Source organism: Ascaphus truei, chromosome 5, assembly GCF_040206685.1.
Source record: "Ascaphus truei isolate aAscTru1 chromosome 5, aAscTru1.hap1, whole genome shotgun sequence".
Taxonomy (NCBI): domain Eukaryota; kingdom Metazoa; phylum Chordata; class Amphibia; order Anura; family Ascaphidae; genus Ascaphus; species Ascaphus truei.
In genome coordinates this window covers 122,810,827-122,882,915 of record NC_134487.1, presented here as the reverse complement: position 1 = coordinate 122,882,915, position 72,089 = coordinate 122,810,827, and the positions used below count along the sequence as shown (strand labels likewise).

At 44.4% G+C, this 72,089-nt stretch overlaps 1 protein-coding gene and 1 non-coding gene across 2 annotated transcripts; one reads left to right on the top strand and one right to left on the bottom strand.

Annotated features, from left to right (window-relative positions):
• Positions 1–27,703: 27,703 nt before the first annotated feature.
• On the bottom strand, positions 27,704–65,208 carry LTA4H (leukotriene A4 hydrolase). The gene is made up of 19 exons (XM_075600569.1): positions 64,889–65,208; positions 62,957–63,087; positions 57,428–57,548; positions 56,038–56,106; positions 54,863–54,967; positions 53,828–53,880; positions 51,828–51,900; positions 50,900–51,040; positions 49,464–49,487; positions 48,822–48,892; positions 48,393–48,504; positions 47,304–47,448; positions 37,560–37,663; positions 34,527–34,597; positions 33,808–33,862; positions 33,345–33,440; positions 31,223–31,305; positions 28,329–28,433; positions 27,704–27,992 (listed from the first exon to the last, which is right to left on the bottom strand). Exons 1-19 carry the CDS (start codon positions 65,033–65,035, stop codon positions 27,869–27,871), a joined length of 1,830 nt encoding a protein of 609 aa, XP_075456684.1. The 5' UTR covers positions 65,036–65,208; the 3' UTR covers positions 27,704–27,868.
• Positions 65,209–65,525: 317 nt separating this feature from the next.
• On the top strand, positions 65,526–65,597 carry TRNAD-GUC (transfer RNA aspartic acid (anticodon GUC)). Its single transcript has one exon. It is a non-coding gene; the product is annotated as a tRNA-Asp (tRNA).
• Positions 65,598–72,089: the final 6,492 nt, after the last annotated feature.

Sequence of the window (72,089 nt, the reverse complement as noted above, 5' to 3'; positions counted from 1 at the left end):
TGGATGGGTCTTTTGCCACATTAAAGTGCCCTTTTAATCATTTTTTTGTCCTGGATTCTTCCTGCTCCGTTTGTGCTGGTGCGCTTTTTGGTCTCCCTTTTCCCTGTATTGCATTGAGTAGCTGCACAGCCTGCCTGCCTGCCCTACCAGGATGTGAGTACTTGTATATTTTTCAGGGAAACCTGCCAATGAGACTGATGGTGAGTGGGTTGCACCACACACCACCTGTCTTCAGGAGGATAGTACCCATTATATGACACAATAGGTACTATATCAATTGTTAGTACCCTGGTACAGTGGTCTGGCTTGTTATCATTTTGAGATATACCTGCATTTGAGCGCTTCAGCTATTTTCCATATCTCAGCTGTGCTCTGCTATTTCCTGGTCTCTCAGCCACTCACGAGCAGCTCCTCGACACGCCTCCGCCATGCCCCTCGTCCGGATTGGTCACTGTCGCTTTAAGTATCCTGCTTTGCCTTCACTTCCTTGCTCTGCATAGCTCCTTGCTTCCTGTGTAGCCTGGAAACTGTGTCGTGCTCCTGTTTCGCTTTACTCCTACAGATTTTAACCGGTTTGTCTGACTTACCTCCCTGGCTCCCGACTTCGGGTTACCCATCACGATTCTTACCTCTCAGACCCTTGGACACGGAAACGGATTTAACTACGGAACTCTCTATACTCCTGAACTCGGCAAGTACAACGACTATTCTAAATCTTAACCCAGGCCTGGCCACGCTACAACCACATCCCGGACCCGCTCCCTCTGCTGTCGGTGTGTATATTCAACATCCCACCTCAGTACAGGGGACTGGCCTGGTCTGCGGGCTGCACAGCGTGACACACCCTTGCACCTCAAATCACCCCCCTTGCACCTCCAATCACCTCCTTGCACCTCAAATCACCCCCCTTGCACCTCCAATCACCTCCTTGCACCTCAAATCACCCCCCTTGCACCTCCCATCACCCACCTGCACCTCCCATCACCCTCTCCCCCCATGCACCTCACATCACCCACAGGGCCGCCAACAGAAATCATGGGGCCCGGGACAAATGAAAGGAGCAGGGCCCTCCCCCCCACCCTGAACGCCCCCCACCCCTAACGCCCCCCACCCCTAACGCCCCCCGAACCCATAGCGCACTTACCACGAAAAAATATCTTTTAGCGCGCAACTTTTACTTAACTGTTTTCTTATTGTGATACAGGAAAAAACATTACATCTCCCCCTCCTCATACCTCACCCCTCCCCTCCTCATACCTCCCCCCCTCCCTCTCCCTCCACCCACCCTCTCTCTCCCTCCACCCACCCTCTCTCTCCCTTCTGCCCCCCTCTCTCTCCCTTCTGCCCCCCTCTCTCTCCCTTCTGCCGCCAGTTTTAACTTTTTTTTAAAATTATTTATTATTTAATTAACTGGCGCCCGGCCGGAGTCACAGCGGGCCGCATGTTGTGCAGGCCTGCTTTACACTTTTAAGGAGAAGTGTGGCGCCCGCTCGGAGGGTCCTGTCAGGTCTTGTAGTGTCCAGATCCTTGTGTTTGTCTGCTGTTGTGTGCTTCGTTGGTGCGATTGATCTTCACAGTGTTTTGAGACAACCGGAGGGGCCAGGACTTCTCAGGAATTGGGCTACCAGCCAAACTTCAGAGTACACTGCCAACCATACGCGTTTCAGGATATCAATCACTTCATCAGGGGTGTTCCCTGACACCCGCCAAGCAGGCTCCACACTTCCCCTTAAAAGTGTGAAGGCTTTTATTTATGGACACCATGTGAGTGTAAAACCACGTGTGTGTTTTTTTAATTAAAACTGTACTTCTCTATAGGCGTTTTGTGTGCTCTCTTTTTTTTTTTCTTTTCCTACATGCACTAACAGGGCCACCAACAGGAATCTTGGGACCCAGGACAAATGCAAGGAGCAGGCCCCACCACCACCCCTCCCACCCATAGCGCACCTACCATGAATAACATTTTTCAGGGCGCAACTTTTACTTAAATGTTTTCTTGTTATTGGAATCCTGAAAAGAACACTACAATGCAATCTGTTTATTTTAATATTTTTATTAAATTATCTCAAAAGTTGTCAGGGGCTGCTATTTAAACCTATATGAATCTTCACAAAACTAATCTTTGTAATAGTTCTAAATCAGATAAGTTGATCATCTCCTCATTTTTAGGCTGGCAAAATCATTTATCAGGACACGAAAATTTCGTTTTTGAGCAAGTTCGTGCTCAATGTTCGGCATTGCCAGATTGCTGAGGCGCTGTTCACTCATTGTATAACGGAGGTAGTTTTTTAGCATTGATAATTTGCTGAATGCTCGTTCTCCTTCAGCCACAGATAGAGGTAGGGAGCAGAAAATTCAGAGGGCAATGCATCCCTCTCCAAATACTCCTTCAAGTTGTAGATTATAAACCGCATTCAATAAATTGAGTGGACCAGAGTCACTTGTACTGTAAATGTGGCATCGTATACTTTTCAAAGATGTAGAATTTCACTTGCTAAAGATGGTGTAAGGTCTTCAGGGTTATTAGACACAAGGGTTTCAGCGGATGTCACCACTTCTTCTTCTGTCATAGTTGGCCATTTTAAAATGGGTATAACGATAGAGAAAAGGGAAGGGGTGGGGGAGGAGGGGGAGGCCCTGCTCAGCTTCTTAAATGTACTTGCTGGAGGGGTGCTAGCCAGGATAATTAGTTCTGGATTTACACGGGAGAGACAGAATCCCTAATGATGCACTCACCTCCACTAATAATGAAAATAAATAAATTTTAATGTTACATTTTTGAAAACACAAAATACTATTAAAACCTAAAAATTAGCGCTTATGCTATGAACTTTGCGTAATCTTGATCTGAATGATATATACTGTACCATTTAGAACCTCAGGTAGGTATACACTCCTTTATATATAATAAGGGGTACAAATAACATGCAATAAAAGCTTATAATCGAAAGCACTTGAGACCATAGGACTGAGGGTACAATAATACTTCCCTCCTTAGGCTTTGGTCCCGCTGTGTACGGCGGCGCGCGCGCGCTACTCACCATCTCCTGGTATCCTCCCGAGCCGGTCCCAGTCCCTCCTCCCTGCAGGGCTCGCTACACGCTGTGACGCGTCAGCCGCCAGGGGATGCAAGAGAATTGTAATCCCGAGCGGCGATGCGTCACGTGGTGTGGCTGTGAGCCAAGGAGGGGAGGCTTCGGGGAGCGGGGAGGCATTGGGGAGCGGGGAGGCTTTGGGGAGGGGGGAGAAGAGGGGGGGGGGGGAAGCAGCGATTTGTCTTCCAAATGAAATCTGCAGCACCAAGGGAGCCCCCCTGCTCCCTCCCACAGACTCTCCTCATACTGTGTGAGCCGAGACATACTCCGGAACTGTTAACCAGAGGGAAGGACCCCCCCCCTAAATGAAGGGGAAGGAAGGCGCTGGATGAAGAAGAGAGGCACAGCAGATTAACCCCTATAGTGTCTGCAGTGTCAGCAGATGCACAGGGGGGGAGGCAGGGAAGGGAACCCCTGGCACAGACAGTGTGATGGCCCCGCCCCCCCACATCATTGCCGCACACCCCATGACCCGTTTTGGCCACGCCCCCCGCACCATAAACCATTTACTGCAGACCGCAGAGCAGTGATTTGCACGCGCTGCCGGCAAGCAAGGCGGCCGTGCGGGCGCGTGCAGCGGGGCCTTAGCCTTATCCAAAGTAGGGGTGTCTTTTATCTATTAGACCTGCTCCACAGTTGTAGGTTGGCTTGCTGAAATGGTATATAGGAGCATGCTATTACAGTCACTTATATTGTGTTACTAATAATGCCTGGCACGATGACACATACCGTAGTGTTAATGGATGTTTGAAATAGTAAATTGGCCATTATTCCATAGCAGATGGTTCATAGTCCTGTTAGCCATATAGTGGCATTCAACTTATCAAATACACCCAAATCCAGCATGTGCAGAACACTAGTATGTTCCTTAGATGGCCACATCAAGTAACTAACAGACTTTCTGCTACTTAGGTCTGTTCGTTAGCCCAATGCTCCTAAGCAGAAATGCTTTTAAGTAGAAATGTTTAAAGTAGTGAGGAAGTTTAAAAAGGAAGTTCAAAAAGAAGTGGAATAGTGGACAACACCTTCTGCTTCTGATTCCTGCATTTGAACTACGCTGGAAAGGAGGATATCATCTATCCCAGACTGCACATCTCAGCACTTAACGATTGCTGTGATGCCATCTTTATTTTTATATTTGCTGTGACCTCACTTCTTTTCAAATTATGCACTTCCTTCCACCAGCCTCATCATGTCTCTAACTCTATTCATATATCTCCATCTCTCCTTCCTTCACCACTTCTCAGTTCACATGAACTCCTTTCTTACCTGCGCCCTCTGACATCACACAGCTATATCCCCTGCACTAAAAAACACAGCCCTACAAAACATCCTCACACATCCTCTTTCTATCCATGCTTCTCCTCCTTGCTTCTGGGGATATCTCTCCCAATCCTGGTCCCTGCCTTATTTCTACATGCTCTCGTCCTCGTCTCCCACATGCAACTTCTACTCCTTCTGGTGTTAACTCCTCCAACCTCATACCCATCCCCTGCCACCCTCCCTCCTCTCTCCCTTTCTCCTGTGCCCTTTGGAATGCTCGCTGCCTCTCTAACAAGTTCCTCTCTGTGCATGACTTCTTTCTCTCTCACTCCCTGCTTCTCTTTGATATAAATGAGACTTGGCTCACTCAGTCTGACTCTGCTCTGGAAGCTGCCCTCTTTTATGGTGGCCTTTCCTTCTCCCACACTCCACGCCCTGGTGGCAGGGGTGGAGGCGTGGGGCTCCTGCTCTCCTCTCTCTGCCGCTACCGAACCGTTCCTATTCCTCCCTCTCTTGATTTTCCCTCCTTTGAGGTTCACACAGTCCAGATCTTCTCTCCTCTCCCTGTCCATGTGGCGGTCATCTATCGCCCACCTTCCTCTACTCATCCACCTTCTGCCTTTCTCTCTCACTTTGAATCCTGGCTCTCTTTCTTTCTTTCTCTCCTCAGACTCCCCTGTTCTTCTCCTTGGGGACTTCAACTGCCACATTGATGACCCCTCTCTCCCTTGGGCTTCCCGCTTTCTCTCTCTGACCTCTTCTTTTGGCCTTCAACAGTGGACTGAAGCCAGCACCCACAAGGATGGCCACTACCTAGACCTGGTTTTCACTAAAACTTCTCTCTCTCCGATTTCTCCATTTCCTCTCTCTGACCATCACCTCATCTCATTTGCTCTCTGTCGCTTCTCTCCATCTCCATCTCTATCTCGCCCTCATTTTTGCAGAAACCTGCGATCTATTAACCTACCAGCTCTTGATCCCACTTTATGCTCCTTCCTCTCCTCTCTCAGTTCTGCTTCAGACCCTCACAACCTGGTCAGGATCTACAACTCTGCCTTATCTTCCTCTCTTGATCTTCATGCCCCGCTTTCTCTCTGCCGTCCTCGCCCTTCTAACCCCAGACCCTGGCTAAACTCCCACACACGCATGCTGCGTTCCCCCACTCGTTCCTCTGAACGCCTCTGGAGGAAATCTCATATGCTCGCAGACTTCATTCACTACAAATTTATGCTGTCCTGTTTCATCTCTGCCTTCTCTCAGGCTAAACAAACCTACTTTTCATCACTAATCAACACACACAAGTCTAACCCACGCCGACTCTTTTCTGTCTTTGACTCTCTACTCAGACCACCCTCTTCTTCCTCCATCTCAACTCAGGACTTTGCTGACTTTTTTAAGGAAAAGGTGGAATCCATACATCAGAACATCCCATCTGTTGCCTCCTCCCATCCCACACTGCTTCCCAACTCTCCTCCTGCCTTTCTTGACTCTTTTTCCGCTATCTCAGAGGAGGATGTGTCACTGCTGATCTCCTCTTCTCCTCTAGCACTTGCCCTCTTGATCCCATTCCCTCCCATCTCCTAAAACCTCTTGCTCCTTCTATAATCCCTATGCTCACACAGATCTTTAACTCTTCCCTCTACTCTGGTACCTTTCCATCCTCCTTCAAGCATGCAACCATTATACCATTACTCAAAAACAGCAAGCTTGACCCTACCTGTCCTTCTAACTATCGACCTGTCTCCCTCCTGCCTTTTGCCTCCAAACTCCTTGAACGTCTTGTATTCTCTCGATTGCTACACTTTCGCAACACCTATTTTCTTCTAGACCCTCTACAATCTGGCTTCCGCACTGCTCACTCTACTGAAACAGCTCTCACTAAAATAACTGACGACCTCCATGCTGCCAGAGACAGAGGTCATTACACTCTGCTCATATTACTCGACCTCTCTGCAGCATTCGACACCGTGGACCACCCTCTTCCTTCACATTCTCCATACTCTTGGTATTCGGAATAAAGCTCTATCTTGGATCTCCTCTTTCCTCTCCCATCGTACTTTCAGTGTCTCTTTTGCTAACACCTCCTCCTCCTCCTCTATTGATCTCTCTGTGGGGGTACCCCAGGGCTCTGTCCTGGGACCCCTTCTCTTTTCTCTTTACAATCTCTCTCTAGGTGACCTAATATCATCTTTTGGGTTTAAATATCACCTCTATGCTGACGACACACAAATTTACCTTTCAACCCCTGACCTTACACCTGCTATACAGACCAAAGTTTCTGAATGCCTCTCTGGAATATCATCCTGGATGGCCATCCGCCGACTGAAACTTAACATGGCAAAAACAGAGTTTCTTATACTTCCTCCCAAACCTGGCCCTACTACCTCCTTCCACATTACTATTGGAAATACGATCATTCACCCAGTAGCCCAAGCACGTTGCCTAGGGGTTACACTTGATTCCTCTCTCTCATTCTCCTCTCATATTCAAAACGTTTCTAAAACTTGTCGCTTTTTCCTCTGCAATATCACAAAGATACGCCCTTTCCTCTGTTACTCGACTGCTAAAACTCTGACTCAGGCCCTCATTCTCTCCCGTCTCGATTACTGTAACCTCCTGCTGTCCGGCCTTCCTGCCTCTCACCTGTCTCCCCTACAATCTATCCTAAACGCTGCTGCCAGAATCACTCTACTCTTTCCTAAATCTGTCTCCGCATCTCACCTCCTGAAATCCCTCTCCTGACTTCCGATCAAATCCCGTATCTCACACTCAATTCTTCTCCTCACTTTTAAAGCTTTACATTCTTCTGCCCCTCCTTACATCTCAGCCCTAACTTCTCGCTATACACCATCCCGACTCTTGCGTTCTTCTCAAGTATGTCTTCTTTCTACCCCCTTTGTATCTAAAGCTCTCTCCCACCTTAAACCTTTGTCACGTTCTGCCCCGCACCTCTGGAATGCCCTTCCCCTCAATACCCGACTAGCACCCTCTCTATCCACCTTTAAGACCCACCTTAAGACACATCTGCTTAAAGAAGCATATGAATAGCACTGGATAATCCTGGACACATGATACATAAAGCTTGGCCCCCTGCAGATGCACTTACTAGAATTCCCTCCTACTGTCTCTGTACGTTCTCCCTACCTACCAATCAGATTGTAAGCTCCTCGGAGCAGGGACTCCTCTTCCTTAATGTTACTTTTATTGTTTCTTGGAGATGAGGAGGAGCGCAGGTAGGTGTAGCAAAATATGCAAAAAAGAATAACAAATATATAGTGCAGATGGTAAACACTGTGTAAGTAGATGTAATCTATAGAATCGAACTCACATAGATCGTAGAAAATATCACGTGTCAGAGATCCTTCTCTCTCTGACTGGAGCCCTTTAAATGGTAGCAGGGAAATCCCTCAAGGCACGGATATGTATGGATAAGAAGAAAAGCCACAATAGTGCATACTATTCCAATAATGTATTAAGCATACAAATAACACGAGCATATCACACTCACATTCGCCATGTATAAATCGGGTGGGGGAGAGAACCGCAGCTCGTTGTATAATGGTGTAGGTGTAGGCAGCTTCACAGCATACAGGATTCTCTTCCGCGTGTGTCACAGCCGTCGCGTCACTTCCGCTATCGCGTCACGGCTGAGGGCGGAAGTTCCCAATGGAAGAGATCTAAAGCCAAGTTCTGCCAGTCCTTCAGAGCTTGTTCTCTCTCTTCAAACTCTACGCGTTTCGCCAGATGCTTCGTCAGGAGTTTTAATGAGATAGGGGATGTCTCTAGGGTATTTATAGGGCCATCAATTACAAAAATCACATTTTTAACCCCTCAGCGCTCATACATAGCGCGAGGTGCATAAACCCAGTGCTATATACAGACAGACATATACAAAACATTCAACTTTATTACACATAATTGTTTAGTTAAAATTGGTACATATCTATAATATAATGTAATACAATATTGCCTCAGCATATAAATAATTATAAATAAATAATTAATTAGAAGGAGAGGAGGTTGTGGGCTGGAGGAAGAGAGGAGATAAAAGATGTTAATTGCTAGTAAAATACAGGATCATGGTTAGCTAAAAAATTAGAATAGATAGCGATATTATAATTTGATGGTATAAGAACCAACATAAGAAATTACAGTACAATAAAAAGCAGATGTATAATATAAAATTAAAAATTTTTTTTTTTAAAAAGGTAGAAAGGTAAACAATATTAAGATAAAAAAGCACCAATATCAATATCTATATTAAGTCCTAGGGGGGCGAGTGTTTGCATTTTGTGAATCCAATAGGTCTCTCTTTTGGCTAAACTATTTATTCTATTGCCCCCCCTCCAATGTCTGGCTACCTGTTCTATAGCCATATACCTTAATGATTTAGGATCTGAATTATGAAAATGTAAAAAATGCTTCGATAAATTGTGTGTTAAAAGCCCCTTTTTTATATTTCGGATATGTTCTAAAATTCTAATGTTCAATGGTCTAGAGGTGCGTCCTATGTACTGCAATCCACACGAGCATTGTAATAGATAAATAATAAAATCTGATTTGCAATTAATAAAATGTTCTATCTTAAAAGTCTCGCCTGTTGTTTTGCTTTTAAAATTCAGTTTTTCAGTCATTTTATATTTACAAGCAGTACATGAGTAGCACCCATAGAACCCTACAGGTTTTTCCAGCCATGTGGTGGGTTTATCTTTGGGACTAACCTTAAATGTCGTTGGTGCCAGTTTACTTTTAAGATTAGGTGCTTTTTTAAATAAAACATTAGGGGTGTCAGGGATGTGATCTTTTAAAATGGGGTCGTTCTTTAGGTTTTCTAATCTTTGTCATTTTCTTTGAACACCAATAATCACCAATAATCAATAATCTTTCCCAATATATAGACTGTTTTTTATCTAAATATGTGCCATCTTTTAAGAGCTATATTAAAGATACAACGATGATGTGCTGTTTATTTGGAAGGGGAATGAAGAACAACTAACACAATTTTTAAATGCCTTGGAGGATAATAATCGTAACATAAAATTTACTCATAAATGGAGTAGGCATGAAATTGAATTTTTAGATTTAGTTATTTTTATTGAGGATATGGTTTTAAAAACAAAAACCTTTTTTAAAAAAGTGGACAGCAATAATTTTATACTACAAGAGAGCTGCCACCATCCTCAGTGGATAAAAAATATCCCCTATGGACAACTAAGAAGGATAAAACGTAATTGTAGCGACGACACAATGTTCCAAGAACAGTCTGAAATTTTAATTAATAGATTTAAAGATAGAAACTATAATGAAAACACACTTCAAAGAGCCATTGAAAAAACACATTCTGTTCCGAGAAAAGATCTATTGGTAAATAAAAATAAAAATAAAAATTCAAATAATAATACTAAATTCAATATGTCGTTTCTTACTCCGTATAATAAAGATGCCAATGAAATTAGAAATGTTATATGTAAACATTGGCATATCCTAAAGAACGACCCCATTTTAAAAGATCACATCCCTGACACCCCTAATGTTTTATTTAAAAAAGCACCTAATCTTAAAAGTAAACTGGCACCAACGACATTTAAGGTTAGTCCCAAAGATAAACCCACCACATGGCTGGAAAAACCTGTAGGGTTCTATGGGTGCTACTCATGTACTGCTTGTAAATATAAAATGACTGAAAAACTGAATTTTAAAAGCAAAACAACAGGCGAGACTTTAAAGATAGAACATTTTATTAATTGCAAATCAGATTTTATTATTTATCTATTACAATGCTCGTGTGGATTGCAGTACATAGGACGCACCTCTAGACCATTGAACATTAGAATTTTAGAACATATCCGAAATATAAAAAAGGGGCTTTTAACACACAATTTATCGAAGCATTTTTTACATTTTCATAATTCAGATCCTAAATCATTAAGGTATATGGCTATAGAACAGGTAGCCAGACATTGGAGGTGGGGCAATAGAATAAATAGTTTAGCCAAAAGAGAGACCTATTGGATTCACAAAATGCAAACACTCGCCCCCCTAGGACTTAATATAGATATTGATATTGGTGCTTTTTTATCTTAATATTGTTTACCTTTCTACCTTTTTTTAAAAAATTTTTTTTAATTTTATATTATACATCTGCTTTTTATTGTACTGTAATTTCTTATGTTGGTTCTTATACCATCAAATTATAATATCGCTATCTATTCTAATTTTTTAGCTAACCATGATCCTGTATTTTACTAGCAATTAACATCTTTTATCTCCTCTCTTCCTCCAGCCCACAACCTCCTCTCCTTCTAATTAATTATTTATTTATAATTATTTATATGCTGAGGCAATATTGTATTACATTATATTATAGATATGTACCAATTTTAACTAAACAATTATGTGTAATAAAGTTGAATGTTTTGTATATGTCTGTCTGTATCTAGCACTGGGTTTATGCACCTCGCGCTATGTATGAGCGCTGAGGGGTTAAAAATGTGATTTTTGTAATTGATGGCCCTATAAATACCCTAGAGACATCCCCTATCTCATTAAAACTCCTGACGAAGCATCTGGCGAAACGCGTAGAGTTTGAAGAGAGAGAACAAGCTCTGAAGGACTGGCAGAACTTGGCTTTAGATCTCTTCCATTGGGAACTTCCGCCCTCAGCCGTGACGCGATAGCGGAAGTGACGCGACGGCTGTGACACACGCGGAAGAGAATCCTGTATGCTGTGAAGCTGCCTACACCTACACCATTATACAACGAGCTGCGGTTCTCTCCCCCACCCGATTTATACATGGCGAATGTGAGTGTGATATACTCGTGTTATTTGTATGCTTAATACATTATTGGAATAGTATGCACTATTGTGGCTTTTCTTCTTATCCATACATATCCGTGCCTTGAGGGATTTCCCTGCTACCATTTAAAGGGCTCCAGTCAGAGAGAGAAGGATCTCTGACACGTGATATTTTCTACGATCTATGTGAGTTCGATTCTATAGATTACATCTACTTATACAGTGTTTACCATCTGCACTATATATTTGTTATTCTTTTTTGCATATTTTGCTACACCTACCTGCGCTCCTCCTCATCTCCAAGAAACAATCTACCCTTCTGGGACCTGGAACTGTCCCATCAGAGGAAGTTGAGCTGCTTTTACACACATTTATTTTTTCACTATTTCACTATTGGTGTTATATTGTGTGTTATTAGTTGTATTCCCAACAACAATATTGGTTCACCAGGGAGCGCCCAATCCACTTCCCCACCTCACCCCTTCACCTTTCCTTCACATCCCCTTGTTTTGCATGTTACTTTTATGTCTGAAGCACTTCTTCCCATGACCTGTAATTTATATTATTTGTTATTTATATGATATGTATTACTACTGTGAAGCGCTATGTACATTTATGGCGCTATATAAATAAAGACATACAATACTTCTGAGTAAAGTAGAATCCTGCAGGTATACCCGTGTTACACTATCACTAACATGACTCACTTCTTTCTAATGCTAGTGGCTGCCATGTGCGACCCACATCTTTGTTAGCTTACTATTAGTTACTTTGTAGCACAGCTAAGATAGACCAAGACACCTCCATATTGGTTGCACTACTGACGTCATCACCCATGGGTCACGGCACTCCACACGTCACGTAGCGTCGTGTTGCCACGGCAACACGTCGTCATTTGATACCACGCAGCCATGTTCACTGGAGTTGCAGAGGTACATGCAGGAGAATGCCGGAGGATGCTGGAGACGCTGCCGCACCATGGCGCCACCCGGAGATTAAGAAACTGAACCCGTAGCCCAGAGGTAAATGCCCAAAACCCGTAGTCTCCGGGTCAAACCTGGATTGGTGTAAACCCTGTATGGGCCTGTGGGGGTGGGGTAAAGTATGGGCCTGGGTGGGGGTGAGGTAAGGGAATGGGGGGGTTAAGAATTGGCCTCGGGGGGGGGGGTTAAGTACGGGCTAGGAGTGGGGTTAAATATGGGCCGGGGGAGGGGGTTAAGAATGGGTTGGGGGGGCTAGGTATGGGCCTGGGGGGAGGGTAGGGCTAATCATGGGCATGGGGGAGTAGGGCTATGTATGATCATGGGGGAGTAGGGCTATGTATGGGCATGGGGGGAAGGTATGGACCAGGGGAATTGGGGGGGTACGGTATAGGCCTTGGGGGGGCATAAGGTATTAGGCTGGGGGTTATGTATGGGCCTGAGGAGGTTAAGTAGGGGCCTGGAAGGGTTAAATGGGGGCCTAGAGGGGTTAAGTAGGGGCATGGGGGTTAAAGTACAGTATGGGACTAAAGGGTGTAAGGGGTACAGAATTGCTGAATTACAGTACATCTTCAGTCAGACCATGATGGAGCCTTCAGGCGGCCCACGGGGGGGGGGGGGTGGGTCCTTCAGGCAGCACGTTGGGGGGTCTTCAATCAGTTTGTGGGGGGGCCTTCAGTCAGTCCGCAGGGGGGCCTTCAATCAGTTTGTGGGAGTGGCCTTCAGTCGGTCCATTGAGGTCTGTTGCAGGGTACATGCAACTACACACGTGGGTTTCTTGACAAGGCTTATTTATTTAGCCTTAAAGATATACAGCACACAAAACAAAAATAGCTTTTCAACAGCAAACAAAAGAAAAAATGGCTTTTCATCAGCAAACAAAAGAAAATGGCTTTTTCTTCAGCAGACCAAACAAAACAGTTTCTCTTTAGCAGACAGTCTATAAATAAGGCAGCTACCCTTTTTCTATGCAGGGGACAGACAGTTAACAATTCATCTACTTTGCTAACAGACCTTGTATCAGTGATCTCTTCAGCAGCTTACTCCTCTCTCCTCAACAGCCAGCATCATGTGTCTACAGCCTCGGGTTTTAACACACCTTGATTAGGCAGTTGGGATCCAACTAATTGTCCTGAGGTTCCCAGCTGAAGTTAACCTAGTCACTGCTGCACTGCAGACTAGACAGGTTTTCCAGGCATATAGCTGGTGGCTTTTATTTACCCTGTCACAGGGTCCTTCAGTCAGTCCACTGTGAGGGCCTTCAGTCTGTCCGTGGGAGGGGGGGGGCCTTCAACGGCCTGCTGATGCTCAGGTTTAGTACTTTACGGTCTGGGGGTGGGTTGATGCCTCAGAGGCTCAGTTAGGGCCGGGGGATGTGTTGGTTTGTGGAGGGGGGATATGGTGTGTGGGAGGGCCTGTAGCCGATGTCAACAACAGATGGCCCACAGAGGAGGGCCCTGCAGAAGGTACGCCCCACGGTGGACCTGGAGATTGGAGTTGTTGGTTTGGGTGGCCTCCTCTCTCGGGGAAGTAGGAGAACAGACATATTGAGCCCGCAGAGTTGAAGGATGAGACAGAAGGGGAGGGGACAGGGTCGGAAGAGAAGGAAAAAAGAGTAGGAAAGGAAGAGGGCTGAGAGGGGTGGGGGGAAGGAGAAAAATTGAGCCCCCCTGAAGGAGAAAAAGGTTAGGTTTTAACAAGAAGGCGGAAGCAGAGAATGGGGAGAAAGGATATAGGTAACATCACTTGGGAGTTAATGTAGACCGTGAGGTTAAAAGTTTTAAAGTTTTTTTTATATAGTTAGGAACAGAGGCTTTAGGCTGGATGGGAGCCCCCTCGTGAGGGGAAGAGGAGGTGAGGGGATAGGGGTTTAAAAGTGGATATGAGTTGTAAGTTTATGTAAGAGGGGGGGGGGAAGGGGGTTGGGTCCATTCCCACGAACGGTATGGGTCTCCACATGAGTACCAGTAGGCCCACGCCCTGGTGGCTCATGCAAGTCCCCACTGGACCAGCGGGCACTGAGGTTAGCAGTTGGGAAAAGAATACCCAGGACTGCGACCAAGCTGGACGTCCAGGAGGGGCATTTACTGTGGTAGCCAGGGTTAGCTTGAAGGCTGCCACAGGTGGTTCATTATTTGTATTGATCTGTTGTTCGTGTTTGTCTCATTGTTTCCCTTTTGTGTGTCCCAGTGTTTTCTTTCTTCCCCGGCAGCCAGAGAGTATGAGTCAGATGTGGTCCAACTCGACGCGGATGGCCTCGTACAGGGTCACACTACGGGAACAGGTAGCCCATAGTAAAGCTCAACCCTTAATATCATCAAATGGGTAAGGACTTCATAATTTTGTCCCACAATGTTAAGGGATTTAATAGTCCCCAGAAGCAGCGGACGGCCATGACTGATTACAAGAGATATGACCCAGACATTATATTTATGGGATATTGGGAGAAACAACATATATGGTCCAATTGTCCCTATGGTGCAAGCTTGGTGCTGTGGCGTCGCTACATAGATGATATTATTTTTATCTGGTCAGGCACTTTAGCACAGTTAACACAGTTTCAGTTATATATGAATAACAACACTAATAATTTAAAATTCACGTTTGTCACTAATACTAATAAAATAGAATTTTTAGATTTAGAAATCACTATAGTTAATAATCACATACACACCAGCACATATTTTAAACCGGTTCAATCAAATAATTATTTACATGCACAGAGTCACCACAACCCCACATGGGTCAAAAACATCCCTAAGGGACAGTTCATTAGACTGAAAAGAAACAGCTCACATCCAGATACATTTAAAATTCAAGCCGAGGATTTAAAACAAAAATTTGTGGAGAGGAAGTACTCCCCACTAGAGTTGGATAGAACTATCTCTGAAGTTGCAGCGATGGACAGAACCAGTCTCTTACAATATAAAAATAAAAATATTAACTCATCAGGCAATTTGTCATTTGTCACTCAATATAACCAAATGGCACCCAACATACGCAAAACTTTAAGAAAATACTGGCCAATATTGAAAAAGGATAAAGAACTAGAGGGAATTCTACCCGAATATCCACATATTATATTCACAAAAGCTCCTAATATAGGACAGAGACTGGCACCCAGCTGTCCATCGCTGCAGCCAGTTCAAAGAGACACAACACTCTGTGGGGGATACTTCCTCTGTAACAAATGCACGGCATGCAAATACAGTAACAAAAAAATAAATTTTATATCAAATAAAACACATAAACATTATAAAATTAAACAACATATTACATGTAGTAGTTCCTTTGTTATATATTTACTTGAATGTCCGTGTGGTCTGCAGTATGTGGGTATGACAACGCGAGCTATAAAAAGACGTTTGTATGAACATATATACAATATTAAAACTGGTTTAGTCACACACAATGTGTCTAATCATTTTCTTCAGGTGCACAATAAAGACCCAAAAGGTTTGAGGTGCGTAGGAATAGAGCGCATTGTACCACACTGGAGAGGAGGTAACACATTGAGCCTATTGGGGAGAAGAGAGTCCTATTGGATTTATGAGTTATGTACTCTGTCCCCAATGGGCTTAAATGTAGAATTCGATTTGAAATCCTTTTTGGTGGGTTAGTACCAAATACATCCACATAAGGTGACATGTCATATACATTAGTGTTTAAATTCGCTTATAGCAGTAGGTTCCTCCTACATAAATAAGCACACTATCACTGGTTTAATACATTTTATCTAATCATAATTCGCAATATTATATTAAATAAATTTTTTTTTTTTTTTTATGTCCTACCTTAAAATTATGCATTTTTTTTTTTTTTTATTATTTATTTTTATTCATTTATTTTTTGTTTATATACATAAATATATATGTTGTTAGTAGTATATGTTCATTGTTTATTGTGTCAGGTTTAAATATATATGTTGTTAGTAGTATATGTTCATTGTATATTGTGTTATGTTTAATGTTGTCATTATGTATAACAGCTGTACAAAATAGTAAGTAGCTTTTTTGTTCAAAGACATTCTCACTGTGCAGTGTCTGATTGCAAACACACTAAGAGCAACTTTATCACAAGCACAGCACATGTGCAATTAGCTACAGGTGGAACTATTTACCCAAATGGTGAAGTCAGTATTTAAAGGACATTTTGGACTTTTTTATTCATATACCCCTGAGGAAGAGAGCAGATCGCTCTTGAAAGGCGTAGGGTGGAGGTTCAAGCCCCGCACACATTGGTGTAGTACCCCCCGTACATCGGTGAATCAACGTGAGCTGCCAGCTAACCATCTCTTATAGCCGCCGACGAGTTGAACCAGTTGTTGCGGTTTCCCATTATTCAAGCGCCCTGCAGGAGTACCTGCTGACAAGTTGCGTCCACGAGCGGATAGAGACGCCAGCTAGCAGTGAGCAGCAGATAGACGAGCTCACGGTGGTCCGTGGCTGACATCGTGCTGAATCAGCTGCAGCTGAGTTCCATCTGCTCAGACGTGCTTCCTGGAGCTGCAGGAGTCCCTGCTGATGAGCTGCACCCACGAGCCGACAGAGACGCCAGCTAAGCAGAGAGCAGCACACAGATGAGAGGGGATACGCTCTAAAATATCCACTGCCTGCAAACCTATTCCATCTGGTGAGTAGGCATTGCTATCATCAACATTGGTGCTACGGAGCAGTTGAACCACCTATTCAGATTTTTAATTGCTTAAATCTATATGTCCATGCAAATTGTGCATTATATTAAATATTAATTGTTATTAAATGATTTTATTGTCCTAAAAATACCATTTCAGTATTCAGCTGTTATATGTTGTCTTATATGTTGTTTATTTAATGTTTCAACAGTATTACGCTATGTGTTGTGCTTTCTCTTTGTTTTCAAGCCCACCGTGAGGATCAACAATCTTCACAACCAACAGGCTTGGTTTTCGTATATCCTTTATAGTGGTAAAATTTTATAGGCGCCCACGGAACTATTCCCTGTCCAGACATTATTCTCATACAAGAGACACACTTCTCCAAATCGAATTCCCCAACATACATAGACGGCAGATACAGGACTTGGTCCTCAGCATCAGCAAACAAAAAAAAGAGAGGAGTAGCAATCCTTGTCCATAATCGGGTACCGTTGAATATTAACTTAACAAAGAAAGATAAAAACGGTTGGTTCCTCATTGTGGTAGGGGACATCAGAGGCCATAGCATTACTTTGGCTAATGTTTATGCTCCAAGTGAGCAAGCGGAATCATTCATGGACAAATTCTTTTCCACGTTAGAAAAAATAGCTCAGGGCTGTGTGATTGTGGGAGGAGATTTCAATCAGACTCTAGATCCAACGTACGACAGGTGTACACCAGGGATTAATCTCCGCCCGAAAACCCGGCTAGCATGGTCCAGGGGGTTAAAAGCTAACAAATTGATAGACGTATGGCGGGAACAACACCAGGGGGAGAGAGGGTACACCTTTTACTCACATCCACCTGACAGGTACAGCAGGATAGACTACCTCTTTGTCTCTATTAGAATGGTTTCTCAGATCTCCCACACGGGAATCCATGATATTTCATGGTCGGATCACGCGTCTATTGAGCACTGATTTTAGAACAGGCCAGGAGCGAACTGGAAACTAAATGATTTATTAATAAAAATCCCGGAGTTTGAACACAAGGTAGGGGACAAAATCAGGGAGTATTTCCAGACGAACTTAGGCAGTGTTTCATCACAGTCCACCCTATGGGCAGCCCATAAGGCAACGTTGAGAGGAGATCTCATAGGGATGGCGAGTAGACGTAAAAGGGAGAGAGACATGAAGATTAAAAAGCTTCAATCAGAATTGGCTGCTCTCTGCCCTTCATAAACAGAATAAGCATGCACCAACCATGCAGGTCTTGCTTGATACTAAAACAAAACTAAATTTATTACTGGCCTCCCGGGCTGAGAAGGAGCTGTCATGGTCCAAGCGGACATTTTTTGAAAAAGCGAACAAACCAGATACCCTACTTGCCAACAAATTAAAAGAAAAATCACAAAACTTCCATATTCAGTCAATTCGGACAAGGAAAGGTGACCTTACTTCTGACCCCAAACTAATTGCTGAAGAATTCAAAGCCTATTACGAGAACCTATATGATGGGGTGAAGGTCTGTCAGAGCGAGGCCACTCGTACTCAGCTAAGAGCATTCCTATCAGAGGCAAGTTTGCCCAAGTTGAGCAGAGAGGAAAAGGAGGCACTACAGGAAGACTTCACATTAGAGGAGCTAATAGAGGTAATGAAGTCACTGAAGCCTTCTAAAGCCCCTGGGCCAGATGGCTTCTCTAATCTATATTACAAAAAGTTTCAGAAAATCTTAGCTCCTCATTTACTAAAACTATTTAATTCCTTCTTAGCGGGTGCCCCCACCCCAGGCCCGATGCTGCAGGCGTCCATCTCAGTGATCCGTAAACAAGGAAAGGACCCAGCGGACTGTAAAAGTTACAGACCTCATTAATTAATTCGGACACTAAAATTTTCTCCAAATTATTGGCCAACCGTCTTAACCAGGCAATGCCAACGCTGGTCCATCCTGATCAAGTGGGTTTCAAATGCGGCAGACACACGGCAGACAGACGGCAGACAACACCAGGCGGATAATATCCCATCAATGGTGTTAAGTCTGGACGCTGAGAAAGCGTTTGATCGAATCGACTGGTCCTACCTGAGAGGGACGCTGAAGGAGTTTGGCCTGGGGGGGAGAATGATTAACGCAATTCTAGCTCTGTATCGGGGTCCGACGGCAAGAGTCAAGCACCAGGGCTTCCCGTCGGAAGAATTCCAGATAAGAGCGGCACCAGACAGGGTTGTCCCCTGTCCCCCCTACTCTTTGCATTATGCATTGAGCCTTTGGCGGCACACATCTGTCTAAGCCCAGTCATAGCAGGGATACAAATCACGGAGCAGTCACATAAGGTGGCCCTGTATGCAGATGATGTTATTCTAACATTGTCGAAACCCCTTACCTCTCTACCGAATGTGTTTAGCTTGCTGGGGGAATTTAATAAGATCTCTGGTTTCAAAATTAATCAGTCAAAGTCAGAAGCTCTAAATATAAACCTGCCTAAGGTCACAGAAAAACTAATTGATGTTAACTTCAATTTCAAATGGCAAACCTCCTACATAAAATACTTAGGGGTTAATATCACTAAAGATTATAGCGCCCTATATAAAGCAAATTACCCCAGACTAATAAGGACTCTGATGGAGGATCTCAGAAGGTGGTCAGATTATAGCATCTCTTGGATCGGCAGGATCCAGAGCTTAAAAATGAACCTTCTCCCTAGAATTTTATATCTGTTCCAGACCCTTCCAGTACGAGTTATCAAAGAAGACATCCTCCTGCTGCAATCCTCTATGGTGAAATTTGTCTGGGGTAAGAAAAAGCCACATATTAAGTCTAGCACGTTAATCAGGCCAACTATAAGAGGAGGACTGGCGGTACCTTGTTTGTTGTATTTCAGAGCGGCCCAATTATCTCAAATTATACAGTGGCACTTGCACCCTAGCCTTATACGCTGGGCTGAGTTGGAAAAGAGTGCTGTGCTCCCATAGAACTACAGGATGTAATTTGGCTTTCCAAAACAGGCTATTTAAATCCGTTGGATGAACCGCTCGCCGCAGTTGGCAGCTCCTTGCAGTTTGGAAAAGTACCAAGTATAGGTGTGCCCTCACAGTGAGGCACTCTTTAATGACCCCGTTTGTGGGCACCCTGATTTCGCTCCGGGCCTGAGTAGTATTGACTTTTTAACCTGGAAACAGAAGGGCCTCACGAGGCTCTGGCAGCTGGAAGGACGAAAATCAATAAAATCCTTTGAGCAAATTAAATCTGAAAAAGAGATGCCAAATTCGGATTTTTTTTGATATCTCCAGCTGCGCGCGTTCTATACTAAAATACCAAAACGCCCAAGGCGAACAAATTTTGAGCAGCTATGTTCAAGAGGAACAGACACTAGGGGACTTACTTCTAGTATTTACAAAGAGGTGGTCTGTCCTGCAACAGACGGTGACAAATAACTCCGCTATAGGAGTAATTGGGAGGCAGACTTAGGGGAGACTTTAGAAGACGAAGATTGGGATACCATAGTAACAGCGGCGGCAAAGAGTTCTATGTGTGTCACGTTAAAGGAGAATGCATATAAGGTCCTGATGAGGTGGTACCTCACCCCGACAAGATTGGCAAAGTTTCTCAGAAACTATCCCCCATTGTGCCCGAAACAATGCGGGGAGCAGGCAGACTTGCTGCACATGCTCTGGAGTTGCACCAAAGTGGCCCCAATCTGGGAGTCCATCAGGAATTGGCTACAGAGAATTCTCGTTCTCGTGGTCCCTTTGGACCCCTGGTTGTTCTGTTAGGCAGGTGCACCCAGGGCTAAACCAGATCTGAGCACAAATTAGTTGCACATTTTGCAACAGCCCTCAGGTGCGAAATCGCAGCCTTGTGGAAGCAACCCGAATTACCCACAATCCCAAAAATTAGGAATAGAATTTGGTACGTATGCCGGATGGAGCAGTTACGAGTTTGGTCAATGACACCGGCGAAAAGCTTTCTAAAAAGTCTGGTCATCGTGGTTGGCCCAGTCAGACATCCCGGGGTGGAGGCCACTAATATTTTGCACTGATAGAGGGAAATGCATTCTCCTTTGATAGGTCGATACAGACTACAGGTAGATGGGGACAGGTAGGGAGGGATGACTGGAGGGTACAAGGATAGGCCAAAGGTTCAGGAGCCATACGTAGGGGGCCCTAGTATGAGGATGAAGATCCTAAAGAGGATACAGAGTGCAGTGCTCCCTCAGGCTGTTTTTTTTTTTGTTTGCTCTCCCCCTCATATTGTGGGTTTGTGTTAATGTTTGTGGTCTTGTTAGTCGGTTGGTTCCCCAGCGAGTCAAGTTAGTCTATTCAGATATAAAAAAAGGTGTTTTGACTACAGAATCGTAAGACATTGTGTTAGATAATTTTATGCCCTGTACCATTAAGCCTAAAACTTTTGGTTGAAAAAAAAAAAACCTACCCAAATAAGGCATTGTCTGGTAACCTGGAAATAGATTGGAAGAGGTGTATTCAATAAGATTTTTGGCTACTTCATGGACACTCCAATTGACTTGAAGGGGAGTTGCCATGTGGTAGTACCGAATCGGCACTATCGAACTTCGTTGAAGACCCCCTAGAACAAATACAACATTTCCTGTAACATAGACCATTGTCCCATTTGAGATGTTCCCTTCTGCCCTGAAAACAAACACACATCAATAATAAAAAAAATTAAAGTTGAAAACGTGTAAGTGCTACTAATAAGGAGACTGAATAACTAAATATTTGGAAAATATTTTCTGTCCCTATCGGGTGCTGCTCACAGTCTGAGGACTCCACACTTGATCCTAAATGGGAAGTCAGCATGGATTTATGAAGGATAGGTCATGCCAAACTAACCTTATTAGTTTATTTGAGGCGTAAGTAGGATTAGACCAGGGTAATGATGTGGTCTACTTAGATTTTGTAAAGGCTTTTGATACGGTTCAACAGGTTTGTGTACAACCTGTTATCTCCAGGAACCAAGGGCTAAAGTGGGGACTGCTGGGGTTTCCCATTACAGCTCATCACCCTGAATCTGACAGTATTTAATTACCTAGGAAATAATGATAGGCCAGCACAGGCCCTGATTGCAGAGAGTGAGGCAGGGAGACAGCCAGCTAAGGAAGAGAGAGGCTGGGAGAGATAGACAGCAAGAGGAAAAGGACAGGCAAGGCAGAGAGACAGTCAACAGAGGGAAGAGAAAGAGACTTTGATAGAGACAGTAAGAGGGCGGAAGACACACAGTCAGCCAAAAGAAAGAGTAGCGAGGCTGAGAGAGACAGTACAGTGAAAGAGGGACTGTCAGAGCAAGAGACGAGGCCTAAGAGGTAGCAAGAGAGACTGTAAGGAAGAAAGCAAGGCTCAGAGAGCGCCCCTACGAGTCAGCTAGAAAAACAGTCAGTATGGATGTGGATCCCGTGACTGGCACGATATGGACGGTTCATCACGCATGGTTAAGGCGGTATTCATGCAAGTGCAGACACTGGTGTGTAAGCAGCCCCTTTACTCAATTTTAAGAAGGGTGGTGTCATGATAATATCATGAGATTCCAAGTATTTTAATCAATCTGGTGCTTCAGAGGTTAATGTTGTTAGTTTGTCTTAAAAATACAATATATTGTGTTTACGACAGGTCAAGACCTTTCCTGGGTCTGTGCTGATCTACAAAAGATGGTACACAACAAAGATTAGATAGCGGTTTTCATTTCCAGTAATAGCGTTCAGATTAGCACACCGATGTCTCCCTTCAATTTTAAATTTACTTTAATCATTTTGGTTCATTGTTTACTTCACTACATTTATATTTTAATTAATATGTCAATAAAATTTGATTTTAAATCAGATAGGGGTTGTCTCTTTAGTGCGACATAATAGGGAGATTTTTCTACTTTTGTCTGATTACAAAGGTGGCTTAATTGTGGGCGGGGGCGGGAAGGAAAGAATTATCACTGATGGCCCACCACAAGTGAAATGGGAGGATAGCCAGACCCTGGGCTGTCAGCCTCAAAGGAAACTGTGACTGTCATCCCTTTCTGGGGATAATACAAGACTAACAGGCCATCACTTAGGCTTCGGCCCTGGTGGCCACGGCTGCGCACACCGCACACAAGTTACAGCCCTCTATGGGGCAGGCTCCAGTTGGCGTGTGCCCAAGACATGATGCGCGACGCAATTTGACAAGATTTTTCTCTTTTGGCGTGGCGGCCGAGCATTGGGGCACATCACGGCGGCAGTTCAGCCAATGAGGGCAAATCAGACGCGTGATGTTGTTATGGGCCCCTCCCCCCCATCGGATCGACCACAGGTCGTGGCTGGAACTGGTGCATGCACCACCAGGCACTCCGGCGTGCACCCGCAGTGACTGGGGCCATAGCCGGAGGACTTTATTAAAATGAAAATATCATGGACCTGACACCTATTCTGAAGTATACCGGATAGTTATAAATGTTGCAATTAAACCAAATGAGGCCAAACAATTCATACAGTATCTAGGCACGAATAAGGAACAGATATCAATTTGTCACTCAAACTTGGGGGCAATTCTGTCAAAAATTAATATTGTTACATTTCAGCAAACGTGCTGAATCTATTGATCGGACTTGAGTGTCTAAGTATTAGAGAAATGAAGATATGAAGTATTTCATATATTTAGGTAGAGGGGAAGAAAAGGGGAGGGGGGGGGAGAGAAGAAAAGGGAGGGGGGGGGAGAAGAAAAGGGAGGGGGGGGGGAGAAGAAAAGGGAGGGGGGGAGAGAAGAAAAGGGAGGGGGGGGGGAGAAGAAAAGGGAGGGGGGGGAGAGAAGAAAGGGAGGGGGGGGGGAGAAGAAAAGGGAGGGGGGGGAGAGAAGAAAAGGGAGGGGGGGGGGAGAAGAAAAGGGAGGGGGGGGGAGAAGAAAAGGGAGGGGGGGGGGAGAAGAAAAGGGAGGGGGGGGAGAGAAAAGGGAGGGGGGGGAGAAGAAAAGGGAGGGGGGGGGGAGAAGAAAAGGGAGGGGGGGGGGAGAAGAAAAGGGAGGGGGGGGAGAAGAAAAGGGAGGGGGGGAGAAGAAAAGGGAGGGGGGGAGAGAAAAGGGAGGGGGGGAGAAGAAAAGGGAGGGGGGGGAGAAGAAAAGGGAGGGGGGGGAGAAGAAAAGGGAGGGGGGGGGAGAAGAAAAGGAGGGGGGGGGAGAAGAAAAGGGAGGGGGGGGGAGAAGAAAAGGGAGGGGGGGGGAGAAGAAAAGGGAGGGGGGGGGGAGAAGAAAAGGGAGGGGGGGGAGAAGAAAAGGAGGGGGGGGAGAAGAAAAGGGAGGGGGGGGAGAAGAAAAGGGAGGGGGGGGGGAGAAGAAAAGGGAGGGGGGGGGAGAAGAAAGGGAGGGGGGGGAGAAGAAAAGGAGGGGGGGGAGAAGAAAAGGGAGGGGGGGGAGAAGAAAAGGGAGGGGGGGGAGAAGAAAAGGGAGGGGGGGGAGAAGAAAAGGGAGGGGGGAGGGGGGGGAGAAGAAAAGGGAGGGGGGGGAGAAGAAAAGGGAGGGGGGGAGAAGAAAAGGGAGGGGGGGGAGAAGAAAAGGGAGGGGGGGGAGAAGAAAAGGGAGGGGGGGAGAAGAAAAGGGAGGGGGGGAGAGAAGAAAAGGGAGGGGGGAGAGAAGAAAAGGGAGGGGGGGAGAAGAAAAGGGAGGGGGGGAAGAAAAGGGAGGGGGGGAGAAGAAAAGGGAGGGGGGGGGAAGAAAAGGGAGGGGGGGGAGAAGAAAAGGGAGGGGGGGAGAAGAAAAGGGAGGGGGGGAGAAGAAAAGGGAGGGGGGGGGAGAAGAAAAGGGAGGGGGGGAGAAGAAAAGGGAGGGGGGGAGAGAAGAAAAGGGAGGGGGGGAGAGAAGAAAAGGGAGGGGGGGGGAGAAGAAAAGGGAGGGGGGGAGAAGAAAAGGGAGGGGGGGAGAAGAAAAGGGAGGGGGAGAAGAAAAGGGAGGGGGGAAGAAAAGGGAGGGGGGGGAGAAGAAAAGGGAGGGGGGGGAAGAAAAGGGAGGGGGGGGAGAAGAAAAGGGAGGGGGGAGAAGAAAAGGGAGGGGGGGGAGAAGAAAAGGGAGGGAGGAGAAGAAAAGGGAGGGGGGGGAGAAGAAAAGGGAGGGGGGGGAGAAGAAAAGGGAGGGGGGGGAGAAGAAAAGGGAGGGGGGGGAGAAGAAAAGGGAGGGGGGGAGAAGAAAAGGGAGGGGGGGGGAGAAGAAAAGGGAGGGGGGGGAGAAGAAAAGGGAGGGGGGGGAGGGATTAAAAGGGAGGGGGGGAGGGACGAAAATGGAGGGGGGGGGAGGGACAAAAAGGGAGGGGGGGGAGGGACGAAAAGGGAGGGGGGGGGAGGGACGAAAAGGGAGGGGGGGGGAGGGACGAAAAGGGAGGGGAAAAAAAAACACCCCATAACTTTTAAAGGCCAAGTCATAAAAATGTGAGGTGGGACGATTTAAGACAGGGATGGGTCTTATGTTGTTGTTTCAATGGAGGATTTGGTACAAAAGTCTAACCTAAGTAATATGAAAATTAGAATTCAACAAGGTGTGTTATGAGATCAGAACACGTGAATTTTCCTCTTCTACTCCAGTGACCTCTCTGGGAAAGACCTATGGCAACGTACTATATAGGCAATTCTGTTTCATCATTTTATTTTAAGCAACTGGTCTGCATTTATTGTAACTATGTTCTTGTAATCTTTCTGTAATCTACAGCAGATTTAAAATATATATATATATATTAAGCAGTTCTTAATAAGTAATGATTTGGGATGTGAATAAACTGTTGCACGCTTTGTAGAGTATTTACATTTTCTGATATGGTGTGTTAAGTGCATAATTTTTTTCTATAATAAACAAGACCTGAGACTCGCAATTTTTTGCGATATTTCTTGGGTGGTGGCAGCAGATGGGCAAGACTGCCATTGAGTAAGGGGGTTAATATTAACTAATTGAATGTACCTTACGGAGGAGAAAGTTGAGTTGGCTAGAGTAGCTGTTTTTTTTTTGTTTTTTTTTAAACCACGTGTCATTTGTAACAGATTGTATATAGGGATGGATTGAGGGGAGATAGTGCATTTGAGGAAGCTTTGCAAAGGTGAAAAGTTAGCCAGCTAGATAGTGGCGTATTAATCCTCGTCGCATATGCAGGTCACGTGCTCCGTACGTAATAAACAGTATGATCATTTGGTAACAAAAGCATAAGAGTGTATGCTATATACCCCACAAATATAAGGGAGCATGCAAAAAAAAAAGTTCCATTGCAGGGATTTTTTTTTTAGTCAGCTAGCAAAACTTTATTTTTTACTTACAAAGTTTGCATGTTAGCAACTAGCCAAAGTTATGGCAAGTGTGACCAACACTCCACCGTACAGCAAATGAAATTGGCACTCTGAATCCCTGGCTGCAGTGGAAGCATTGTATGCCAAGAGATCGTTGAACAGAGATGCGCGTTCATAAATGGCATGTAAATAAAGCACATTTAAATGTCCAAAGATCTATGTTGATTCTGTATTTGCAAATAGAGCCAATAAATGCAAGCCGTTAGAAAGGACGCAAGGTATGCAAAACTGCCGTCTTGTGTAAATAGCACCCAATTCTAGATTAAAAAAGCTGTGTGTGCTGTGCACGCGCATAGTAAGTGAAACTTCTTTGACTTTTGTCACAGAAATTGTATTTGTGTTGGTGATGTTTTAATTAAAAATCAAAATACAATTTCATTGACAAAACGCAAATAAATTTGACTTATAATGCGCGTGCTCGGCCCACATCCCCTGTATTAGCTATTTGCACCAAGTGTGAATTCCTCGTGTGTATGTGTGTCAGCCAGTGTGTGTGTGTGTGTGTGTCCCCGTCAATGTGTGTATGTCATTGTGTGTGTGTGTGTGTATGTGTGTGTGTTTGTGTGTGTGTCAGTGTGTGTGTGTGTGTGTGTCAGTCAGTGTGTGTGTATGTGTGTGTCAGTCTGTGTCAGTCAGTGTATGTGTGGGTGTCAGTCTGTCAGTCAGTCAGTGTTGGTGTCAGTCAGTGTGTCTGTATGTATGTGTGCCAGTCAGTGGGGGGTGGGGGGGGTACGCAGAATTTGCGGAAGGGGGGGGGGAGGTGGTGCGCAATGTTACACCCCACCCCTGGCTGCAGCAGGACACACACACACTGACTGACACACACACACACACACACTGACTGACACGCATACACACACACACACACACACACACACACACACACACACTGACTGATACGCATACACACACACACACTGACTGACACACATACATACACACACACACTGACTGACACGCATACACACACACACACACACACACACTGACTGACACACATATACACACACACATACACACACACACTGACTGACACACATATACACACACACACACTGACTCACATACACACACACACACACACACACACACACACACACACACACACACACACACACACACACACACACACACTGACACACACATACATACACACACAGTGAGTGACACACATACATACACACACACGCTGACTGACACACATACACACACACTGACTGACTGACACACATACATACACACACACACACACACACACACACACACCCCTCCCCCTTCCGCTGCCCGGCCCGCCCGGGTCACCCTTTCTTTCAGCAGCAGGAGCCTGCCCCCGAAATAAATCATGCACTAAAAGATAGACTGAACAGTCTTCTAGTGATGAGGAATTTGAAACAAATTGGGATGGGTTCAAGGGAAGCCTACACGTTTAGGGGACAGACAAAATGCAAACGATAAAGCACACTATATATAGAAAAATGGAAAGGTTAGATGCCAAAACGGTCTTGAACCATTGCCATGTTAAAAATAGTATATTAGGACAGGGGCAGATTCTCTGTGTGTTGCAAACAGCCGGGTCAGCTGCTTGACACATACAGAATCAGTCCTGTAACCAGAAGATCAATATTCAAAGAGAAAGTTGCATTGATACAAAAACACTGGTCATTAACAAAATTCTTATTTTAATGGATATATTGTTCAGGGACTGGGTTTCATATAAAGTTTTAATTGCATACAAATGTATGTTAAGGCTGGTATGAAGTTTAGTTCAATGATAAGTGCAGCACAGGTACTCTTGTGGCAGGTAAGTAATTAGAAGCCAGTACATTATGAAGCATCAACATTAAGGTCTTTTGCCACCAGCATTGCAGTCACTGGATGCATGGAGGATCTATTCTGCAGGAAGGTGCTGACCGCTTGATCACGAGCCTTATCCAAGTTGTACAGATCCCTAAAGAAACACAAAAACGTTGATGGAAGAAAGTGAGGGATTTTTTTTTCCTTTTTCAAAAATCAGCATTATGCACAAAATGTGGTACAAATGTAAGGAGTTTAACTACAATCAGCAAACCCAACAAAAATGAAATAGATTACAGCACCAGAATACAACCAGAGAATTTAAAAAAGGGTGGATTTGCTAAATACAGCATCAAAGTGCTTCACAATGGAAAAGGAAATATTTTCTGTTAGGAAAAAAAAACCAAGACAAAAACAAATGCACGCAGAAAGATTCATAGTACATAAAAAGCTCATGTACTTTTTCACCCGTGGGTCCTACGTGAATTACCTATATAGAGGTCGAGTGAACTTCATTCTCCCTTGTTCCGTTGCCATTTTAAGCGCCAATGGGATGACTTCGTCCCACTTCGCTCGGATACAGAGACGCAGCCACCTGTGTGTATTATTTAAACATGAAACGTTGTTACAACGGATTTCATTGCGTTACTCAGACGGTAATATAGCCTTAGTCTTGGTTATTTAGAGTACTAGAAATGGCAGTGAATACACCGATTCAGCTTGTAATTGAAGCTACATTTTGCATTTCTTTTATCTTTCTTCAAACAAATCCCAGGTTGGTGTAAAAATACAAAAACCAACAACGCTTCGTGTAAGAGATATCTTACACAGGAACCCTCATCTTGCACTCAAGGACAAAAAGGAAACCACTTTAATTATTGACGTAATTGTCAAGGAATATAAATATTCCAACTACTTTAAGGAAGCATTCCAAAGTATATAACGCCAAGATAGATACAGTATATAGATATATATATATATATATGGTATTTATGGTCTCACTAGTACAGATACATTTATTTTTATTCATTAGTATAACAGGGATGCAAGTGAAAACTATTTACAGTGTATTCAAATCCCCATGGTGACAGCTACAATAGACTATCTTGTCACTTTAATTGATTAGTCTATCAAGAGACAGTATTTACGGTTGTGTCAGGTATAACAAACTGCATGTAGCTTACAAATAGCCTTCAACTCCAATCAGATATGTTGCATATACTACAATTAACAGCTTAACCTGATTTCAAGTGTAGCAGGGTCCCTTCCCCGGTTCCCCGTATCCCCGCGTACCTCAGCTGCAGCAGGGGTGTGTGCAGTGTTGTGACTGGCGAGCGCGTCGCCAGAGGCATCGGCGGCTCCTGTTGCAGGGCGCCTCCATCTTGGGACTCCTTGTGCATGCGCAGTGCAAGCGGCCGACATTGCAGCAAGTACATATATCAGGTCATATGGTGGTGTTTTCTACCCCTTTGCGCTATACTTCATTAACATTGTATAGCTCATTATCTGCTATATCTGTCATTGTTGCTACAATACTTTATCTAGTTTGATCACAAGACCTCAATTACAAAGGGTCTGGAACTTAAGATATACTGTATGTATGCACCTTTGTGTCATATTTGTTATCCGCATAGATGTTTCAGTGTCAACCTATGCAGATTATTATACTGGGCAAGACCTGTGTGCTTATTCACTATATAGGGAGTCACCTGTTTTATATTGGAAATCAGGTTAAGCTGTTAATTGTAGTATATACACAACAGATCTGATTGGAGTTGAAGGCTATTTGTAAGCTACATGCAGTTTGTTATACCTGACACAACCGTAAATACTGTCTCTTGATAGACTAATCAATTAAAGTGACAAGATGGTCTATTGTAGCTGCCACCATGGGGATTTTAATGCACTGTAAATAGTTTTCACTTACGTCCGTTATACTAATGAATAAAAATAAATGTATCTGTACTAGTGAGACAAATACCATATATATAGCTTGGTGTTTATAAAAACGTTACTGTATATACTTGAATGCCTCCTTAAAGTAGTTGGAATATTTATATTCCTTGACAATTGCGTCAACAATTAAAGTGGTTTCCTTTTTGTCCTTGAGTGCAAGATATCTTTCTTACACTAATCGTTGTTGGTTTATGTCTATAATCCCTCTGCACCAGACATTTTTCATAATTCCTCCAATGTACCATTTTTTTGACTGAGTGGATGATCAAAGACAGTACCTACAGTATGAATCAAGTGATACCCATGTACTTTAAAGAGTATTAATATATACACACCAATTCTGTTGTTAGTGGGATGTATTGAGCTTGTATATAACTGTAATCTAAATATTTAGATCGCTTGAATTTACATTCATTTATTCCCCTAAAAGGCTTCTCTTTATACTGCATGTTTAGCCATACAGTCAAAAGTGAAATGATCTACAGTACATATTATAAACCATCCAATAGACTCAACATGGTGTTTCAGAACCACTGGCATTTATTTCTGATTTAAAACAGGTGGTTGGGGAGGGCAGGCGTGTGTGTGTGTCACTGCATTCCCCTCATAAATTGTCTTTGTAACGTCAAACACAAAAATGTAGCAACAGCACAAATGTGCCTTCTTATATAGAACAGATTCAAGGATTGCTTCTCTAGCAATCAGTTTATTAGTCACGGAAACTGCAGGAAAATACAAAAGGTCAGTTAAACATAAAAACATGACATGGCACTTTTACAGGAATATCCAACATTTCAAGCGACCTCACAGACTAAAATAACAGCTCCCTATGGCTCCAAGTCCAATTTTCATTGAATCGCAATTAAAAAGGTAACTTTTGTCATGTATATTTTGAAGGAGTGGTATCTATCCTTGTAGTAAAATATTACAGCAGGATCATTTTCTCCTTGTGCTAATTTTAATTGTAGGGTTTTATAGTTCAGGTCTGTCCTATCTTCTTTCAGTGGTATGATACAGGTCACTGAAGTATTAAAACACAGGTCAGTAGGAGATGTAGGAGAGCTTTCACTGGCATACTGCAGTATTGCCTATGGAACACCAGTTCATTGGTTGAGATCTTAAGGCCACGTCCATGCGGAGCGTGACCGCGGGTGCGACTAAACACATTAAAGTCTATGGGAGCGTCCATAAAGCGTGGCTGTTTTATTTGCGAGAATTTTTTTTTGTCTTTGTCTTGACACTCGGGTCACAAGTAGTTCAGCCAATGAGGGCAAACCGCTCGTGTGACGTCAGACATGCCCCCCTTCGCTGTGGACCACAGGCGCACATGACGTCACACGCGCATCCTAGCATGGACGCGGCATTAGTCAATCAAGATTTTTTGTAATATACACCATAATTTTTTTCAATTGTCCATGTGCAACTAACCTGAACCGTATTTCAGAATTTTTGACTTCATTCAAGTTGTACACCTCTTGCATGCGCTTCACATGCGAGACTGGCAGCGGCTCCTAAACAAAAAGGACATTAACGCCAAAAGACTTATCAATATCAACTCGTTTTCTTTATTACACAAGTAATGAAGGTGGCAATGGGTGTTCAAGAAGATTTATAGTGGCACTTGTGCTGGCAGTTTCAACTGTACTATTAAAGCTTGAATATACTGTACCCTGCTAAAGTGGTAAAAGATACTTGCCAACATACAAATTAGGCTAGCATGACAATGTCAAGTCATCAAAATGTTTGTTAAACCCCCCAGGTCTATAAAAGACATTGGGGGAGGAAGGGAGATTACAAGCAGGAGGATTCTTTTAAGGGCCTTTACATGATGCATCTTTATCATGAGTTCCCTGCTCCGCCTCCTCCCCTCTGCCAGGTCTGCAGTAGCAGCCAGAAGGGAGGGGTGAGGAGTGTGGCTAGAAGCACCCGGGACATGCTGCAACTTCACAGGCCCCAGCAGCCAAGAATACTGCGGTAATAAACAAACAAACAATCGAAAGTACCAAGTTAAGACGTTTTTTTTATTACCATGGTATTACTATCATACCGGTATATTGCCCAACCCTAGTCCTCATTCTGTAGGGCTTCAGTGCTCAGGAAGGCATTATGGGCCGAGGGGTGCCAAGAATCCCTGGCATTAAACAAATGCAGTCATTCAACCCTTTATCTGGGTACCTACAACTACCAGAGTCTCCAGTGAAGCAGTACTGCAAGAACTGGAAGACTAGCATGGAAAGATTAAATGGGATATTGTTGGCGTAATAGAAGAAAAGAAAGACTTCATTGAGTTGAAAGCAGATACCTATAATAGTAGAGGTACACAAAAATGGAATAATAAGTGGAGTAGGCCCTCACTGTTGAGATGGAGAAAACAGAGTAGGAAAGTTCAATCGTCATACAGTTGACGAAGATACAGGCTTCAAATAAAACGTACATGTCCCAACATCAAGTCACGTGGACAATTAAATACAAGTCTTCTACCATGATATCAATCACTGCTGTTCAGTGCAGTAGCTCTAGTAGTGAGCTAAACCAGGTAGTGGGTTTTGATCCCGTTTGACCAGACAGGGATGGAGCGCATATGGACAGACAGCCAAGTTTGCTTGGGAACCTTCCACTGTGCCCAACACAAATGGAAAAACAAAGTATCCCGTCTGTGCGCATGTATGGATGTGGAACATGGTCCCTAAATGCGATGACAGTCCAGAAGCTCTCAAAAGTAGTATGAAGAGATGTATGCTAGGTATGCTGTCCCAAAGAGACAGGAAAGAGAATGAATGGGTTTGGAACAAAGTCACATGGGTGAAGGAATTCAAATGGCAGTGGTGCACACAGTGCGAGAAGAAATTACCATTTGGATTCCAAGAGAGTGTATGGAGTCTGCTATGCATACTACAGATGTAGCCAGACTCACTATTCCTTGGAGTTACAAAAAGAAAAGCATTGCACATTTTCTTATGGGCAGCCTGCAGTTCTCTGCTGGGGTTGGGTTGAAATGGCAGAAATGTAATCTGGCTGCATGTGTAACCACAGAAACTATAAACCAAAAAAAGGCAAAATTGTGGAGTAATTCTTTCATACACCGCAAAATCAGCACCCCAGCTATATAGTTCATCTCCAAATCATGCTCAACAGCTGTCTGATATCCAATACCAATAGGATGCTGCAGCAAGATTTGAACAGCAAAGCGAATATTAGATTCTTAAAGAATTATAGGGCCTTCTTACTAAAAAGGCAGCTGTCCCAGTTTTCCCCCCAGCTACTGATGTATGGGCAAGGAGTTGTACAGTAGATGGGACATAGTGGTCAAGGTCCTGGTAGGACATTATGCGGTGGTTATTGTTGTTGATTAGAAACGCTTGTGTTTGTAAATAAAAAAAATTTAAACTACGGTGTGTCCTCAGGCTATTCAATGTATCACATTTGGGACAGGGATGCCATCACTAAAAAAAAAAGTAACTACTGTAAGAACCACTGAACAAAACCTAAGTATGATCAATGGATTTATTAGAATGAATGTCACTTGCCATCAATTATGATCAATACTTACCTCAAGCAGCAATATAGTCAGGAACTCAATTTGTTGATGAGAAGACAATTGTTTCAAATCTGAATCACTGAATGAGTTCAAATCACTTTCCTTGGCCTGAAAAAAATAATTAAAAAATAAATAAATATTCAAATGCGGGATTAACAGCTACATTTATTTTGTGTATTATGTGTACATTAAAGGCAGTGTTACCCCTTCTCTATATGCTGGATGAAGTAATATTGCTGAAATGATGGTAGGTGGCCTAGTCCAAAGTACATAGAAATTACTAAAAGATTTGTCAACCACAGATTAGAGTCCTATTTAATTCACATCAAACATTAACATTTATTATAGCAACTGGGTGTTACTTAGAATGTGTAATACATTAACTATAACAATACAATCATTGTCATCCTTAACCTCAGCAAATAATACACATGGGAGTTAAAACAGCCACATTTATGCTCAGCATCATCCTTACCTGGACCCATTTCTTGCTCAGTGCAATACAAGCATCGGCTAGAGTCATATCATACCTGTAAAGATTGAAACAATAGCATCAATAAAAATATCTTGTATTGCAGCACATGTCCGCTGCCCCCCCCCAAAAATAATTACTACTGTTCTTATGTGGGGTTGAAGCTCAATAGATGGTTTACAAGTGGGCTGGTTTAGGCCAATTTCTTTAAACACTTGTACCAAAAATGCTAACTTCTCCAAATGTATAAAAAAAAAAGTTATGTAAAATCAGTGAATAGTGTTAATGTTTGGTGCAAATGAGCACCCCGTGGGTGTTGCACTCTATCCATGTCACTACCTAGAATCGTTGTTCGCCGTTTATTCAATGTACTATGTGACAATGGGGTGAATGAAGCAGGTTTGAAGACCTAAAGGAGCAAACCAGCTTTGCAGTGATCAAATCAAAACTGAAAGGAAACAAAAGCAATACACCCACGAGTGCTCATGTGTGTGTGTCACGACCAGAGTCACTGTGTGCACTGTCGGAAGTGACCATGGCATTAATGGAGCATGTTTGAGATATTCAAATCACTATCATACACATTGCTTAAATGCGGTCACATACCAGACTGCATTCCTATAGTGATGTATTTTGCAGGTTACATTGCATAAATATCGTCTTAAAGTTATATTTAGTGCAGCTGTCAAAAAGGTTAATGTTTCAGAAAACTAAGAGCTTACTTTGGTTTTACAGGTGGCATACCAGGAGTATACATCCATCCATTCCAGTCAACTTTGTCAAGAATATCAGCCTACAAAAGCAACACAAAATACTTCATTAGAAAAACAGTGTCATACAAAAGTATCGTGAACTATGGAATCTGCAGGAAACGCCCCTCCCCCCAGATGAAGGAACAAACTTACAGGAGCTGTGGAGTGATGCAAAACATACCTTCCATTTCATTACACCAAAATATTCTGCAGCATAGACAGTAACACGAAGAGTTTAACTTTTACTGTATCTCAAGCACTACGGCCAGTGCGTTCCCTGATGCACGTGCACAGATTACAGCTGCGATATGCGCTCTGTAGGGGAGCAATGGGACGCACGAGGGGGCGCGGCCATAATGGGGGGGGGGCACGGCCGTGGCAGCGCATATCTGCCCTTCCATTGGCTGCCCGCCAAGCATGTGACCCCATTGCGGCACGGGAAGACAACATTCTTGACTTCATTGCCAGCGTACATGTCACAGCGCTTTGCGTGCCCACTGGGGCCTGCCCCATAGAGGGCTGTGCTGTGTGGCGCGAACGCTGCAGCAGCCACTGGGCCCCTGGCATAGAAAAGAGGTTCCTGCTACAGAGCTTACAAAAAAGGTGGGGGAGTGGAAACAGAAGTAATAGAGTGAGCGCGCCTTGCGGGGGAGGGGGGGTGAAGGAGTTGCTCAGCATAATTTTAGCCATCAGCTTCTTGCTTCAGATTATGCAGTTCAAGGATGAAAATAAGAGTCACTCAAGAGTTAAATAGGCCTCCTTGAAAGGGTTTATTTAAAAAACAGGTGTGTATGGTAGAGGAGAGTTTGATCATGTGTGGTAGAGTTCTCCCAAGTAAGGCTGCAGCATAAGCGAGCGTAGATTGCGTGTTGGAGAGTACTGTACTTGGAAATTTGGTTTAAAAAAAAAAAAAAAAAAACAACACCTAAAGACCAGTATTATGTATAACTTAATACGGGAGCACAAGTGTTTTGAATTTACTGCCCCACTATTTAGAGTATGGGTATCTATTTGCATAGTCAGCAGTGGGTGAGGTAAATAAGACTGGCAGTGGCATTTACAATGGACCGTCCAGGTGACAAAGCAGAGGGGAAGACCTACTGTATCAAGAGGAAGTGAATACAAATTTTAGTGGATTGCTCAGTGAGGAAGGGGTGTATTTTAGCAATTAATGGCAGGATTTAGGCCTGCTTTACTCCTTCCTTTTTATTCCACAACACTAAGCATCTGGCTTGGGGTATTGAGAGGATAGTGCAGTCTTAATGCAAGTGAGAAATCGGGAACAGGTGTAGAGTTTGCATGTGAAAAACAGAGTATATTTGTTCCTTCTAAGTTTGAGAGTGATGGGACATCCATGAGATTGGTGTCACAGTCTTTCTGCAGACTGGAAAGAAGAGGTAGATTTGGGTATCAGCACATATGTTGGAGAAAATGAAGTAATTAGTTTTTCCACTAAAAGAAGGGTAGGGGTTCTAGAATTTAGCTCTGGGGTACACCAACTGTGAGCAGGAAGAGGATGTGCCAGCAAAGGAGAAACTCAGGGAGGAGTCGGAGAGAGAAGTGAACCATGAGATGGCATGTCAAGCAGGCCAATGGAATGGAGGACATCAATGGTCTCAAAAGGTCCAATAAAATGAGCAAGTAGAACTTCCCTTGTGATTTTGCTTTGAAAATATAGTTTACTTTTGTCCAGACAATCTCAGTGGAGTGGTTAGGAAGGAATCCATACTGCAATCCATCAAGTAGAGCATTAGAATAGATGTCCAGCATAGTTATAGAAGGAGTTTACATGAACAGGGCAGACAGAAGAATGAATGGTAGTTGTAAGGGATGTAGGATCAAAGGAAGATCTCTTTAGGATAGGTATTACAGAAGCATGCTTGAAGGTAAATGAGTCTGGAAAATTAAAATATATAACATTTTCACTGGACTAATTGCTGTGGACAGTGAGCAGGGATAGGATCAATAGTAGAGGGGGAGGGGGGAGAAAGAGAGAAATACTTACTCAATAATTGGTAGAAAGCAAACACCATTTTGCTTTTCACCAGTTATTGAGGAGGTTGCTTTATGAGCCGTTTGTGTAGATGGGACATGACAGTGCAAGATCATGTTGCATTGATTTTTATGTTTACAGTTGTTGGTGAAGGCAGTAGTTGTTGGTCGGTGAAAGAAAAGGTTGAAAGTTGAAACCAGACATGGTTGATTAGAGGGGACAGTAGACATTGAGTCTTTTAGACAGGGTAGTATTATAAAATAATTTTTAGTGTGAAATTCGATTTACTGTAGAGCAGGATTTCCTCCATCAACATTCAGCACTGTGGGAGCATCTCTGGAAGTACCAGGTTATGTTGATGTGCCGTGGTTAAGGTTTGATGTGACAGTAGCAGCTAGTTTTGTCATGCGTACAAGATAGAGGATATTGTCCCTATTGTATAGGGAGACAGCCAAGTCTGGGCAGGAGAGGGAGGGGAGGGTTTGCAGAGATAGAGAGCCGAGTCAGGTATATCTTAATAAAAAGTTACAGGAAAAAGGATTAAATGGAGGGACCAAAAACAGGAGAAAATAAGGTAAAAAAATAGTGACCATCACAATGCTTAGCAGAGCTGGTACACCAGGAGAGACCAAAGGAGAAGGTTCAATAGATGAGTCAGTTGGTTAATTTGGGTTATTAATATCAATATTAAAATTACCATAGAATGAGAGTGGAGGAATCACAAGGAAATACATTTTTTTTATCTATCTCTATATCCACAATTCTTTACATGTACCTCACTGGAGGCTATTTATTTGAAGTGGATGTTGTATGAATACAAATTGATGACTTCCTTCTGAAATTATTATTAAGGTTTTAACCTTTGAACAGAAAGCAAAACAAAAAAAAAAGGCATTGTAAAATTTGACCCTAGGTGGGGGTTTAACACTGTGTACAGGTTTAAGCCTTTTTTTATGCATGTTAGCAGCACGAAAGAGTGAAACAAACAAGATAGAACTGCATTCACTTACCTGGTCTTTGAAATATGTATACAGGAACTTCTTCCAATCCTCTGTAACTACACTCTTATAGGCAAACATCTGAATGTAAGATTTCAAGAACCCCAAGAAAATATCTTTAAAGAAAAAAAAAAATAAAGTGTAAGTTTCTTCAAGTTTAAAAAGTAACTAGCATAGTACAATGTGTCGAGCTTGACAAATTGTTATATTAAAGGTGATTCAGTACCAGTTCATGTGGCAGTCCAACCTTCAGCAGTAAAATGCTGTCATTATGCCCTTAAAGCTACAGGCCAAGCAATATCCTACATGTTTTTTTTTTTTTTTAAATAAAACAGTTCTGTACTATGGGAGATATATAAAAGACAGCGCCCTTATTAGCATACACCTATAACCCTGCAAAACAGACCTCACACTGCAGGATGATATACCCAGCACAGATATGACAATGCTTCTAGATTAGCAGGAAACCAAGCAAATTGCAATATAAAAAGGTGAAAAAACAAAATTGTGAATAAATATATGAAAAAATTAAAAATATATTAAAAAATGTATGTTGGCAACAAAAACAATAAAAAAAGAAAAAAATACCTATAAAAATTGTGTGTAAGTCTCTTTTGTATTGTTGACAAAAATGTATAATCAATATAAATCGAGCACCTAACAGGAGGCTATACAAAGGAGGGTCACGGGAGGACGCTGCTGCCTCGAGCCGGACTGAGAGGACCGCGTTGCTGGCACATGAGAGCCTATTTCATAAATGCTTATATTTGCAGTACTCTTGTGAGTGGGCATTTGTTTGATTTTATGTTCCTTTAATATATATTTTATTACGTTAATGCACTAGGTGTGCGCCTGCTTTTTTTCTTTCTTTTTTCACAGATTTTGTCAGGGATTGGTGATCCCTTTGAAACGGGCTGCAATCACCTGGAAGCAATTGACATTGAAACAGGACTTTGTTTTTTCAAAGGTTTTTTAAGGTTTTTATTTAATTTTTTCTGATTTAATTTTTTCATAATTTATTTATTAAATGGTTTAGTTTTTAATATTGTGATTTTTAATACAATTTACTTGTTTCCCTTTTGAGATTACAAGTTCATATCATTGGTTAATAGCGACTATCACACCGCCCCACTAGGCATATTCACTTTGTCCATTAGTTCTGCATTATCACTAGCTTTAATTCAGGGTATATTAGAGGCGCTACTGCATTGTTTTTGATAGAGATATATATATATTAAAAAAAACTCTGAATTATATGTTTTAATGTATTATAATGTAAAAGGCCTTCTATGTTTTTATATGAACCATTTAGAAAGTTACATCCCTTCTTCTGAAACAGGCTCTGGCACACCCTTTTTGAGCCCTGTCCTCTAGCAGTGCACAAGCTCAATTATATCTAGTGACTGCCTTGTCACATGATGTTCCCCACAGAATTTTGTCATATTTATATACAAATGCATTCCACTAAATGCAGAATATTCCTCTGCAGCCATTCCAACCCTCCCCCCCCCCCCCCTGCTTACCAATAAACAGCCTGGGCTAGGCGGTGCTATCGACATGGCGGCTTAAATATCCCGCGGGAAGCAGCAATGTTCTTCTTTGCAGCTTACTATTGTCCCGCATGACTGGGAATTTAAACCTGAGCAGGCGACACCAGCACTCAAGTGGTCCTCGGTGCTGAAAGTAATTGGGTTCAGCTCCGGAGACACCCTACTTCCCACTTATTTAAAAAAAAAATGTTCTGCTGCTTTAATGTACTTGATACCCACAACCTTCAGAAACTTTTGGTGTCAACAGCAAGCTCTAAATCTGAGGTGGGCAACTCGGTCGCCAATCGCCACCGAGTTGAGAATAGGCCATGAAAGTGGCAAATTTGAGTTTGAAAGTTCCCACAGTAAAATAAACTTTTTCCTGATGGTGTTTGCTGGTTTCTGCTTTCTGAATGAGTCAACAAAGTGAAGCAGCCTATTTTGATCTGGTTTAATACAGATTGGCCGGCGAAGCCAGCCAATTCAGTTAAACAGCAATTCTACTTGTTGCCAAGTAGAACAAAGAAAAACCAGTCAAACAAATATGAAAGGGAACCAACAAGTGCACTTAAAACAGAAGGGTTAACTCAAAAGAACCCATGATGGGGGATACCGAGCAGAGCACTCCGCCTAACGCCCACTGGGAGGCAAACTCCGAAACCGTCCCAGCGGACTCGGCGTACGTGAACTCTGCCCAAATACGGGAGTGCACCAGCGCCCGGAACACTGCCACGATGTTCGTTGGGACCCGCCTCTCCAAACGTTGCTTTCTGGTCTTGTAAATGGATACCTTAGCCACTGCAAGGAGCAGGTTGACTAGGAGATCCCTAGGCTTATTGTCTCGGGACACTGGGCACCCAAAAATAAAAAGATGAGGAGAGAAGTTTAACCAGAACTGCAGGAGAAGGCTCCTCAAGAAGGACAAGAGGGGCTGCAGTCTGGCGCAACTCAAATAAATGTGAAATACGGACTCCCGCTCGCCACAGAAAGGACAGACGGCGGGGGAGTCCGTGAAGTGTGCCAAATACTCTCCTGTGCTCAGTGCTCCGTGGAGGACTCTCCAACTCAAATCCCCGGTGGGACGGGGAACCAAAGATGAATAGAGTTCCTTCCACCGGGGTCTCTCGTCCTCGTTCGCAGGGAATACCTGCCTCCAGATGGTGTCTGGGCGGGTGACAAGGGCGAGGTAATGCACTATATGGAGCACCAGAGAATACAGGACATTCCTCGGCATGCCGCGGAAACATGCCGGGGACATATCCACCAACCTGCTGAGGTTGGGGGAAAGAGGAGCCCGAGGGGGTTGCCTTGGTTTGGGTTCTACGCAAAGATCCGGAGAGCTGAAGTTGATAGGTTGACAAGGCTCTCCGGTCTGCAAAACCCCCTCGATGAAGGTGCATGAGTCGGGGTGGATGGCATCTTTAATCTCCTGGATCAAACGACGAGGGACGCGGGCAGTAAGCATACCCATACAGGGCGCGAGCTCCTCTGCTCCTACCCAGTCCTGCCGCTCATAGTCCAGGAGATCCCCGACTCTGGTCACCTGCGCCAGGATTAGCCGTCGGCAAATAGAGGGTGAATCCAACATCCGAGCCCCCACTGCCGGATTATACAGCAGGGGCTCAGCGAGGAAATCAACCCCCGCCGCCTGTTCCTTCCTGGTCGCGGAGACAAGTTTCCAGGCCTTCAGTAAGTCCCGGTAGTATGCCGGCAGCACCGAGAGGTTTCTACCTAAACCCTCGGGCCTGATGAAAAAAAGTTGCCGGTCATACCTCATATTGCACAGCTGGCGAAAGAAAAAGGTCGCCAGCTGGCACCACTGCGGAGACGGATCTGCGAATAGGTATCTCTGCAGGTACTGGAGGCGGAAAGTGTGTAACTGGGAGCGGACACACACCACTCCCTGTCCACCCTCCTCCAAAGGGAGACACGCAACTCCTGCAGAGACCCAATGCTTCCCCATCCAGAGGAAATCCATCAATCTCCTCTGGATCTTGTTGATAAATTCGGGGGTTGGACCCATGGCTATCAGCCGGTGCCAAAGCTGACTGGCCACCAGCTGGTTGATCACCAGGGTCCTTCCCCTAAGGGAAAGCATTCTCAACAGATACACCCATGACCCCAGACGAGCAATGACCCGTTCTTCAAGATCACTGAAGTTTTCTGGGGCCGGGTCCTCCGCAGCAGACAGGTAGACTCCCAGATACTTGAGAGTATCGCTCTCCCACGAGACATTCCAAAACGTGGGGGGCAAAGAGTCCACCTGTAAGGGACCCACCAATATGCCGGAGCACTTGGACCAGTTGATCCAAGCAGAAGAGGCCGCGGTGTAGACCTCTTGGCACGCTTGTGCCCGCTCTAGATCATCTAGGTCCTGGGCCATGAGGAGCACGTCATCGGCATAAGCCGACAGGACTACTCGCATGTCGGGTTCCCGCAGCACCAGCCCGGTGAGCCTCCTCAGTAGGCAGAGGAAGGGCTCAATGGCCAGCGCGTACAGTTGCCCAGACAGGGGGCACCCTTGACGTACTCCCCGACCAAACACAAAAGGTGCCGTCAGGGACCAGTTGATCTTCACCAGACACTTTGCAGAGGCGTACAGCATCTGGAGAAAGCCCACAAATTGTGGGCCAAAGCCAAACGCCCGCAGGGTCTGCATAAGGTAACGGTGATCCACTCTGTCAAACGCCTTCTCCTGATCTAGGGACAGGAAGGCGAGTGATAGACCAGTCCTCTGCGCGTAGTGCATCAGGTCCCGGACCAGAAAAATGTTGTCATGAATGCTCCGGCCCGGGACAGTATAGGACTGGTCGGGGTGAATCACCTCTGCCAGCACGGACTTGAGCCTCAGCGAAAGCGCTTTGGCTACGATCTTATAGTCCGTGCTGAGCAGTGAGACCGGTCGCCAATTAGAGATCTGACGGAGATCCCCCTTCTTCGGCAGCAAAGACAGTATTGCCCGCCGACACGAAAGTGGCATCTCACCGATCTCAAGGGCTTCGGCTAGGACCTCGGTGAAATCAGGTCCCAGCATCTCCCAGAAAAACCAGAAGAACTCCACAGTCAGCCCGTCTAGCCCTGGCGCTTTTCCGTGGGACATAAGACTGAGGGCTTCAGAGAGCTCGGCCAGAGTCAAAGGTAACTCAAGCGGCTCCCTTCCATCCTCACTGACCGTGGGAAGCCCCTCCCATAAGACCCTGCATTTATCTGGCTGGATGGACTCCGGAGAGAAAAGATCTACATAGAATCTCCGGGTTCTGTCCCGGATGCTCTCCGGGTCAGTCAGAGGGGTACCGTCCTCTGCCAACAGGCATGTGATATGTCTACGGTTTCCCCTCTTTTTCTCCAGCGCGTAGAAGAGACGTGACCCGCGATCCATCTCTCGAAGAAAGTTGATGCGGGATCGTACATACGCCCCCCGAGCTCTCCGATCTTCCAAGTCCCGGAGAGTGCACTTCCTCTCCACATACATACTCTGCAGGTATTGGTCTCCTGCCACAGACAGCCGCTTCTCGAGATCGAGCACCTCCTCGCTGAGGGCCTCGATCTCAGCATCACGCCGCCCGCTGGCACCCTTTGTGTACTCCTGACACACGAGGCGCAGATGAACCTTGCCCACGTCCCACCACTGCTCTAACGTGGCAAAGTCTGACCTGCAACCTCTCCAGGCCATCCAAAAGTCTCGGACCGTCGTCGCAAACCCCTTGTCCTCCAACAACGTATTGTTGAAGTGCCAATATGCGGCCGAGGGTGCTGCAGGTAGCAGCGTCACCGTCACGGACGCACAATTGTGGTCCGAAAACGGCGCCAGCCTAATGGCACTGGACTGGGCTCGTGACAGGCTGTGGCTGGAAATATACAGCCTGTCGATCCGGGACCAGGACATCCGTTCACCCCTAAACACCCTAACATTGGTGAACTCAGTGGATGCCTCAGGATGTTGTTCTCGCCAGACATCTACCAAGGAGTAGCGGGTGATGACCTACCGCAAGGCCGACGCAGAACACGGGTGTGGCTCCGGACCATTCCGGTCTTTGCGAGCCTCGAGGGTACAGTTAAAATCACCCCCGAGCACCACGTATTCGTCCGCGTCGACTGTCTCCAGGTATTCAGACATTCTGACGAAGAACTGCCTTCTCAGGGGACCGGTGGCAGGAGCATACATGTTCAGGAAATTAAACGTGTAGTCCTCGTGTCGGACCCTGATATGCAACAGGCGACCTGGAACAACAGCTTTGGCAAGCAGCAGCTCAGGTTGAAAGGATTCGGAGAACAGGGTCACCACCCCACAAGATGTCGAAGTGAGGTGGCTGAAAAAGACCTTGCCTCGCCACTCCAGATGCCAGCTGGCTTCAGCCTCTGGAGTGGTATGGGTTTCCTGCAGGAAACTCACAGAATACTTTCCCTTTTGTAAAAAGGAGAGTACCTGGAACCTGCGAAACCCGTCCTTACATCCATTTACGTTTAGCGTACCGATGCTCAAAGCCATTGGTAATCAAGAGTCTTGCTTCCCATAGGCGCTCAGGGTACTATACCCCGAGAAGCCTTTACGTGCTCTCGCATCACTTTGTTAAACTTTAGGACCCGAGTATGTTCGATAGTCCCGGAAAGTTTGGCCTTGTGGTTAGCCTTGATATATACTCTGAGAGAGTGGAGAATGACCGAAGCATCCTTCCACCTCTCAAGGGCCAACTGCACCTTCTTATGTCCGTGTCTACAGAGGGTATCATCCAGGAAACTATCTAGCTCCCGGGCAGGGATAATGGGGATCGAGGAGTCCACCGATTCCATGGTGCCAGAGGACTCCCCTCTGAGCCCCAACTCCCCAGGCTCCTCTTGGCTGGAGAATTCAAGACCCCTGTCCTTCTCTGCGGGGGCTTCTCTCAGCCCTAGATTGGATCCCCTCCTCGGTGTTTCCACGAGGGGGTCCACTGTGCTCTCCACCTCCATCCCCGAGTCAGGATGTTCAGGGGCAGCTGGTGGCGACATGGCAGAGGCAGTGGTCTCCCGAGATTCCTCGGGGGCCACAGAAGCACACGTGCCACGGGTGTTCGCATCACCCGCGGGAGGGCACTCACCAACCGCGGGAGGGCCCTCACCATCCGCGGGAGGGCCTCCACCGTCCGCGGGAGGGCCCCCACCATCCGCGGGAGGGCACCCACCATCCACGGGAGGGCTCTCACCAACCATGGGGGGGCACTCCTTAGCAAGGGCTTCATAGGGAGGGTCCTTCCCAGCATTCACTCCCAACAAAGTGCCTGCCAAAAACTCTGTACCAAGAGGGTTCAGGTCAGACAACTCCCAGATGTAATCGGAAGTGCTCACCACAACACCCTCCAAACCCTCATCCACGGGGGTCAGCCCTAACCCATCTCCTTCCTCTGGTGACGCAAACCGGGGCTTTTTATCCCTATGTGCGTCACCCGAAGGCGGTACAGCCAGAGGGGGATCTTGGCTGGCTCCGAAGATAGGTGCACTCGGCATGTCAAATTCACCGAAGCACAACTCTCCGGGGGACGCTCTCCAACCGAGAGGGGCGATGGGAGGCTCCCCAACGTCCCCAGAGGCATCGGGTACCTCCAACTGCATTCCCTCCAGAAATTCGAGGGGGGGGGGGGGGGGGGCTGAACATTTGTGGGATCCGGCTTACACTGGTTAATCCCAACCAGTGGGCCGGACAGGACCACCTTGTGCGGAACTGATTTTTCTTTCCGCTTCCGAGACTTCAGAGGGTAAACGTAATATGGTTCACCCTCAACCTCCTCAATCACCCTCTTATTGGTTTTTGATTTGCTCTTCCTGGGGATTGATTTCCCAGGAGAGGGTGCCGCTGTCTCCATAGCAGGAGTATCCTCCCGCTCCCCTTCACCCTGTACGGTGCTTACAATGGGGTTAGGGGGTTCTTGGGGGGGGACAGCGACAGAGGGTGACTGTTGTGGGGTGACTTTGTTCTTCCCCCTCTTTTTTGGGAGGAGAGGTTCAGATGTCACTGTTTGAGTTGCGACAGTGACATCTTCTGTGGTCCCAGTGGGGACCTGGGCCCTCGAGATCTTTTCCTTCTCCCTCTGTTCTTTGGGGAGAGGTTCAGATGTCACTGTTTGAGATGGGGCAGTGACATCTTCTGCGGTCCCAGAGGGGGCCTGAGCCTTCGAGGGCTTTTCCCTCTCCCTCTTTCTTTCGGGGAGAGGTGTAGACGTCACTGTCCGAGATGGGGCAGCGACATCTCCTGTGGTCCCAGCGGGGGCCTGGGCCCCCGAGGGCTCTGCTGCGGTGGGCGCAGCGGCACAGGGTATTTCCTCCTGGGGGGAGACAGCGCTAACAGAGGCTGGCCGCTCCAGGGCGACCCCCTCTCCTTCCTTCCGCTCTCCAGGAAGAGGTGCAGAAGTCACTGTTCCGGATGGGACAGCGACATCTCCTGCGTTCTCAGGAGGGACCTGGGCCCTTGAGGGCCCCGCTGTGGTGGGCACAGCAGTACCGGGTGTCTTGGCAGAGGGAGGGGTGGGTGCAGGAGTTGGGACGGGTCCTCTGTTCCCTTTGAGGCAACTCCTACGAGTGTGCCCCAGCTCTCTGCACAGATAACATCTAACCCCCTCCGTGCCATAAAACACAGTGTATGCTATGCCCTCGTAGAGCACCCTAAACGAACCCTCCACAGATTCAGTGCTCCCCGGCAGCAGCAGTTGTACCTGCCGCCTAAATGAGAGTACATGCCTCAGCGCCCTATCTCTGCAGCCCAAAGATAATTTTATTATGGGGGACTTAATGTCTCCCAGGGCTTGCAGGTACGGCTTCATGAGGCTATCTGGGATGAAGGGGGGCACATTTGACAGAATGACCTTTGTGCCTAACCCCTCCATGGGTTCTATAGGGATGTATTTCCCCCCCTACACTGATGCCTTTCTGCACCAGGGTGTGAGTGGCAGCCAGCGTACGGAGGAAGAAAATGCCCCTCCCATACATTTTGCTGGCTGCCACCACAGCAGAGGGACCCACCACATCAGCCACAGCCCTCACATATTTCTCCATGTTTAGGCCAGGTGACATTGGGCACCTCACCCCAAGTTTCCTGCTCAGACAGGGCGTGGCCCCAGCATTGTTGTTGCTCGGGTCAACGCCTGCAACTGCCACATGCGCCCATGTATGAACTGGGACTGCTGGGGTTACGCTGCTAACAGGTGCTGGGGGAGGCGTGGCCAGGGCACTGGAAGGACCAGGCCTAGGGCTGTGACTAAGAGTGTTGCTCCTAGGGGCCAAAGTTTTTGGTGTTTTGTATCCGGGCGTCGCCCCCGTTACCGCACTTGTCCTATTCTCCTTTCCAGGCATGATAACAAATAAGCCTCTAAGTCAGGGGAGGGTATTACTTAGGGAGAGAGGTTTGAGAGGAACTGTCCCTTTAAGAAGAGATCTCTCTGCAAGGGGAAAAAACAGCAGCTTTTAAAAACCTGCTGCAATTTTAAATCTTTTTCCCCTTATTATTTACTCTCTCTCTGTTGTAATAAGCAAACACCACAATTTTACAAGTCTTTAAAGAAAAGACACAGAGCTCTCAATTGCAAGTGAGAAAAGGAATCAGGCTTAAGAAAAACAAAAGAGTGAAATTGGAATTTTAAACAACCAGTAAAAACCTCCAGTAGTGAGGGAGGAGAGAGGGGGTGAGACTGCAGTTTTCCAGCCAGCTCAAACTGCAGCTATGCTGGGTTAAATCACTGCAGCCCCTGGGTGAAAACCAAAAACGGCTTTTAAGCCTGAAAATACACCCAAAACCCTCTATAAATCTCCCAGTATACTCACAGTATACCCCCCCTTAGGATCCAAACCAAAAAATACCAAATAAAGAAAGAATAAAGCGGATTCCTTACCAAATGCCTGGGAGCTCTGTACATACACTTCTGAGTGAAGCAGCAGCAAGTGATAGTGCTGAGGTGAGCGAACCAGACGAACAGTGTGCGTTTTAAATGTTGGATTGAGCAACCTAATTTCCCAATTTTTACATGGTGTGGTGATTTTCACTTCTCATTTGCCACACCTGTGGCTGCAGTACATTGAAAAATAGGTTGCCCACCTCTGCTCTAAATGTTCCCAAACTTCCACACCAAACGTGAAAACCCTGTTCTATTGGTTATGACTATGTGTTAGAGTAGCAGGGATGAGTACAAAATCAATGAGGCAGGCGATGGAAGGGTCTTTAAATGGTTACAAAATGTACTGTTTAGCAATTGTTGCACACCTGGTCCTCCAAGAAGCTGTTCGAGGTAGAACAGCAAAGCAAAGCCTTTCTCGTAGGGAACAGAAGAAAATGCTGCATCAACGTCCACTTCATGAAGATTGGGGACCAGGTTGGTAAGAGGATTGGTGGCTCCAAATGTGTTAACCTGTTAGAAATAATCACAAAAAAAAAATATATATATATAAAAAAATTAAAAATGTAGAAAGTCCACTATTCTGACGCGTTCTTTACCCTAGGAAAAAAAAGTTTCCAGTTATGAGAAATAAGCAATTAAACAAATAAACCCACAAAAATAAATAAAAAATTATTGTTTTCCCTCAAAAATCCATTCATGAACAAGATGTGACCTGCAATACTCCTCAACCCACAAGAGCTTTAATGTGTTCGTCGCCTGGCTGCACCATTTTATATTTTTCAATATTTCAGTTTGCTGATTAACTCCCAGATTTGGCACACCAGATATGTTTAACATTTAAAAATCTATGGTGCTGCTGCATCAGTGTAAAATGGCTTTTTCAAATTAATAGCAAATCTACAATAGCCATAATAAAAACTACACGCGAGGGAAACAAATAAATTGTTGTATTTGTCTTAAATATTTTTCCGTGTTATATGCTCAGCACAGTGTACACTGAAACACAAAGAGCTTACAGTCCAAGTCCTGGTGCCTGAAAGTATTAAACAAGGTCACAAGGAAATGTCTGGCCATCAGCACGCTGTTTGAATCAAAGGCCAGCGCACTGGGTCACTTTTCCATAATAACCATAATCTATTTGCAAAAAGCCCCAAAACTGTTATATACAAAAATAATCAAGATTCATATTTTCATACAATATCCAAAGGGGAATAGGATAACATGACACTGCGGCAATCACTGCAGATCATATCTGCCGCTGTTCTGGTTAAACTCTTCCCAGGGATAGTCGCAGAGCACTGCAGTCCCTGCTAACAGTGAAGGGGTTTTAAAAAAAAAAAAAAAAAAATAGTTCTTTTAAATGCCATCTTTGACCAATGGACTACATTTTAAAAACATGTGTTAACAAAACCTGTGTCAGACATGCATGCAGTATTATATAGTTTAGGACATACCGAATTTTGTAATTCCTTCCATCCTCCGACAGCCTTAAATTGTCGGAATTTTTCTCCATACAGGAGGCCATCAATCCTGCGTTCCAGGTACACAGTGTGACCCTCATTTAACCTGGGAAATGGGAATGCTTAATTGGCATTTATTGCTTTAGCAGTGAATACTTACACACCAAGAATTTGATGTCTTGAAAACTTCCTATAGGAAATGTCATTTAAAAGAAGCGGTTAAAGTTTTTAAAAATAAAAACTGAATCCCTTAAATTACAACGTTAAGTGCCGTAGCTGAACTTAAAACAAAAAATAAGGAAGCGAATACGCAAAGTACAGCATTAGAATATGAACTTCAGAAGACCATCAACGGTTATCGTGTTTTGGACACTGCAGGTGCAGAGAAGGGACATAGTTAAACATAAAAAAACCACAACGTACCAAAAATGTTCCCATGTTTTGTTTGTGACCAGGTTTCCTGTCCAGCTGTGTGAAATTTCATGTGCAATGACCTGTATTGAAGAGGAGATGCAAAATGAATGAACACTAGAAACAAGCAGATAGATATTTTATATTATGGCGCATGACTTCGCATCATTTATTTTGCTCATCCTTTTGGCACCCTTGTAATGTTCAGGTAATGTCAAAAGCGCTCATGGCCTCCAGCATTCCCTGAAAATCATATTTCTTTTCAATCCTGAGCAGCAGAGGAATGGAGAACGAGGAGGGACATCTTTCTTTCTGGATAACAGGAAAGGCGATCACGGACTCTAATAGGAATCACTGGCCCCATTTCCAAAATGCTTACAGCACTTTAACCAATATTTTATGACATGATCAATAGCACCGTAAATAAAACTTCAGTTCAGGAATACATTATGACAGTAAAGCCTACAATAAAAACACCATTAAAGGAAGCGTGTGCAGATAAAAAAAACAAAAAAACACCACAGCCTGCTTTTGCCCATGGAGGTAAAAGAGGCACAATAATTAATGCAAAGCCAAATAAGGAAGAGGCAGGGAAAAAAATAAATAAAAATTCACAGCAGTGAATGATAGTAGGGGGGGGAAGAGAATACTTACACTTGCTAGGGACCGATCACCAGCCTGTAACACACCAAGATCAGATAGTCAACAAGTGCAGAGTTGCTTACAAACTTAAAAATCGTTTGCTACCAATTGAGCGAAGTGAAAAACATTCGCATTTTCATTACAACACAGAATCTATAGCAGAGTGGGATCCCAAATTAACTATAAAGCAGTCTTTAGGGACTACATTTTAACGTTTTGTAGCATTTACAATGCTATAATATAATAGTGTAGCCAGGTCCCCCCATTACCTGAGGGGCTGCGTGAGGGGGACGGCTGTTAGGCTGTGAAGGTGTCTGGTGCAGGGAGCAGGCGAGCGGGTCGCCAATGTTCTAGCGAGGGCACTGCCATATTGTTTTGTGCTGCGCATGCGCAGTACGATTGTCAGTGTGGCAGCCATCGTGCTTCACAGCGACGACCATTACACCCAAACACTCCGCAAGGGAACTACAATTCCCAGCAGCCCCAGGGGCTGCTCACCACATGGGGCAAGCGTAGCCAATAAGGCTGCAAGGATCTCGGCAGGACTACGGATACATTTGGCACACTCAGGAGACCACGCCAGTTGGAAGAGGGACCTCAGAGAAGTAGGTAGTGTCCAGGGAGCAGTGCTCCCCTGCACTAGGCCAGATCTCTCCTTAGTCATTGCTAATAGTAGGTTGTGGCTGCTACAGAGAAAGCCCTAGTTATGGACCTTTCCCCAGTAGCTGCATATAGTCAGGTACAGCATCGGTGGGACGCCACGTGGTGACTACGGCCTGAGGTCTAGGACCAAACCATCTCAGTGCAAGAGACTCTGGTGAATTTATCCACGCCGGAATGCACCCCCACGTGGAGGTGGACGCCATTGCGGACGACGTTGCTGGATCAAGCTGATCCCTGCTGCTAAGTCGGACGCACCGGGTACTGGAGTATCCGGCAGGTACCTCAACTAAGTGCACCCACACTACAAGGGATAGCGCGATCTCCAACACTTTGGGTGGGCCTCGACATTGGGAAGAAGGGACATCTGGGTATTGGTGCCTGGCACCCAATGTAATTTGGGGACACTCACTGGTGGTAGCAGGTTGGGGCCTGTATTATTGTGTGGTACAGGGTATCGGGGTCTGCATTCAGTAAAAGTTGTTGTTATATACCGGTTTGTGTGTGTATCATTACGATTGTTCCTGTAAGGGGCCTATCCCACCATGTTGGGAACCCTTACAGGTGGAGGCGCTGAATCGATACGAACCAGAATCACCCCAGGCTCCCAGTGGCGGAGGCTCAGGCCTCCTGGTTGCCAACAGGTTATAGCAGCATTGCTAGTTCCTTCCCGAGTAGAATTTTTGCCATCTAATCTATTGCTGCTAAATGCAACAGTAGCTCAGCACACAATTAAGTACTGTAATTAGCCTATAAAGTGCAGCATGTACTGTATAGATTGATCTTACCAGCACAGTCGGTGTTACAAAAGTAAGACAAGGATTCTCCATGCCGCCGTATGGAAATGAAGGAGGCAATATAAGCAGGTCATACCGCTCCCAGACATAGGGGCCAACCAGATCTTCTGCATGTTTTAACATTTTTTCGGTCTAAAAATAAAAAAGATTCACATGACTATAGCACCTTTCAGTTTCACAATTATTCACTATTATATTTTCAGGAGATACTCAACCATTTGGTGTATTTTCCATTCAATGGAATAGTTAATACAACAGATATTACCAAATGGTACTTCGTAATCATGGCATTTTTGCTACGCTGCTGGCAATAGTTAAAGCAAATCGCAAAGTATTCATTTTTTATTTTGAAACACTTCATGGTTAGAAGCGCTTATAAAAGAAGCCATAGTGAACATTAACAGAACAAACACCAGAACCTGTTCACGTAAACATACTAGTGGCAAAAAGAGGCTTCCTTTCCTAAAAGGGGTGCAGCTAAATCCTGAACAGGTCAGGATATTCCCCTAAAAAGACAAGAGGCATTATTCCTGCATTTACCACTTTCCAGAGCAGAGTGATTTACATCATATTGAAAGAAGAAAAAAGAAAAAAAAAAAAGGACAGAGTTGCTTTGCAGAGATGGATTCGTGATCAATTAAGGGAAAACAAACCTTTTAAATACAAAAATAATAAATAAATCCAATATGCAATTCTAGACCGCTGTAAAAGGTCACAAATGTGTGATGCCCCCATTTTTGATCACCAGCAAGAAAGCGGCCAGAAATATTTTCTCAAACGTATGAGCCACCTTCAGCTAAAAATAAAACTCTGGGAAATACCATATTGCTATACAATACTTTGCTGCTGGGTGCAACTGATACTGTATCTCATACGCATGTAACCAAACACTAAATCAGTGATAACTTATAGAACCAACCTCAGCAAATTCATATGCAGATGCATCCATCAGCTCCTTTTCAGTCCACACTACTGTCCTAGGACCAAGCTTTCTGTTAAAAATAGAATATGAACTCAGTCATTGAAGTAAATGTCAAAGAATCAACATTTTGGCTGAGGATTTTAATGTTCTCTGAACGTGTGCATAAATAAAAACACGGCGTAGATGCATGCAGAGCCGTCTTACGTGCAATAATAAATACAATTTAAAAAAAATACCAACATTTAAAAATGTATTGAAATTCTGCAAAATATTACTATAGACATTTTATTTATTTACATGTGTCGTTTGGTTTTTTTATTTGCAAAGTCATTCATGTATCGGGTAACAGATTCAGGCACACCGTGTATACTACTTCCCTTAAGGTTTTAAAGATGCAACTAGTTTTTTGTTGTGCGTTATTTTTTTAACTACATTGCCGACAAATCCATTAAACTACCCATTAATAATAAAAATTGTATAAACATCTTGAATAAAAAAAAGTTTTAAAAAGAATGATAATTTAGTAACATTTGCTGCATTTAGTTAGAACTATAAATTTACAATACAATTTTGGCCCATAGTATTTGTGGGGACCTCGAGTGGTCTGGGGCACTGGGCTACAGGCTGGTTAGCCCATGCTTAAAATGGCATTGGATGCATGGATTAAAAGCACAGGACAGAAAATATAATAATGCAGAGTTGGTATGTAAAGCAAAATGCCAGACTTGCCCAAGTCAAAAAGACGGCTTGAGGAAGGGTTTAAGGCACAGGTCCTTCAAACAAAATAAATACCACCCCCTACTCTCCAGTTAATCACACTGGTATAGGAGCCCCAAAGATACAGGGCACATTGGTCTCGCCAGAAGGGTAATGCATTGCTGTAATTTGCAACATAATCCACAAAACACTCAAGATTTTTGCCTCCAGCAAGGATTAGAGTTTGTGAATTTATTAGTGCAGCAGTAGAATACTTAAACAAAGCATTGTGTTTCAAGTACAGGCTTGGCCGGAAAAGATAATGCAGTCTAATTGGCACTTTAATGGGGCCAATATAAAAAAAACGTAGGCACAGCTCTCCAAATATTAAAGCCAGCACCAACCAAATCTAAAGCAGCAACCCCCATTTTATTTTTACAGAATTGAAACGGTTCTGTTAATAGTACTGTAGAACTAAACCATGACGTAAATTCAGCTATAGTGACCCCTTGGTTTCCGATATACTTAGCGGTAAAGTTACATACATAGCACTTTCAATGTCTGCCCAATACAATGCTGCAACAGATGGTTGGTTTTCTATTGGGCCAAGATTTGGCTCCTCAAAAGCCAGCTGACTGACCACCAAATTAGTACATTTGCAAAGAAACGCCCTCAATGTAAATTATAATCCCGCGCCTTCCAAATCTCAATGTCATGTTGCACAAAACTTTTCACAATGCCCTTTCATCCTCTGCAATTTGACTTTCAATTTGTACACTCCTAAAAGCACTAACCAAAGCCGTTGGCCTTCATGTGGTTTACTCACAGAAAACATTAGTACTACCAACATTGTCTCTTTATCCTGGGCCAGTTCACCGTTCATTCTGCTAGTATCCCACATGTGTGTTTTGAGCCCTTTCTTTCCGCTCTCAGTCTGAGAAGGACACTGTTATTCGATTTAAGCAACACGTGTGCAGGAAACATAATTTGATCTCTTTACCAAACCCATCATCAGGTGGGGGGTTAAAAACATAACCTGTGTATATGTCTTAAAATCGCAACAAGTGGAAGTTTGAGAATGTGCACTGGATGTGGAGAAATGTATGCCAAAGATTGCCATACACATACAATATACAGTTGATTCAGTACTAAAAGACAATGGGCTTTCTTCATATGGGAAAACTCAAGTTAATTTACAACATATAGAGAAAATCTAAACTGCATGATTTTCAGATTCTCAAATTCATTTAGTTTTCTTCAACATATTATTTACAAGATACTCTGTTAAACATGACACTCACCTGCCCTCCACAGCTCCCACAACCAGGGCAATCAAATAGCTGGGTATTGGGACCTGTTTAAAAAAAATACATTTTTGACATTTTGTTTAAATGGGATTTGATCATTTTATTACAGTTGGCTCTGTACCTCTATATTTTAATTTAATAGATGCAGATCACTCAGGTTGAGACCTTTTGTGAAATATTTAAAGGTCGCAATGTTCCTTCCGAGTATGACACAAGTGAAAACAATACAAGAAGGTGGGAAAAACGGTGTTTAAAAAAAAGAAAAACCCACATTTTTGTAATGTCACGCTAGTCTCTAGATCAGCCTGGCCCCTGGGCTGCAAGTCATTTAATTAAAGAAAATAAAAAAAACATTTAAATGCAAGAGACAGCACTCCCTGTCTGAGATCTCCTTACAAGGATCAGCAAAACTTCAGTGTGTACGTGTCCATATGGATTTAGGTTTCTCAACTACAGTATATTGAAGCACAATTGCCAAACTTGCATCATTTGAGATTTCCTTCTGCAGGCAGAAACCATTTTATTGGCAACTGCCAACTCTAAGCATGAATAATGAAAGATGGGAAACACACAAGGTGCAAAAAGTTTGATTGCGGTATCCTAAATTAAATGTAATGCACAATACCTGCAAAACACTTCAAGAAGGGATTAGGGGTGGGGGTTGGGTGTGTGGTATGAAAGGAAGGAGAGCGTGGGAGATAGGGAATTCTCATTTATCGAGAAGGCGACACTCCCTGTAACGGTGTACATTTTTTGTGAGGTTTCAGTAATAAAGGCAAGTTATCTTGTGCATCGTGTGTGCGGTTCCCATCACTCATTGTTTTGTTGAACGACTGCTCAGATCATAGACAGCGATCTTGGGGTACATCGCACAACTTTTAAACAACGGAAATACAAGAAACAATCCGATTAGGGAGTGTGATCCTCCAGTGCAGTGAATCACACGAAATTTACCGATACTGAAAGCAGTGCCTTTTCCCCACACATTGATGCGATAGTATTAATAAGTACAGTAACTGGAAGTCTTACATTTTGCCTGAAACGATAGATCTTCCTTTTGCAGTCCTCTGGATCAGGTATATCGCCATCATTTATAGCACTCATTAGAGCCACTAATTCTTTAGGGATTGAAACCTAAGACAGTACGTGAACAAATTATCACACGGTTTTAAAGGCAATACCTGCATATATTAGATGTTTGTGTGAAACCTAGTAATGCCTGTGAACGAAGCTTCAAACTGCTTTTTGGCGCACGGAAAGCTCATTAGCTTGTACGAGCCGACTATATGTACCAACATGACGCTTCCTCATCTGCGTCAAGAGCCTGGTCTATGTTTTCATGCACAGAAATAGATAGCGCAAGGTGTGCAGAGGTTAATAGTATGTGCAAAACAAAACCATGTTTGTGCGCCAAACAAAAGTAGAAAGTGTGCAATCTGTCAACTTCAACATGGCTGTGACGGTAGGGGGTAACCAGGCTCAAATAAAGGTTAAGCCCGTTTTGGTTACCCCTGATCCGTGTATAAGGGTCCAAGAGAGTTAGCTCGTGGGCCCACTAACACTGTACCATTCTGTTGTACTGTATGCAATAATAGTATTTTGTGTGTTTTTCCCTTTCTGGGCATGTCAGCAAGCAGGGATTGCTAGGGTATGAGTTTCTTTGATCTACTCTCCTTTGTGCATGGTTGCTGTGCAGGACTTGGCACAGGCTCCCAATGACAAAGTGCCATGCCTCTTCTCCAGCTTGGCTCAGATACAGAGATTATAACACTAGGCCTATTAATCTGCTCTTCAGAAACCCTCACTGAAAAAAAATACGTTTTTATTTCCCTATAAGTATGATATTAAAATTACTTCCTTAAACACATTTAATCTCAAGAGACAATGCATCTCCAAGATGCTTGAGCCAAGTGGGTCTAACCCTTTAAAAGCAGAGAGGTGGTGGTTCTAGTTGAGTCATGGAAAGGTAGGATGAGTAAGAACAAGTGGGAAGTTATGGGATAAAATGGGAGATGTTAAAGGTTGGTAAGAGGAATGGATCAGAAAGCACAAGGCATTAACCCCATACGCCAAGTCACTTGCCAATAGAATAAATTTGAAATGATGACATGCAACATAAGTCAGTATGCAAACTCTTCACGGCAGGGAGATGAAAAGGTTTGTTGTGAATAGTAAAACATTTACATTTATTTTGTAGCACAAACCTGACAGTAGTAGGTGAATTTCACTGATGGGGCATCTTGGCAAGGCACAATAGTTCTACAATGTGTAGCCTAGGAGGGAAAAAAAAAAAAAAACAAAGACGACCAGTCAGATGTGGTCACTTAAATATATATTACACCAAAACCTACTAGAAGATTTTACAATTTTCTAATATTATAATTTTAAGATTCTTCTTAAGCATCAGTTTTTCGGTCTACTTTTTGCCATGCTAATAAAGCCATTACTAAAAATTTGGTGCATGACCGAATAGTAAAGATTTAACTTTTGCAATTTCATTGCAACAAACATGTATTATTCTGAGGATCTTTATACACCATCAGCCTTCAAAACCTCGCTCACATTAAAATGAATCAAGTATTTCCAGTGTACACTCACACGAGCAGTCGCTTTGCATAGGGCTAGATCTGAATGTGATTACCCAACAGGTCGAAGATACAGTAGAGGCTGCACTGGATATTTAGACCTTCGGTGAGAGAGGACTGCAAAGCATTGCAAATGAAGCGTCAACATGTATAATTAATGTGATGGTGGGCAGCTGAGAAAATGTCAGATCTCCAACAGCTATTACAGACAATGCTTTAGATAGTTGGAAGTATTGCTCTGCATTTCTTTATAGTGTGGCAAGCCAATTCTCAGTGGTGTGGCACCAAACAAAAATTGTTGTTAAAATAAACACCCTGCAGACAGGAAGAAAAAACAAACAAAAAAAAAAAACACACATTTTGTAAATAGTAAATAACAGAAGATGATTAGCATGTCACAGTAAAATAACTGAAGATGTGGGGATGAGAACCCCAATGCATATACATACAGAAAGCTTGTGGGTCAAAATAAAAATCTAAACATTTTAATGTTGGTCTCCTAGAAGGTATCAAAATCTACAAGGGTACTTCTCCAGCACCAACACAAGCTACTAAGAGTGCGACACACGATATGCATGTTCAACATTTCTGTACACACAGGAACCTCCCTCCGCAGTATGTGCACGGTGTTTATTAATTTCAGCTTGTGTTTCTTTAAACCTCAAAGTGCTGGTTTATAGTCAGGTATGTGTTACCTTTGTTTCTGGTAGTGACAGTCCACTGCTTTTTAAATAGAGGGTGCTCTCAAGAGAAGTGAAGAGACAGCTTATGATGTTCAATGTAAATCATTGTTTCATTACTGGTACACAGCGCACGCCCCTTCAAATTGAATCTCTTAAGTGTCAAAATGAGCAAAGGAGAAACCATTGCCAAGTGTCAAAATGAGCAAAGGAGAAACCATTGCCAAGTGTCAAAATGAGCAAAGGGGAAACCATTGCTATACTATAACTGGCGCACACAACAGACAGCATTGAGCTAAAGCAAAGTCAAACTTTAGTATCAACATCACCTGGCATTGGCTGAAGAGATAAGGGTGTTTCTTCCCAGCAGTTTGTTCAGGTGTAAGCCACTGAAGTGCTGATGACTTTGGAGAGGTCTCATAGCAGATTCCCACAATGATCTCTTGTCCCCTGCATAAGTTTAGAAACAACTTGACGTAAAAGTTCTGCTACAAATATTTGGAACTAATCAAGTGTCAGTAGGAACAATTACACGGGGAAAAGTCCTTTATTTGATATAGGTTTTCAAATATGAAATGAGAGAGGGAGACCCCTTTAAAGTTGGTGCACTCTTGTAAATCCTTGTGGTGTGTATTAACACTTAAGAAACACCAGAGGAGAGAGAGAATACAATTAACATACAAGTAGCAGCAAACTAGTAGATTGTTACATGTGTTGCAGTACCTGCCACACTGGGCAGTATTACAATTCTGCTTCGTTTTTTCTACAACTACTTGTTACCTGATGCCTGAATGAATGACCAATCCTGTACCTGATTGCTTCATTGTCCAACCCCTAAGTATGTGCTATATTTTGTCTGTTATTTGTACAATCTTGTGTGTTTTCACCTTCTTTAAGGAATAAACTTAATTTATCATATCCTAGTCGTATTCAATTCAACCCAGATATTTGTGTATATTATAACATTTCACAAGTTACCGTGACAGGCTTATAACAACTCTCTATTTGCTTTAAACTATCCATGTGATCTATTGATAAGGCCGCACGCAGTTCATGATTACCCTCATTTTTATGTATTAAGATCTATATTTAAATCACTATATTTATAAAGGTTACCTGTACGCCAACCATTACCCTAATAGACGTATCCGGGTGTTTTTCTCTCCATAGAGGTCTGGTACATACCACACTCACCAACCCTATTGTTAGGCCGCTCCCATGGTGAGCGCAACCAAAATGCCGTGGCTCTATGAGGCAGGCCATAGAGCGTGTGACCACGATGCAGATTTACCAGAAGACAAATAGATTTGTGTGTTGCCTGATGGCCGGGTCACATGAGTGGTTCACCCAATGAGGGCGAACCAGCTCTGTGATGTCACAGGCACGCCTCTGACCCACCTACCCCAAGGCCACATCTCTCCAGCTACAGGAGCACACGCTACCCATGGACGCGGCCTGTTAGACTGGTCTATCCATGTACCATTTGATATAACCTTAGTAACATATTGAGATTAGTCCTCTCACGAGACACCATTTTCTTTTGGAATACAAAGGGTTCCAAACTCCTCCTGGCATTATTGTGCGGATATGCTGTATACTAAAGTGCCAATACACACGACAGGGCTTTACAGGAGTGCACCCTCTCTCCCCCGCTCAAGAGTGTATACAGGTTTTCAACCATCTACAGTATAATACATATTCTCTTTTACACAAAATAAACCAGTCCTAGGCCTGGGACCCGGTGCGCCCGGCTGCGCGGGCGGCCACACGCGAGTTCCCCACCAGCAGGGGAATCCTCCCGAGCCGGTCCCGGTCCCCCCTGGCTGCACAGCTGACTACACGCTGTGACGCGTCACCCGCTACGAGATACAAGAGAATGGTGATCCCTAGCGTTGACGCGTCACGTGGTGTGGCTGTAAGCCAATGAGGAGGGGAGGCTTCGGGAGGAGAGGCTTCGGGGAGCGGGGAGGCGTGTGGGGGGAAAGCAGCGTGAGTGCCTATCTGTGTTTGTGTATGTGTGTGCCCGAGTGCGTGAGTGCCTGCCTCTGTGTGTGTGTGTGTGTGTGTGTGAGAGAGTGCCTGCGTGTGTGTGTGTATGTGTTTCTTGGAGATGAGGAGGAGCGCAGGTAGGTGTAGCAAAATATGCAAAAAAGAATAACAAATATATAGTGCAGATGGTTTTAAAACTCCTGACGAAGCATCTGGCGAAACGCGTAGAGTTTGAAGAGAGAGAACAAGCTCTGAAGGACTGGCAGAACTCGGTTTTAGATCTCTTCCATTGGGAACTTCCGCCCTCAGCCGTGACGCGATAGCGGAAGTGACGCGACGGCTGTGACACACGCGGAAGAGAATCCTGTATGCTGTGAAGCTGCCTACACCTACACCATTATACAACGAGCTGCGGTTCTCTCCCCCACCCGATTTATACATGGCGAATGTGAGTGTGATATACTCGTGTTATTTGTATGCTTAATACATTATTGGAATAGTATGCACTATTGTGGCTTTTCTTCTTATCCATACATATCCGTGCCTTGAGGGATTTCCCTGCTACCATTTAAAGGGCTCCAGTCAGAGAGAGAAGGATCTCTGACACGTGATATTTTCTACGATCTATGTGAGTTCGATTCTATAGATTACATCTACTTACACAGTGTTTACCATCTGCACTATATATTTGTTATTCTTTTTTGCATATTTTGCTACACCTACCTGCGCTCCTCCTCATCTCCAAGAAACAATCTACCCTTCTGGGACCTGGAACTGTCCCATCAGAGGAAGTTGAGCTGCTTTTACACACATTTATTTTTTCACTATTTCACTATTGGTGTTATATTGTGTGTTATTAGTTGTATTCCCAACAACAATATTGGTTCACCAGGGAGCGCCCAATCCACTTCCCCACCTCACCCCTTCACCTTTCCTTCACATCCCCTTGTGTGTATGTGTGTCTGAATGCGTGAGTGCCTGCCTCTGTGTGCGTGCGTGTGTGTGTATGAGTGCCAGCTCGAGCCCGTGGAGGGAGGGAGGGGGGGGGGGGGGAGAGTAGCGGGTCCCTCCGCTCAAGCCACGCCCCCCCTCCCGCTCAAACCTCCCACTCCCGCCCACCTCCCGCTCCCTACAGACCGCATATCGCGGTCTGTGTCTGTCAGCGCCCCGCTTGTCTGCAGTGCGGGAGCGCTGATGGAGGGAGCGGGGCCTTAGCCTTAGGCTGCTTTTATAGTGCCGGTGACGGCAGCTGCCGACGAAAGTTGAACTTTAGTTTTAAGCGATGTCGCTGGAGACAAGGCCAGTGTTGTCACCAAGGAGGAGGGCAGCGCTCTGTGATTGGGTTAGAGACTCACATGTGGCGACTGTCTATCTATATCAAAAATTATCACTGGCTTCCAAATTTTTGGTCGCGACGTCGCAGTCCAGCATGCGATGGATTCAATGGATTTGTTTTGGAGCGACATCGCGTCGCCGGGCACTATAAGCGCAACCTTAGTGTGAAGCTACAACAATGCTGATCACTACATTTGTGTAATTGCCCCCAACCTTTTTCATTCTGATCGGATTGTGAAATCCTACAGTAGTCTTCTGGTTTCAATAAATATTGAAGATAATACTGTGTAATGAAACCGTGTATGTGCGAGATATATTAAAAAAAACACAACATACATACATCAAGCTAGTCGTGCCTTAAACCAGGGGTGCTCAAACTTTTCCCCGTGCGCACCCTTGCCTGCTCTTCTCGCGCTGGTATCAAATGACGTGAGGGGTCATGTGACATCACTTTGCCGTGGTAACGTGACCCGCGGCGTCATTTGATGCCGGGTTACCATGGCGATGCGTCGCTGGAAGGGAAGTTAAGGCTAGGTCCCAGCTTCAGCACCCACTACGGCGTGCGCTGCAGGGACAAGATCCGCCCCTCAATGGGGCCGGGACCGCTAGCTACATTACCCGGTGTGTTGTGCGAACAGATCTCTGAATACAGGAAATCTGTGCTCACAACTTGTGACGGAGCGCTGGCCATGACCCCTGGCGGTTCAGCCAATGAGGGCGGTGGGGGGGAAAGAAGGTGAATCACCAAAACATTAAACAGTTTTGGTAACAAAATCAAAGAACAAGAAGCAGAGCTATATCAGGAAAATATAAAGTAGCAAGGAGAAACAAACAGAATAATTAACCAAAAAGACAAATTTTCACGGTGTGGGGGGAGAAGAGGAAAGGGGAAGCATAGAAAATGCAGCTAAAATATAAGCTGCAGAGGAAAAGACAGTGGAAATACAGAGTCAAAGTAACGGTCTGTGGGGATTCCAAGATTACATAATATACTGCTCCTTTTGAATATTATACAAATTAAATAAACATGCACCAGTCAAGGTCAGACCTGACCAGAAACCAAAGCGCACTAAAAAAGGGAATTTGTCTATATTGCATGTATTTGTACGAGACATTTAATCTCATTGTATGATCATTAACAGGTTTGCTTAAGCATAGTTCTATTTTTTCCAAGTAGTTTACATTAAAAAATTATGTATAGGTATTAATGCAATATAGCACGATTTTATTTTGCATTCATATTAAAACAAAAATTCTATTTGCTGGCGTGAACTATCCATAATCCCCAAGTAAATGTAGTGATATTTCAAGGTATAGGATTGTATATATTTATTAAGAAAATATATAGTCTGGTACAGCTTCTGAATAACAAAAAGGGCCAGAGTTTAAGAGCTACCCACAACACCAACTCTGCTGGACCTCGGGATTCTCCTGTTCTAAACTCCCATATTTATAATCTGTAATAGGAGGGCTACATAGGTACTGTAAATACATTTATCTCCCTCTACCCATGCATTGACCTACATTTAAAATCATCATCAAGTCTTGAGCAGTTAAAAATAGTACAGTAGGTTCTATACAGTATGTCAATTGCATCAGCTTTATTGAAACATCATACTAAATTATTATTACCAAGTAGGACTACATCTATTGGAAGTCACCTCTGGCTGACATTTGTAAGGCACGCACTGTAAATAAGATCACTAGATTGCATGGAGTTTAAAGGTTCTGGCAATTAGCTTCTGTAAGACATCGCCACAAGAACCCAGCAACTTATCAAGACACTGCTGAGTAAGCAGGATAGTAGCTTCAAGGCCAATAAGAGCAGATTATGTGACAGACTTTGTACCTAGAACAGTTGTGTGAAACAAATAATGCTTGGAAGATTAATTATCCATCATTCCTGTGCAGATTTGCAAAGGAAGTCATTACACAGTATATGGCAAATTATGTGTTAAAATGCTCATTGTCTCAGCTCTGCAAAGTACAAAGAGTAACGTATGATCATTAAGAGAGATTTATCGGCACCACAGTGCAGTTCCTGAGACCAAACTAATCTAAAATTTCCAGCGAAGGTGCATGGTCAGCCTCATTTTGTAGCCAAGAAGTTCATTGTGTTACAATTTAGCAGTCATTGTGTTGCAATATAGCAGTGGCATTTCAGCAAGTCACCATGCTTAATAACAAGCACTAATTAAATGCAGACTATATGTTGCCGAATTAATATACCTACATCTGATGTAGGTAACAGCATTACACAACTGTGGATATGCAGAGGTGCAGTGATTGGAGGATGTACAATATAGCAACCAGCACAAATGTTAAAAATAAAAAAAAATAAAAAAACCCCACTGATTTATTAAAGTGGTATGACGTATCGGTCCCCAATGACGAGAGATTGTTGTAGTTCTCACATCTTAACTTTCCAATTTACGGCCTTCAACAGAAAAAAAAAAAAAAAAAAAAAAACTAGTGAGCCGTGCATCTTATGTGCTGTATTTTTGATTACTTGAAAATAAAAGGCAAGACTGTACCTTGTCAGTGGAAAGGGAAGTGTAATTTCCAGTGGAGTTCCTTTGAAACTATGGCTCTGCCCAAGAACAAATGTTGCCTTTTGGCCGTTCACAACAACACTTTTTATTGTAAGGTCCTTGGTATCCAAAACCTGAAAAACATGGGAATCAGTCACAAACAGCATGCTGACTCACGCTCTACTAAGAGCATTAATCAAATAACTTAAAAACCACCAACACGCACACCAACTTGGTATACAACAACAATGTACAAAATATTTACATGTTCTAAATTACTGCACAAATAAAACTTTCTGCTCAAATTCCTCAGACAGCTTCCCCCCCTCCCTGCAAAGAAACCTTGGCCTCACTCTTCAAGTGCAGTGACCCTCACTGCATAAACAGTGACCTTGCCTTCACTGAGCTTCCACTCTGCCCATCATCATCAGCAGCAGCAGCACTCCATAACACACTAACACAAGTACCTCTTTTCTATTGCACAGTATATCTAATGCACGCATATGTCAAGTACACCCACCAATAATCTGTGATGCACTCATTGCAATCCCTGGCTCTCCTTTATTTATATACTGTAGTACAAACTGACATAAGAGGCCCGCAGGAAACATGATCTTGGCAGTTCTGCAATTCAAAACTTACTGTAAATCCTTGCAAAAGATTGGTGTTTAGCAACAGTGTCGGAGACAGCTACACTTGGATTTTTTCCCAGTGTTTATTCTGAGCAGACGTGAAGTATGGCAAGAAGGTTTCATCGTGCGTAAAATAATATAAATGCTATGGCTTAGTGCCAGAGAGAACAGCCTTCCCTCAGATGTGGTTAACAATTTCAATGGGCTAGCCACGAGAGGGTTAATGTAAACTTTTTGTTTTAGATATTAATCGATGAGCGGATAAGGGGGAGGGGGGGGGGGGGTATATATAATTCATACCAGACACTACCAAAGACGAAAAATAATAATCAGCCATTCTTAATGATACAAAATGTAATACAACAGGTTGGTAGAGCTATCAGCCATGTCAGTAGAAATGATTACAATGCACTTGGCTTTAAGGTTCTCTCAATAGAGCACAATAAGTACATTGCCACCGTCACAAAGCGGTGACACATCCACCTCAGCACACTGCGAGTTAGGCAGCTGCACACAATGTTATTTATAGGGGAAGGAGTAAGGAAGATGCAGATGTTATCTTTCCATATCGTGCTTGGTTGGAATTGTAGGTTTGCACGTTGTGTTGATGGGGTGTAGGGAGATAGAGTCATGCGGTCTTTCCTGCAAATAGTCCTATAGTGAACTGGTTTCTTTACAAAAAGAAATACATTCAACCACCCACAGCAATATGCCTGATGCAAAACTGTTATAATAAGAGCCATGTGCACAAAAGATCTTTACACAGCCAGCCACACCCCATGTATCTGTTACACCCTTATTTTTCCTCTTCGCTGCCACTGGCCATTCAGGCGACAAAAATAAATGAAGGTGGAAAACAAAGAAGAAGTAAAAGAAAACCATAAATACAAAGCTGTGTCTGTGCAGTGATCCTGCTGTCCTCTCGGATGAGCCCCGATTAGCAGTGCGCTGGCTGCAGTGCCCCTGCCACATTTCCAGCCCCTCTCCCTGCCACATTTCCAGCCCCTCTCCCACCACCCAGCCCCTCTCCCTGCCACATTTCCAGCCCCTCTCCCTGCCACATTTCCAGCCCCTCTCCCACCACCCTGCCCCTCTCCCTGCCACATTTCCAGCCCCTCTCCCTGCCACATTTCCAGCCCCTCTCCCTGCCACATTTCCAGCCCCTCTCCCTGCCACATTTCCTGCCCCTCTCCCTGCCACATTTCCTGCCCCTCTCCCTGCCACATTTCCACCACCCTGCCTCCTTTCCACCACCCTGCCCCTCTCCCTGCCACATTTCCAGCCCTCTCCCGGGTCACTGTACCAGCTGTGTCAGGGCGTCCTGCAGGGACCGCACGGTTAGGGAGGCGGAGGCTCGGATGACCCGGCTGCCGAAATCAACGTTAAACTTAAGGTTCAAGTGCTTGGTAATAAACTGGTCCGGAGAGGCGAATGAGCTGGGATCTGCCATGATCTCTGCGGGCGAGAGCGGTGCACAAGTCACAAGCGGGCACAGACACTTCTAACAGAGCAGGCACGGACAGCAACACAGACACAGCGTGACAGAGCAGGCACGGACAGCAACACAGACACAGCGTGACAGCGCAGCCAGGTGCTGGAGGGGGCGGCTAGTAATAAAGCGCGGAGGAGGAGTCCAGCATGCAAACGGTGCACGACGGGCGGCCGAGCAATGATTTCTGGGAGTTGTAGTCTTAAGGCGGCAGTCATGTTGGGTTCCGGAGGTCCCACAGCACGTAGTGATTGTTATGTACATGTGTCTGGGAATGTGATGAGTCGTCTGATAACAATCAGGTTATGGTCCAGCACACAGGGCCTGGTGTAAGCGTGTGTGCAAGTAGATGATTCACGAATGACGGAACTTGTTAGGATTTGCTGATCAATTACCGGTATCCTCCTCAGTACAGATGAAAACATCTGCGAGTTTTTGCCACATATGCAATTCCTCGTTAGTATAGTGGTAAGTATCCCCGCCTGTCACGCGGGAGACCGGGGTTCGATTCCCCGACGGGGAGGCAACAATTTTTTTTACTTACTATTTTTTTAATCATAATATTTTTCTTCCGTTTTATTACGATTTATTTATCTGTTTATTTTTGCTTTGTTTTTGTCATTTTTATATTTACATGACAAAAATGTGATCCATGAGCATTATTTTTATATACATATGCAGCTTAGTGATTACATAATTCTTTTTTTCCAGTCAATGGGAGTTTCCATGTGATAGCAGTTCAAGAATACCCCACTACATTTTAATATATTGTTCGGTGTTGGATATACTTTGAATATACCACCTTACATTGCTTTATGTATTCTCTTGTGTAGTCAATGAAAGATTTTGGAGCAATATAAAGAAAGCGAATAACCTCCTTTGTGTTGACGCGCTCAATGGTCCTAGTTATGCGTCTAGGCATAGCGTGGTATTGACAGCAAAAAGAACGTAGATATCTATTTGGGCTTTAAAAATAAAATTCCCATTAGTTTAATAGGTCTATATAAAAACGTAGCATATGTCCTCAGACGGTTTACTTCCTACATTCTGTACTATCGTCATGCAGTCTACCCCAAGTCCAGTCCTCAAGTACCATGTGCAGTGAAGAATATTAAAGAATAGCTACAGTACCTGATATTTTGGCTGGATCGTCGGTACACAAGTGTTGGTGAAATCTTATGGGGTTCTCAACTCCAGGCCTCAAGTAACACTAAAAGTCCAGATTTAAAGATATCCCTGCTTGAGCACAAAAATGAAAATTATTTAGCCACTTGTGCTCATGCAGGGATATCCATAAATCCCGGAGTGTTACTTGGAGCTGGAAACCCTATTGGATTTGCCCAATAGGTGTTACGCCGGTGCTGCCCGCAGACCAGACCCGTCCCCTGAGCTGAAGGGGGAAGTGGTAATACACGCACCCGCAGCAAAGGGAGCGTGTCCGGAGTGTGGTATGAAGTGTTGCCAGGCCAGGTGTAGTAAGGTAGACAATACTTGCCGGTACCGGTTGTAGAGATAGAGTGAAGGATGCCTCCCCGAAGTCAGGGAGTGGAGAGTGGAGATAGGTCGTTGTCCAAGCTGTGTTCAAGGGGTTACCAGAGTGAGCGTTGTCCAAGGAGTGCCGAGATCGAGAGCCAGAGGGGGTAGTCGTACAAGCCGCGTCAGAACCTGTGAAAACACTGAGAGAATCCAGAAGTACTTCCATACAGAGACTATGTCGAGCAAAGACAGAGAGGAGCTAGATAAAGCAGGAAGGTCCAATTAGGAACGGAGGCGGGACAGGAAGAGCTACAGGGAGACACTGCAGATTGGTGCAGGCATAACAGGCCAGGTGAGTCTTGTTGGTAACCTGAGTATGCCCGTGCGGGGGCGGAGCCTGAGGTCGGGGGGACGGGAAGAAGAGTGTGCAGACTGAGTGTGCTCCATAACTCGTGTACGCGCGTGAACCGAGCCAGTGGATGGTGCAGGTGTGCGTGCAGGAGGGCGTGGGCGCGCCCAGCGCTGAGCAGAGGAATCGCCGAGGGGAGTGATCCCGCGATGGCGGCAGGAGCGAGGAGCCGTGGAGGCCGGTAAGGCAGGTTTGTTTTGTGTGTCCAGGGACTCCCTGCGGGAAGGGGGTGTTTTGTGTGGGCAACGTGGAGAACGCCGATTCCTGACAATAGGTGAGCACCGATTAGCCAGTCAGAATGTCAGGTACTGTAGTTATTCTTTCATATTCTTCACCATAAGGTACTCTAGGGCACAATGGGTCAGGCCAAGGAATATGCGGAAAGAAAAGGAAAAACACAAATAGTGTAATACGTTTAAACAATAAAGATTTTGCTTGTGGTTCTATACATTTTAAATACACTTTTCTTCTCTTGAGTTTTATGTTCATTTCACAGGTCTTATCTGCTGTGTAGTGATGTACTGGGTCAAAAAAATTCACCGGATAACGGGTACCAGGTACCCGGGGAAAGAAGAATAATTACCCAGCCAGGTACCCGTTTGTGTAGGTTTGAAGTACTTGCAGCTGGCGGCGGAGGGTGAGTAGGACAACGTCGACATCCTGCAGCCGGTGGGAGTAGAGGACCATGTGAGCAGAGCAAGAGCGGCACTAGAGGACAGCCGGCGAGGAGCGCGCCTCAGTGGCCTGAACCGGACGTCTTCCGACTTCCGGTGTCTGCCGCTGCTACAGCGCAGCTCCTCCCTTTCCTCTAGTGCCGCTCCTGCTCTGCTCACATGGTCCTGTGCTCCCACCGGCTGCAGGATGTCGCCGTCGTCCTCCTCACCCTCCGCCGCCAGCTGCAGGCACGTCTCTTCTGCTGCTCTGCTGTTCTGCAGGAGGAGGAACGAGGGAGCAGTACAGGACAGAAATACCCGGCACCGGGTTCCAGCGCCCTAGACCGGTTCTGGGTAATTTTCGGGTAGTTTAAATATGGCCGGGTACCGGGTAAGTTCCGGGTACCCGGTACATCACTAGCTGTCAACTCTCAATCAGGAAACTCCCTTATCTTCTCTAAAGGTGCAGTTTACTGGAACAGAATAAAGCGTAGGACTCGTATATTGAAAGATGGCGCCAGGGTCGGAGTACCCGCTGCGAAAAGTAGCGAGGTGCCCGGCCATGAGTTGTCATGTCAGCGGCGGTTTGGCCATGGCCAAACGTCTTAGACCGCTCAAAGCCATCTCCACTATAAGTAATTTCAAGACCCAGGCTGCGGCCATAGTAGGGGAAACGGCGCGAGTGACGTCGCTCGCGTCTAATACAAAATAGCTACAGTCAATACGCACGGCCATATTGCGCACGTACGTGTGCACGTCCATGTAGGAGACGGCGCTGCAGAAACTTGGGCAGACAAACAAATTAGATTTTTTCCGGCGCGAAGGCCGGTCACTTGCGCGGTTCAGCCAATGAGGAAGAACCGCGCGTGACGTCCCCGCCATGAGCCACAGCGTGCGCACCGTCGACTATACCAGCGGTGCGCAAACTGGGGGGCGTGACCCCCAGGAGAGCGAGGCTGCCCTGGGGGGGGAGGTTCGCGCGGTTTACAGAGGCCCCGCGCGCTTCCCGAAGGCACTTAAATTAAGTGCCGGGGGAGCTGCAGGGCCTATGTAAACCTTTACATACCGGTAAAGGACAGGGGAGCGCAGGGGAAAAAAAGTTTGCGCCCCCTGTCCTACACTACAGGCCAATAATCGCTGGAGAGGGAAGCGTGCGTGACATCACACGCTCGGTCGCGCGCGCGCTTTTTATGTCAGAGGCCTTAAGCTGACTCTCATTTTAATCTTGTCTGTAACTGTTACATACACCCATAATCATATTATCTCTAACTGTCTGCAAATTGAATGTACAGAATAACCTCTGTTCATTTAACTTACAGTAACCATGTATTGTCACCATAACTCTGTGCCCAGGACATACGTTAAAACGAGAGGTAACTCTCAATGTACAATTTTTGGTAAAACATTTTGTACAGAAATAAAATTAGTTAATGAGGAATACTCAATGGCAGAACCAACACAAGATGTTAAAAACTGATGTCAGTTTCCTAGTACATTACTGTATATAGAGTTATATACTCTAGACGTGGGGAACTACAACATTTTACATTACAGTTTCCTTTCTTTCTTTTTTGGGTAACAGGATGTATTTTGAAATCACTCTCCATCCTTCTGTTTTAAGAACTAAATATAACACCAGCCAAGCCTCTTTTTTTTGTGTTCCAAAGACATTTGCCTGCTTGTTTGCCAATTTATATATTTCTTGAAATCTGGCACTACTTACAGTATTTTAAGACGCTTTTGACTAATAACTAATGTTTTTATTACCATTAGCTTGGTTCTTTGAAGTGAATTAGGTACAGTACTTTGTCAGGTATTTTCGCTATGTTGATAAGTATGTACAGTATGTCATGACTGTCACATATTAAATAAGATATTGTGCTCCCTTTCCTATTGTTATTTTATTTAGGTACATAATCAAAGTCTATGCTGAAGAATACTGTCTGAGGCGTATGAGAAACATAGCAACGTTGTAGACGTGCATCTGTATGTATTGGCAAACTTACATGGCCTTATACTTTTTTTTTTTATTACTTAAGTTTTTATTGAGCATTTTCAAACATACAAAATGAGGTAAACACAACATACTACACAAAAGGAAAAGGGGATACAGTAATACCAATAAACTGGTTGTGGAACAATAGAGAGGAGGGAGAACGGGGAGGGGGGGAAGGGGTAGCATTTGTACCAATATCGCACTGTATTCAACAATTTAAATACCACATGTATCACTCTGTTCAAAGTATTCTAGTCTATATATGGGGATATACCTGCATGACGGAACCAAGGAGCCCAAATATTAGAGAATTGCGAGGTAGAGTCGTTCGGATAGGCTGAGAGTTTTTCCATATAGACTATATGCCAAATTTTGTTGTTTATTTGATTTAAGGATGGGGGGGGCGGTTGTTTCCAATTTTTGGCAATTGTACACCGTGTAGCGTTTAAAATTTGGGATATTACTCTAGCTTTTTTTTTGGAGATATTAGCCATTGGTTTTCCTAGTAATATATATACTGGGTCGTGTGGGACAGAGATTTCTAGTATCTTGTGTATTAGGGTGATCACTTCCGTCCATGTTTGTTGGATTTTGGGGCATGACCAGAATATGTGCAGTATATTCCCCACTTCACCACAACCGCGCCAGCACAGAGGGGAAACGCCTGGGAGAAAAGAGTGCAACCTGGCAGGAGTCATATACCATCTAAATATTAACTTGTAAATATTCTCCTTAATTACAATGCATGATGAGTTTTTGGAAGCAGCTTCCCAGATGTTTGTCCAGGTATCCAGATCTATACAGACGTTAAGATCATTTTCCCAGGATACCATATAGTTATCGGGGGTTTGGTTGTTCTTGGTAGAGGATAAAGTGTGATATATTCTGGAGATGATGCCCTTTGTGTGGGGTTGGTGTAGACACCAGTCCTCAAACATAGCCAGAGCATGGTGTTGACCTGGCTTGTAGACTGATTGGATATAGTGCCTAACCTGGAGAAATCTGAAGAATTCGGAGGAGGGGATATCGTGGTTTGTTTGTAGCGAAGCGAATAGGGGACTTTCCCTTGGGTGAGGGTATCCTAGACTCTTGTGAGTCCTTTTTGAATCCAGGTATGGGAGTGCGGGTTTCCTGAGTAAAAAGGAAGGGAGGGGTTCAAGAATAGTGGTTGCTGAAGGGAAGGGGAATCGGTTAGTTGGAACTTGGTTTTGAGGGAGTCCCAGAGATTACAGGCAAAGGATATCACCGGGTTCTTGTAGGTCTCAGGTGGTCTAGACTTTTTGTTGAGCCAGGGGAGATTTTTTATTTTACATGGGGAACAAATCAGGTCCTCTATCTCGACCCACCGCCTCTCGGTTGGGTTTGAATGCCAGCTAATGAGTTGCCCTAACTGTGCGGCTCGATAATAGTTTTGTAAGTTCGGGAGAGCTAAGCCTCCTTCTGATTTGGATTTATAAAGAATATCTCTACGAACTTTGGGTCGCCTATTTTGCCAGACAAACTTCAAAATTTTCTTCTGTATATTGTTTAGGTCTTTCTGACAGATTTTAACCGGAAGAGTTTGGAAGAGATAGGAGAGTCTGGGTAGAATATTCATTTTAATGGTGGTTATTCTCCAAAACCAGGATATTATATATGGATTCCAAGTGGTTAAATCCTTAGCTATCTGGACGAAAAAGGGTTTAAAATTTGCGTTGTATAAAGTCGAGTAATCTTTTGTTAATTGGACCCCTAGATATTTAATATGGTTCGAATTCCATTTAAAATCGAAATTTAGTTGGAGTAATTTTACTAATTCTTTAGGGAGATTTAAGCTAAGGGCCATGGATTTGGAATGATTAATTTTATAACCTGAAAGGGAGCCAAATTCTGACAGGTCATGAAAAAGGTTAGGGAGGGATGTAAGAGGTTTTGAGAGCGTCAATAGTATATCATCCGCAAAAAGAGCTATTTTGAATTCTTCCTGACCAACAGGAATACCCGCAATATTGGGGTTCATCTTTATCCGGCATGCTAATGGTTCTATGGCTAAGGCAAACAACAGAGTTGAGAGCGGACAACCCTGTCTAGTTCCATTTGATATTGAAAAGGGATCAGATAAGGAGTTGTTCGTCCTTACCATGGCCGTTGGTGTGGAGTATAGTGTGTTTATGCTGTTTAGTATTTTAGCTGTGAATCCCATCTGCGAAAGCGTAGCTGACATAAACTGCCAGTCTAATCGATCGAACGCTTTTTCTGCGTCTAAAGAGAGTAATAGAGATGGGCACTTTGTGTTTTGTGCTACGTGTATTAGATTCACTGTCCTCCTAGTGTTGTCAAGGGCTTGTCTGCCCAGAACAAACCCCACCTGGTCCAGATGAACCAGTTTAGGGAGGATATTATTTAATCTGTTGGCTAAGATCTTTGCATAAAGTTTTAGATCAGTATTTAACAATGAGATAGGTCTGTAGTTAGAGCACAGCAGAGGATCTTTCCCCTCTT

Bases quoted from the DNA above. Each gene is read 5' to 3' on its own strand.
- LTA4H (XM_075600569.1), bottom strand. From the start codon at position 65,035: ATGGCAGATCCCAGCTCATTCGCCTCTCCGGACCAGTTTATTACCAAG. The intron at 37,664-47,303 runs GTGTGCAACAAT...TTTTCTTTAAAG, and splicing joins ACAGCTTCTTGGAGGACCAG to ATATTTTCTTGGGGTTCTTG. The intron at 33,441-33,807 runs GTAAGGATGATG...TATTTTTTTCAG, and splicing joins TGAGCAAGAAATGGGTCCAG to GCCAAGGAAAGTGATTTGAA.